Source organism: Temnothorax nylanderi, unplaced genomic scaffold (assembly GCF_030848795.1).
Source record: "Temnothorax nylanderi isolate EJ_2023f unplaced genomic scaffold, tnyl_v1.0 TNYL_tig0416_pilon, whole genome shotgun sequence".
Taxonomy (NCBI): Eukaryota; Metazoa; Arthropoda; class Insecta; order Hymenoptera; family Formicidae; genus Temnothorax; species Temnothorax nylanderi.
Window position 1 is genome coordinate 1 of NW_027249478.1, and position 55,685 is coordinate 55,685.

Here is a 55,685-nt window from a genome sequence, read left to right on the forward strand (position 1 = left end):
ACGTCAATTAGTTTAAGTAACTTTTAGTGTTCATTAATTGTTCTTGCGTCTCCTGCGCGTGGAACCTGTGACTGTTTCCGTTGCTCTGTGTTTCCATTCCTCTGCCTACGTCGCAGTTCCACTGCTGGTTGCTGCTCGATGCACATCTGTCGCTATTATATTGTATTATTTTGTACTGTTCCTCTTACTTTATTCATTGCTTCCGTTCTTACTTACAACTTTTTTGTTTTTTTCGATTGTTCTACCTTTGTAATTCATTACTTGCCTAAAGTCATGACTATGGCATAAAATAAACCAATCAATCAATCAATCAATCTTAGTACACCTGGGGTGCGTTCGGGGAGACGCTATTAGCGCTACCTAGCGCTACTGGCTGTTCGCGGAGCTCTATGATAGCGCTACCAAACGCTGTCGTGACGTCATTACTGGTAGTGTTATACGTCATAACTGCTCGCTACCAACGCTCTTCCTTCCGAGGTAGTGCATTAATAGCGTTAGCGTTTACAGGCTCTATGAACAGCGCAATAGTGAATGGTAATGAATTGTTGTGATTGTTTATTTGAAGAAAAAGCTTTGCGTGTGCACACGTATTGTAAATATCGTATTAATTACGAAGTTACAAATATAGATTATATAGAAACAGATATATAGTATATGATATCCTTGCATGAAAACAAAGGATGAAGCGATATCTCAACACTTGAATAACTTGCAAGAAAACGATAGTGTTCCATTGGAATTAGATACAAGTCCTATTAATTTTAATTCCGATACCGACAAAAATAAACAGCCAAATAAAAGTCCATCAATGCTCTTTACACCAATTACGCCATATCTAAAGAAGAGACTGATGATGAAACAATCTCGACTTACATTTTATTCAGTCAAGAATAATGAAAAGATGTCCTCAAGTATAGACAAACATAAGGCAGCTAATATATTGCATAGTGTAAAACAAGATTTTATTCAACATGTTTCTATAGCAAATGCTATTGCAAATGTTACTGAAAATAGTGCTACAACACTAGTGAACAAGACTAGTGAAATTTCCGATGAAGATGAAGACGTTAAGCCGTTGGTCCAAAAAAAAGTTAATGGAGTAGGATGGACCTTAGTTGGTGGAGCGATTTGTCTGGTTAATTCCGATAACGAACGAGACTCTAGCCTGCTAAATAGGCGTACCTTATGGTATCTCGAAGGCCCCCGGCTTCGGCCGGCGGGTTTTTACTATCAACGTACAAACAAATCTTCTTAGAGGGACAGGCGGCTTCTAGCCGCACGAGATTGAGCAATAACAGGTCTGTGATGCCCTTAGATGTTCTGGGCCGCACGCGCGCTACACTGAAGGAATCAGCGTGTGTTCCCTGGCCGAAAGGCCCGGGTAACCCGCTGAACCTCCTTCGTGCTAGGGATTGGGGCTTGCAATTGTTCCCCATGAACGAGGAATTCCCAGTAAGCGCGAGTCATAAGCTCGCGTTGATTACGTCCCTGCCCTTTGTACACACGCCCTTTGTACACACGGAGGAACCAACCTACTCAGGCAGATATTTGAATTTTAATTCCAACCATCCTCTTTGTCACAAAAGAGGCGTAATATACGGGCTCATTGATAAGATCATCTCTCTTTCCCACCCGCAGTTTCACAAGAAAAATTTAAAAAACACAATTAACACATTACTTAAGAATGGATATCCGCTTGGTTTCATTTTTTCGACGATCAGAAGAAGAATTAAATTCCTAGCTCATAACACACAACCTAGCAGCCAATCTGCTAAGATTTCTAATTTTACTATTCCGTATATTAAAACTATTTCAGATGGCTTTACGACGTTAGCCAAAAATATTAATTTTCGCCCCGCCTTTACGATTCCGTTTAAGTTGAACAGGTTCATCACAACGGGCAAGGACAAATTAGACATATCAGCACACTGCGGAATAGTTTACAAGATAAGTTGTGTGGATTGTGATGCCACTTATGTGGGGCAATCTAAAAGACAGCTCAAAACCAGAATTAAAGAGCATAAATCCGATATCTTGAAGAGAAGCGGATCTCCATCAGTTATTACCGAACATCGTTTAAAAACGGATCATAGATTAGATTGGGAAGGAGTGAGGATCTTAGACAGTGAGCCGGTGTATAATAAACGTCTCATTTCTGAAATGTTACATATAAAAAGACAGAGCGACGGTCTCAATAAACATAGTGACACGGAGTTATTGCCAGAAGCCTATCTCCCGATCCTTAACACTCTCCCACCTTCCTGATTCCCACGTGGGTCTCTTCTCCTTCCTCTCCCGTACTCTATCCCCTCCATAATTTCCCTCTGGATAGATCGCTGACTCTCGCATTTGACACCTGACCGACCACTGACGAACATGTGTCGTTCGAGAAGCGTTTCCGCGAGCGAAGGTAGCTAGTGCAGGTTGAGTTGTATGAGTTTACTGTTTCTTTTTAATTTAACACTAAATAAATTTCTGCATAAGGGCATCCATTCTTATCGTATTGTGAAGACGGGGTAGGGACGGATTCCTTCTCATCATGATTCTGCGAAGGCTCGAAGGATTACCAGACGCGATATATCTGCGAGCGGCAAACTGACTTTACGAAGGCTCGAAGTATTACCAGACGCGATATGTCTACGAGCTGCGATCTGACCGAGGCGATGTGCGTAGGGTGTGAGCGTATGTAAGCGAGTGCGTTTTAATCGATGTAATGTAGCAGGCCATCTAATTTGTAAGCGAATGATTCTTTATTGTATAAGGGGGTATATTGTTTTAATTTAACGACTACACTGAAGAAGGCCACAGTTATGGCCGAAACGTTTGTTATTGTCAAGTCATTGTTATGATTTTAAATACATGTCAGCATTAACAACCTGCTAGTTCGCAAGCCCTTTTGTCATGTTATTATTAATAGTATTGTTATATGGGATATAAATAAATAAATATAAATAAATAAATATAAATAAATAAATATAAATAAATAAATATAAATATAAATAAGAAATAAATATAAATAAATAAATATAAACATTTTTCTCAAAAAAGTAATTCATGATATTTGATTTTTAGTATTATAAGAATTTGACATTGTCAAAAGAAGAACTACAAAAACGGAAGAATCAATGCTCGCGACATCGATACAAATATGAGTGACCAAATACACCAGAAGGTATAATATTTTATTTTATTATTATTTTTTTATGTAATATAATATATATAGTAAATATAATTTTTTTAAAGGTTTTTGGGATCCGGAATTTCCTGAGACATTATCAAGTACTTATAGGACAGAATAAAATGGAAAGGTAAAATGTTTCGTCATTCGAATTTGATTAAGAGGCTTCACTGACTGGCTATCCTTTATTCGACAACATCTCTTTCATGAAGTATTACGGAAAAAAATGATTCAGGGCCTTTTGCTTCGATTTTTGACAAGGAATAATGTTATCTTTATAGTAGACGAATTATGTTACACTTTATTATATTACACTACATTTATTTTATCATTTTCCTCATACACTATACATGCAAACACTCTTATTATATACATTTCATATTTTATGCAAGCAAAATCTAGAGAGTTAGTGATCTAATGTATTATAGAAATCTGGAAAGCACTTATAAAGAATTGAATTGCGTGTAAACAATAACTTCTACTTTTATTTCATCCTATTTACATTTATGATGCAACCTCTTGCATTTCTTTCGATACTGGTATAATTAATTATTTACCTGGTTTTATTGCTTATTTCTTATCTTCTTTGCAAGACTTGATTTTGACAAATACTTTCTTCTTTGCTTGTATTGAGGAATATTTGTCTATTTTTTTCTTTTTAATTTATTTTCAAGATCAGGTATTTAAAGAGAAGCTTTGAGAGAAAGGTCAACAGAGCAGAGCATAAAAGAGCAAGACTTGAAAAGATTTCTTCAATTCTTCGTGAATCTTTCGTCGATTTAGAAGACTGTTCCAGTTCAAATGATGAGAGTCAAAGTGGAAATAGCACTACTCAAGAAACTGGAATGCAGGAGGATTGCACTGCAGCAACTTCTAGCAATTTAGATGTTTTAGGCAAGATAAAAAGGAATACAAAGATGCAGACAGAAGCGAAAATATAAATGATGATGGTTATGATGATAACTTTAATGAAAGTAATTATTCGAGTGATGATGTGGATCTCAATAATAGTAATGGCAATTATTCTAGTAATAATAGTAATGATGGACATGATAGTGATGATTCAAGATCTACTACATCTACAAATTCTAATTAAGATCCTAACTATTACCAAATTGAACTTTACTTTGAGACTGAAGAGGAAAAAGAAACTTATCTTATTGAAGTGTTGCGTATTTGGGCCTTGGAAAGTGGTTTGCTTTCAATGCGAAAACTTGAGTCGCTGTTAATTAAACTGAAACCTTTGTTTCCTAACATTCCTTTGTCATATAAGACATTACTTGACACTCCTTCAAGCATCCGAATAATACAAATTAATGGAGGCCAACTTTGGTACAAAAGTATTACTACAAATTTAAATTCCATAAATCTTGAGAATTATCTGGAAATTCATGGAAGAATTGTCATTGACGTCAATACAGATAAGCTTCCCCTTTTTAAAAGTTCCCGAGAACACTTCTGGCCTCTTCTTGGTAGACTTGTTGATGCTAATAATCAGCCTTTTGTCATTTCATTGACTTTGTTTCAAAGTGCAGTTGTGCCAGAGCTTCATCAATTTTTGTACTACTTTGTTGAGGAAGTTCATTACTTGCAAGAAAATGGATATACGTACAATGGTCAGAGGTTTGAATTTGGCATAAACAACTTCATCTGTGATGCTCCTGCTCGCTCATTATTGAAGGGGATTGTAGAACATGGTGCGTACTTTGCCTGTGAAAAGTGTAAAGTAAAAGGTGAATGGATAGATAACAGAATGACGTATCCCAAGCTTAATGAGTCTCTCAGAACGGATGAATCATTTATCAATTGGTTCAGCCAAATCACCATCAACATAATGATCGGTCTCCGCTTGAAGAACTTGGAATCGGCATGGTATCGCAATTCCGACTCGGAATGCATTTGGTCTATCAAGGTGTGTTTAGAAGATTACTATTGACCTGGCAAAAGTAGAACGGGCCATGGAAGTTACATATAAGTACTGTGGCAAAAATATCTGACGAGCTGCTAGTAGGAAAGGCCACTTGTCCACAGGACTTTAATCGAAAGCCTAGAAATTTCAATGAGCTGAAGTATTATAAGGCCACAGAGTTTAGGAGATTACTACTTTATGATGGAATAGTAGTGCTGAAAGACCATTTAAATGAGAACATTTACAAGCATTTCTTGCTGCTTCATTGTGCTATTTTTATTCTTTTAAGTCCATCTCTTGTTAAGACCTTTTGTCATTATGCTGAAAAATTTCTAAATACATTTATATCTCACTCTGTTGAAATTTATGGCCAGAAATTTATTGCTTACAATGTTCACAGTCTATCTCATTTAGCTCAAGAATGCTACCTTCATGGAGATCTTGAAAGTTTTAGTGCTTTTGTATTTGAAAACAAGTTAAAGTCTCTCAAAGCATCTCTTAAATCTGGCTACAAACCACTACAACAAGCCACATTTCGTGATATAGAGAACAGTAAGAATATTGATATTATTATGGATAGGAGGGATAACCAAGTTGCACTTTCAATGAGACATTTTTATGCCAATGAAGTCCTGAATGGCCAACAGTATAAACGAACCCAGTATATAAGCAAGGAACATTAAATTAATGTTTAGAAATATTGACTTTATGTGTATTTTTTAAATGTTTTTTAATAATATTATACACATATTTAAAAAATATTATTTCGTAATATGATTTTTTTTAATGTTGTTAAAATATTTTAAAAACGTTACAGAAAATATTTTTCAAATGTTACTCTGACATTTATTTGAGATCAATGCAACAGTTCAAAATTCCTTGTAATTTGGACTTAGAAATAACGTTGGTAGTATATTAATTTTCTGTTGTTATAATGTTATTGTTTTATATTGTGCGCAACGCTCATCGCGACAGCCATGATGTACATGATTATCCTACATACAATGTGTGAGTGCGCAGCGTATACACGTGTGTGGATCGAGCAGTGCAGAGTGCTCTTTGTTTACAGCATATTTATATATATAAGTAAGTAACTATTATATTCCAAAAGTTGTATATTAATGATAAGAATTCAATTAACCATACGTGCTATGAATAGTAGCTGGTGATGCAGGATTCATTTTCCGATTTACAAGAGAGATTTACAAAAGAGAGGAAATATCAATTAATTTATCTACGTTCTATAATAGACTTATCCTTGGACATCAAAAATATCATCAAGGTTCGTCAATCCTATTATTTCGATGGTACCGCAAGCAGTGTAACTTTCTATAAAATAACCTCAAAATTTGGCGAAATATGTAAATGATAACGTATAAAGCTGGTACAATATGCATGAAGACAATTTGTTGAAGAATTATTATAAGGCTTTAATACATCATCGTTTGCATGTATCACTGAAAGAGTAATTTAGTATAAAATTAGTATAAAGTTGATAGATGTAACAAACGATCAGTACAAACAAGATCAAAACTGACTTTTTATTTATTTCTATATTTTTTTCCCATATATGTGCTATCACACTCTAAAGTATATAAATATATTATTGTAAGCATATTTTATATGTACAGGGCAATGAATATGTCTTAACATATGGGATCAATTGTTGTATTAAATTCAAGAAACCACCATTTGAAAAATTTGACCCTGACTAAGATAAACATCAGTGAACAATATATCATAAGGAAAACTCTGTACAGTCTGTACAAGATACTAAGATTGGAGAATATCTTCCCTTAACTCTTATTAACAGTTTTCTTACTTTTTAAGAAATGCTAAAAGATGACCAAGAAGCTTTTACGCAAGTCGTAACCCAGTAAGCAAGAAACATCAAGAAACATTTTAACTACATTACAGCAACGTTTTAACATTAATGCAATGTAGTTGAAATGTTTCTTGACGTTTCTTGCTTACTGGGAAGTAAAGCTGCTTATTATAATTAAATTATGTATATATTAAATTACAACTTTCTCTTATCTATATATATAAAGGAAGATGTCCTGACTGACTCACTCACTCACTCACTCACTCACTCACTCATCAACGCCCAGCCCAAACCCCTGAATCGAATTTTCACCGAAAGTATATGAAATAGGGGTAGAATTTTCCGGGGAGTGCCACTATGTGTATAGTTTTTCGTTACCAATTTCCTGGAAACCGGTTTTTTTAATTTTTCTAATTTTTCGAGAAATAATTGACCGAATCTCAAACCTCTGAACCGAATTTTTACCAAAAGTATATGAAATAGGGGTAGAATTTTCCGGGAAGTGCCACTACGTGTATAGTTTTTTGTTATCGATTTTCTGGAAACCGGTTTTTTTAATTTTTCGGGAAATAATTGATCGAATTTTAAAGAATTGCATATAAAACAGGGGTAGAATTTCCCGGGGAGTGCTATAAACTGTACAGTTTTTCGTTACTGATCTTTTTGGGAACCGGTATCTTTTTGGAAATCGGTTACGAAATTTTTCCAATTTTTTAAGGAAATAATTGAGTGAATCTCAAAGAATTGTATACGACGGAATTGAATTTCAGTTGATAAAAAAGTAATATTTTTTAATTTATAGCATTTTAGAGAGAGAGAGAGAGAGAGAGAGAGAGAGAGAGAGATTGATTGATTGATTGATTGGTTTATTTTATGCCATAGTCAATGACTTTAGGCAAGTAATGAATTACAGAGGTAGAACAACCGAAAAAAACAAAAAAAAGTAGTAAATAAGAACAGAAGCAATGAATCAAAATAAGAGGTACAGTATAAAATAATATAATATGATAGCGACAGATGTGCATTGAGCAGCGACCAGCAGTGGAACTGCAACCCAGGCGGAGGAATCGATAGAGTGAAGAAAAGGGTTGAAGCACACCGCTAATAGCACGCAAAAGTTGCACAGAGCGATGGAAAAAGTTTCAGGTTCCACTCGCAAGAAACGCAAGAACAACTAATGAACACTAAAAGTTGCTTAAACTAATTGACGTGTAAGCGATAGGTTAACACTCTCAATAAGATCATGCATAAGGCAGGGACTAATAAAACTCTAGATAGAGCTCCGCTCAAGCGAGAAAAGATGGTCAAAAAGCTTACTCTTAAAGACGGCGACAGACGTTGCTGAAACAACATCATTAGGAAGCGAGTTCCAAAAGTAGATGCCCGCGAGATGGAAGGACCTGCGATAGGTTTCAGTTCGGTGGATGGGAACATGAAAAGAGTGCGGTAGCGCCAGTCGTGACGATCGCCTGACAGAGGGGTCATGATCAACGAATATTTCAGAGAGGTAACTAGGAGATAGGTCATGGGACACCTTAAACATTTCGATACCAAGAAAGTAAAGACGGTGGTATTTGACCGACAACCAACCCAGTCGATGCCGGTAAGGCGTGATGTGTTCGTCACGCCTTACATTAAAAATAAAACGAATAGCACAATTTAGGAGTCTCTGAAGCCTAGTATTAAGCTCCTCGGTCACGTCGTTGTATACAAGAGAGCAGTAATCCAACAAAGGCAAAATCAAGGTGGTCACAAGCTTGACACGTAGATAAACTGATAATAAATTTTTGTGAAATTTCAGTTTGTGCAGTGTGAAGTGCACCCTTCTTGAAATGTGTGAAACGTGACCCTCCCAAGATAGGTCGGAGCGCATCATGACCCCGAGGTTTCGAGTTTCCGTAACGAATGGGATGGAGGTACCGCTAACTGAAATGAGAGGTAGGTCATTTAAATTTAAGTGACTAACATGACTCCTACTTCCAAAAATCAAGACTTTTGATTTCTTAAGATTGAGGGTCAATCCGTTGGTTGCAGCAAATTCTGAGATGACACCCACGTCATGTGAGACAAGCTGTAAAGCAACGTTCAGTTGACTAAGGTGACTTCTGCGATAGATCTGTGTATCATCAGCAAATATAATGCGCTCGGTATACTCAAGGAAGGCACCAATGTCGTTGATAAATAGGGAGAAAAGGAGAGGACCTAAGACAGAACCTTGTGGAACACCAGAGGTAACAGACAGCCAGTCAGAGAACACGCCCTCCAAGTCAACGACAGCCTGACATCGGCCTGTTAGATAGGAAAAAATTAACTTGAGGGCCGAATCAGAAAACCCTAGTTGTCTGAATTTGGTCAACAGTAGAAAATGACAGACCGTGTCGAAGGCTTTGCTGAAGTCAAAGAGGACGAGAATCAACACCTCACCCACGTCGACGCCATATTTAATGTCGTGGAGCAACCGCAGCAGAGCGGACTGGGTGGAATAGCCTTTCCGGTAACCGGATTGCCGATCATCGAGAATGTGATGAGTAGCTATGAAGTCCGAGATCTGGCGGTGCAGAATTTTTTCGAACAGCTTAGAGAGTTCGCACAGATTAGCAATAGGCCTCGTGTCTGAAGGAGAAGCAGGAGATTTAACTTTGGAGAGCGGCCGAAGTATAGCTCGTTTCCACAAAGACGGGAAGTAACTGAATTTGAGACAACAATTAAAAAGTGTGGTAAGGAGATTACCAATCCGAGGATTAAAAAGTGTGGTAAGGAGATTACCAATCCGAGAGAGAGAGAGAGGGGGGAGGGAGAGAGAGGGAGAGAGAGGGAGAGATAGATAGATAGATAGATAGATTTATTATGCCCAAGCAAGGCTAAAGGGCAAAAAAGTAATATAGCAGTTACAATAATATGGTAATTACATACTATAGCAGTTATAACAATATAGCAGTTACAAGATCCCAGATAGCCAAATCTGTTCGAACAAATAATGCCAAATACTTGCTACAAATTTTGGTTTCAGAAATGGTACAAATTTGCATCAAAATTTGTTTTATCAAATGTTGTCGGCAAACTGCTAGCAAATACGTATCAAAACATGCATACACAATTGACGCCAAATTGATACCAAATATCGAGCAAAGCTTAGTAGTACCTGATAACAAATTGGCATCAAATTGCCGCTAAAATTAGTTGACAAAACCTAACACCAAATTAATGACAAATATTGAGCAAATTTTGGTGACAAAGCTTGAGAACAAATTGACGCCAAATACCGAGCAAAGCTTAGCAACTACCTGATAACAAATTGGCACCAAATTGCTGTTAAAGTTTGTTGACTAAACCTAACGCCAAATTGATGCCAAATATTGAGCAAATTTTGGTAACAAAACTTAAGAACAAATTGACGCCAAATACCAAGCGATGTTTAGGGCGTTTCATTCAGATGGCGCGACACGTGAGTCGCCACTTTCAACGCGCCCCCACCTCCTTCCTCGCTCTTGTTCAGTGTCATGGCCGCTCTTGCTGCGTTTCTTCGGACGAGACGAGTACGTTTTCCTTCTTTTGTAACTGATTGAGCTAAGCGGCACGTATTCTGGAGACCAACCGAGCGAGATTCGACTTCCCAAGGAGAGCTCACCGCCAGGAAAAGGAGAGCTTGAGGGAGGATTGAGGCGAGGAGTCCGGTCCAGCGAGCAGGGCCCTTCCGATATTCTCATTTGGGACGCCATATTGGAAGATCGACATTGATCGTGGTAGTACAAGGGGCTCTGCAAGGTTAATTCTCGTCTTAAGATCTGGAATTGCTCTCATTCTTGTGGCTCTGGTTTATATTCTAGCCCTAGAATTGATCTCGTAGACAAAAGCAGAGGCCCCCCTCTCTTTTCTTTTCTTTTTTTTCTTTTCTTTTCTTACTTTGATTTCAATCAGTAATCCAGACTCCTTAATTCCGCCCTGTAAGATCTGGTTAATTCTCGTCTTGAGATCTTGGAATTGCTCTCATTCTTGTGGGTCTGGTTTATATTCTAGCCCTAATGTAATTTTAATATATGCATTACAATTTTACACTGTCAAATAATAAATAATATCGTTTGAGATAATAATAACAACAGTATAGATAATAGTAACAATTTTATTACTTGACTTATTTCATTCTATTTTTGACAACTCGTATATACATTAATTGTGGCTAAGGTCTATACTATGTCATAGTGTAGATCTTAGCTACATTTCTGGCAAGTCAGTCCAAAGTATGCGGCTTTGTTCTCTATCCTTTTTATTTGTAGCAATTTTATTTCTTTTTATTTTTTAATTATTTTTTATGTATTATCTCTTATGTATCAGGTTTCTGAAGAAGACTAAGTATATAAAGTCGAAACGTAAAACGTTAATTGTATTTAAAATTTGTTTAATTAAACGAGATTTTGTTTTTAAATTTAAATTGATGACCTTTTTATAACTCGAGAAAATCAGCCAGCCTTCCATCCTATAAGTTTATTTTGTACTGTTAGTTTAATTAATTTAGTTATATTTTTTTTCATTAACATTCCATTTGTTATAGTGATTGTGCAGTAGAAAATCTGAAAAAATAAATGTTTTTAAAAAGTAAAGATAGTATATATTTTGAAATCTATGTATTTTATGTAAACATAACATTTAAATTTATTTGCAGTTTATTTTAGAACATGCCAAAAAACACCGTTTCATAAGCTTTCTAAGAAAGTTAAAAGGCAGAAAGTGAATGTTGAAGTTGTAGAAGAACTCAATTCAACAGATTCTTTAATTGAATTCGATCAGTCGCATATTCAGCAAGCACATGCTTCCGTTAAAAGCCAAAGTTCCGTAATACCAGATTTTCTTCATAATCAAAAAGAATCTGAACTTTCTCATTATTCTTAACTTTTTCATCATTCTGAACTTTCTCACCATTCTGAATTTTCTAATAATTCTGATCATTTTGAGTACTCTGAACACTTTGATTTCGAAAATAACGATAATTATAGAGATATATTTAACATTAACAGACACACCGGCAACAATAACGAGGCTCATTCAGATGACAACGATGATAATTCTGAAAACTGCGAGAATAGTGATGAGAATAAAAAATATTCGAAATGTTTCGTGAAAACAAGAGTTATAAAGAAGAGTTATAAGAGTATAAAGAGTTATACTCTTATAGTCTTAAAGAAGAGTTATAAGAGTATAAAGAATATGTAATATTATGTAATAAAATGTTTCATTCTACTTGCCGTTTGAATCTGATTAAGGCAAAATTGTAATATTAGTTTGAAATAGAAACAATTTAAAACAATTTAAAATACAAGGGAAATGCTTTAGTTTTATAACTATCATATTCTTGCAATATTAAAAATGTTACATATTCTTTCTTTGATTAAAATATTTCTCAAAATAATCTTGGAACTGTTGATGAAATATCGTGTATTTTTTTATCTGTAAAAGTTTAAAGTTTTGTTTGAATAGTTTAAAAGTTTTGTTTGAACGGTTTAAAAGTTTTGTTTGAACAGTTTTTTTCTGCTGTATATTAATTTCTATTACATCAAACACTACAAAATTCACTTCGGTTGCTTGCACCTAAATGATGTATATTATTCTTTTGTTATTTCTTTCTGACAACAGTACTACATTATTCCATCGTAATCGACGAACTATGCACATTGTGAACATTTGTTTATTTCAATTTTGCATTCTTGCAAATAATAAATCGTGTTTCAAGTTTGAACTAGTTGTTTAAATATGCACGGTAGTTATTATTGTATGATTAAAGAAAGGAAAGTTAGTAGTATTAGGCTTATAAGAATATTGTTTTAGATGCATTTTCATAGAAATTATACTCGTGTTTTCAGTAAGATTCTATAAATCCTTCTTATACCGGCCAATGCATTATCTGCGCACGGAGTATGTGTTCCAGGCATTCTATAAGATTCTCGAGTGTTTACAAATATTGTATGTGCTGTTGACAAAGTTAAATGTTTGCATATGTCAGTAAATTCACATTGTATAACATTTACTGTAATTAATATATAATTAATTATTTTATTGCCACCGTTAAATTTTATAAATGTCTTATAATGTTTTATAAATATAAAGATTTCTTTTAACATATGTATAAAATAATTTATTGTAAATCAATAAAAAATTATATGCTTTTTATAATTTAATGCTTTTAATTTTCCCTAAAAAAATATATTTTAGTATTTATTAATGGCTACGTAACAAGGCTTGCTGCAATTTGGCGTCAAGCTGTGTCATCAAGATTTGCTCTGTATTTGGTGCCAATTTGCTGTTAAGTATTGTTCTCAAATCTTGTTTGATATTTGATATCAATTTGGCGTCGGGTTTTGTCAACAAACTTTGATAGCAATTTGTCAACAATTTGCTGTTAGATTGCTGGCAAGCTTTGCTCGGTATTTGGTGTCAATTTGGCGTCAAGTTCTTTTGTCAAGGTTTGCTCGCAATTTGGCACAAATTTGCTGTCGAGCTTTTGTTGGCAAGCCTTGTTCACAATATGGCGCAAATTTGCCGTTGAACTTTTGCTGTCCTGTTTTGCTCGATATTTGGCGTCAATTTGGTGTCAAGTCATGTACACAAGCTTTGCTAGCAAAACACAAGCGTATTGCAGACACAGATCGCACCGAATTTGTCGACAAGTTTTGCGCGTATTTGGTGTTAAATTGGTTACAATTTGCTGACAAATTGTTTACTGGGATGTTAAAGACAGAAGTCGATGTGAGTTTGATAGAAGTACAGTACTGTAATTACAAAGCATAATACAAAGATTACAACATCTTTAGTAATTTTTAATTATCTACTGGCGACTCAAACTTCTTGTTCCATAATACAAAGATACACATGATGTAAACAAGAGCGAAATATTAAAGACAGAAGTTGATGTGAGTTTGATAGAAATACAGTACTGTAATTACAAAGCATGTGCATGCTCTCTCTCATAAGGCAAGCAACCAATGATCCAGCATACAAACAATTGATAGGATGTTGAGTATGACGCAATAAAATATAACCAATTTCAATAATATATACACTATAAAATTAAGAACTAACGCAACTTCATAAGTATAATGAAAATAGAATATGATAAGAAGCAAGTAATACTAAGCAAACTAAACAGTGTATATAAAACTAAGAACTAGAGCGCGTCGCAATCTTCAAACTATAAAAACGAAGAAAGCACTAGAAGCCCTATACCAAAAACTGATGTTATCCAATTCCACGCGCAAGCAAGTCGATATGTCCACAAAGAAAATTAGCGTTATTGAGCAATACGGATAAGAAAATTTACATGTTGCATTATGCCGAACGATAGACAAGCTTGGCAAGATCAGTATCGGAATCGATATGGATAACAGGTTCACCATCGGAATATTTAACACATATCTGGCCATTCCTTACCCAGACATACTTATACGACCTCTCCTTAGCAATACTCTTAGCCCGTTGTAATATGTCATAAGTGCTCTTGGATAACAACTCATTGACGTAAATGTTACGATCCGAGTTGCCACCGCATACGTCTTTCCTTTTGAGTACACCTTTTTCCCGCTTTTTAGAAATAACAATATCGCGAACGGCACTCGAGGCCAAGGTGACAATAATCGAGCTAGAAGATGTAGCAACTGTGGAAGTCGCTGACAGCGCTTTCTTAACAGCTCTAACGCCAAGAATATGGCATGACAAGTTCGGAACGTCCAATGCCTCTAGCACATTTTTGGCAAGCTCGGATGGAGCAACAGACAACGTCGATGGTAAACCTGAAATGATTAACTCATTTCCACTATGAGATCCCTGAAATGACTGAGCAGATTTCAAGTCTTGGATTTCACGAATAAGTATCGCATTATCTTGCTCCAATTTAGCTATGCGCTGACTATTTTGAACGGCAGTGTCAGCAAGACGATTCAAGTGATTAAGTTTATCACTTAGTTCTTTGTTAGTGCTGACCGTCCATAAAAGCGGAAAACTTCGCAATCAATCCACGCAAAAGATCATTGGTAGAGTCATGTATAGTGTCATGTATAGTGTCATGCGTAGTGGAATGCGTACGTGCACCGCCGAGTGAGGCATCAACGTTAGATACTATATCACAATGATCTGAGGAAAGTACACGGCGATCCTCTCTCGGAGTACCCGGCATATTTAGTAATTTACAACAAGCACTAGCAGACTTAGTTCCAACGTAAGCTTTGACACAACCCGGATGAAATGCTCTATGACACTCAGCACATGAAACAGATTCACCAGCAATCCGTTTAGTACACTTAACACACGTACGCTGCATGTGTTATCTACAATCGCTTAATCACTTAAAAGTAGAGTTCCGTATAGATCACAAGAAATATCGCAGAGTCAGCAGTCACTTAGATAGCACGTGTTCAGAAAATAGCATGTAGATAGGGAAGATGGGCAACGATAGGCGCATGCGCAGAGAGAGGGAGAGAGAGGGAGAGAGAGAGGGAGAGAGAGACGGAGAGAGAGGGAGAGAGAGAGAGAGAGAGAGAGAGAGAGAGAGAGAGAGAGAGAGAGAGAGAGAGAGAGAGAGAGAGAGAGAGAGAGAGAGACTATTTGCGTGTCTTATTACATATGTCCTCCGGGGCAAAGCCCGGGTAACCAGCTAGTCTAAACTATATTGAATTCTTCTTGTTTTAGAGGCTATTAGACAACAATCCCTTGAAATACAGAGAAAGACTTGGAACACTCTATAATGGAATGGCTTAGATTTGCAAACACCCGTAAACAAAGAAAAAAATCTTAAAAGGTAAAAAAGTAACATAATGTATTTATGTCTGTTAGGTTAGCATCTCCTCCCCCACAAAAAACCGGAATAACACATATGCAGAAATTAAGTGCTCTTTATGCGCTAATTATGTGCTCTATTCATGATTTTTGTGCTCGAGCGGTTTCGTGGGAAATTGCAATTGAAACTGGGAATACTGGCTTAACGTAAGCTAGCACCCCCACTCATTAAAATTACATATAAAATAAAAAACTCAATATGCTAGAATTATTTGCTTTTTATATGCTTTCAAATGCCTCAAACAAAATTAGTCTATCTGTAATAGTTTAAAAGATATACGCAAAAAAGATCTATATACTACTGATATAAGAGTAAAGTATCAGTTAAAATACAGAAAGCAAAATAATTCTTGTCTTAAAATGTTTCTCGATTAATGTGTTTTTAAAATATGCACAATGAGATTTCCGTGCTCTTCCTCTTCGGCCGACCCAAACGTCCCCCATACGTACAAGAGTAAAGTACCAGTTAAAATATAGATAGCAAATTGGTTTTAGTCTTAAAATGTTCCTCAATTTATGTGCTCCCGAAATATGCACAATGATTTTAAAAGCACTAGCACCACAGACGCGCGCTTCGCGCGCGCTATTTAGCTTTAACATTATGCTATTACTATTACACTATTAATTTCTTGATACACACAACTGTCAAAATATACGATGACAGCTGCAAATGACAGCTGCAAATGAAGTAAGCGCAGCGAGAAAACCAATCAGCATCGCGGAAAAGCGGCAACAATAAATTCGACTATCGACTTAACATGCCTTTTTTTAGACAGGATAAAAATCACATTAATTTTTTTCGTCAATGTAATTTTTTGATACAAATTTTTTTAATAAACATAATTATATGTGTAATATCTAAATATTATATTACCATATTCTTTTATATACATCATAAAACAAATATATCCTTCAAGTATTAGTCGCGCAATTATAGAGTGAACTGCACTATCATTCATATAATATTGTCATGAAAAATAATACACAAGAGATTCTATATAAATACAAATTAAAGTTTACTAAAGAGTAACTAATTTTGAAAATTACATTTTGTTTCTATTATTAGAAAGAGAATGTTAAAAATTTGTTAAACATATGTTTACTTATATATATTTATATATTGTTCAGAATCTCAGTGAAAAATTCTCCATAATATTTAGCAACTTTGCAATACTTACTCATAACTCATATTAAATAACTTTAAAAATATATACAAACACATATATTTAATTTTATAAATATTAATATCATTATATTACTTATATACAAAATTATATTTTAGGTACTTGTATACCTCAATTCTTCCTATCTATTCCTGCATGTACTTCTTCCATCTATTCTCTATCAAATATTTGATACTGATAACTATCCCATGTTTTGTTAACAATTTTACATATAACAATATTTATGTAAAAAATACTAATTTTAAAAAATTTTCTGAAGTCTTATTAAACAATTTAATCAATACATTAACCAAAACAATTTCAACTAATTTAATTTTGTAAACTATTGTTTCTATCTTTATAGTAAAATTAACATCAAATTAGGATTAATCTTACATATATTGTATGTATAGGAATAACCAGATTAAAAAAATTATAAAATAAAAATTATAAAATAAAAATTACAAAATAAAATTATAAAATAATAATGTTTTAACATTTTCGTAAAAAATTAATGTTATTTAGGTTTTTTCATAATTTTTTTCATAAAAAAAGAGTCAGCAGTAAAATTTTATTGTACATATTCCACAAGCTCATAAAACATTTTCAGCTTATAATCAATAGGCTGGAAACGAATTGTTATATTAGTAAGAACTTTACTCTTGTAAGTATACTGGTGCTCACTTTCAGGAAGGTTTGTCAGCTGAAGGGGATGAGCACAAAAACCTTATTCTGTATATTTTGAAAGCACATAAATTGAGGAACATTTTAAGACTAAAATCAGTTTGCTATCAGTATTTTAACTGGTACTTTACTCTTGTACATATGGGGTGGTCACGTTCGGGTCGGCTGAAGGGGATGAACATGGAAATCTCATTGTGCATATTTTGAAAGCACATAAATTGAGGAACATTTTAAGACTAAAACCAATTCGCTATCTGTATTTTAACTGGTACTTTACTCTTGTATTTATGGGGTGCTCAGGTTTGGGTCGGCCGAAGGGGATGAGCACGGAAATCTCATTGTGCATATTTCGAAAGCACATAAATTGAGGAACATTTTAAGACTAAAACCAATTCGCTATCTATATTTTAACTGGTACTTTACTCTTGTACGTATGGGGTGCTCACGTTTGGGTCGGTCGAAGGGGATGAACACGGAAATCTCATTGTGCATATTTCGAGAACACATTAATCGAGAAACATTTTAAGACAAGAATTATTTCGCTTTCTGTATTTTAACTGATACTTTACTCTTATATCAGTAGTATATAGATCTTTTTTGCGTATATCTTTTAAACTATTACAGATAGACTAATTTTGTTTGAGGCATTTGAAAGCACATAAAAAGCACATAATTCTACCAAAGTTTTTTATTCTATATGTAATTTTAATGAGTGGAGGTGCTAGCTTACGTTAAGCCAGCATCCCCACTTTCAATTGCAATTTCCCGCGAAACCTCTCGATCACAAAAATCGTGAATAGAGCACATAATTAGCACATAAAGAGCACTATTTCTACATATGTGTTATTCCGGTTTTTTGTGGCGGGGGGGAGTGCTAACTTAACAGACATAATGTATTTTGATACACAGAATGAATCACTGAAGATGTTACTAATATTTCTGAAATTGAACGAGAAATTCTTATTTTCCAGCAACTGTTTGGTAAAGATCCGGAAAGATTAATAACACAGGCACACAAAAAAAAAGTGTCTTGGCCGAGACACTACACTAGTGTATTCCCATGTACTTTTTCCCGCTGAATCCGAATCCGAAGTCAGATTGGCTAAAATTTATGAGATAACCACAAAAAAATGCTCAAAAACACGAATTAAAGGCAAAAAAAATTTATTTTTTTGTGGTTATCTCATAAATTTTAGCCAATCTGACAATTCTGACTTCGGATTCGGATTCAGCGGGAAAAAGTACATGGGAATACACTAGTGTAGTGTCTCGGCCAAGACACTTTTTTTTGTGTGCCTGTGTAATCTGTTTAAAAGGAAAGAATAAGAGTTTGGAAAAAAATTGTAAAAGAGTTATATTGAACTAGAGCACCCGTATCGCATTGCCTAAAGAAGAGTTAGAAGGCACCTTAATTTCCCTTATCCGAAGGCTGACTTCAAAAATCCCTTCCTAGGATCCCTTCCTAGGATCAATACTTTCTGAGATAATTGGCAGAGATAATTTGCAGATATAATTGGCACACGAAATAAATCTCATAATAAAACCTATATATATATGTATATGTATATATATTTGTTCATATAAATAAAACTACTTTTTTATGGTAATTAGTGTAGTACATATTATTGAAAATAAATACATATTGCCCGAAATGAAAACAAAATATTAATAACAACTTTAAATAAATGTTAGAATTAATATTACGGTAATCTTAATATAATATTGTAATAAAGTTGATAGTACGTTAAAACAACCTTCGTTCGAAACGCGGATCTAGCTCGCGGCTGGGCTGGGTTCGAAGGAGGTGCGGAGGAAAGGACGCGCGGTGCGGTTCGGCAAAATGAAGTGTATATAACGTGACAGAGTTTATTATATAATGAACGGTTGCGATATTTACAACGGATTGAGAACACAGTGTAACAGTCGCGGTATGTACAATGGTGCGGTGAGCGCAGGACGCAGAGTCGGGAACTGTCGGAACGGTCGGAAAATACGGCGTCCCGACGCCGCGATCGCGTTCGGCGGTCTTCGGTCGCGGTCGGCACCGCTCGGCGCGTCGAGGCGGTTGCCGCGGCAAGTCCGTTCGCGGGCTTCCTACCGCTACGATTAATGCTTTAAAATACGGTGGGCACACCGTGCCCGTTCCTCGCCCGGCGGATGGTCGGCCGGGCGGTCTCGGCGGGATGTTATGCCGGAACGATGCATATTTGGGGGTGCATCGTTACAACGTTTAAATTTTTATCTCAAAAACATTACAGGAATGATAGAAAAACTTTAGCGCAATGTTATTTGCAACGTTATGGCACTCTCATTTCAACATTACTGAAATTTCGGAATCGTGGTCAAAGTATGTTTATAATGATGTTCTATACAACATTAAGGTGATGCTGGAGCCGTCTGTTTTACCGGCATTTTTTGTCGGCACGTAGCGTCGTATTAATTTGACAGAATTAAAAATCCTTCTCCAGAATTGCAGTACATACATTAATGATTCAGGGGAACTCCGATTTTATATAGAAAACGAGAAAAAATTACGAAAGTACAGATTTCCTTATCCTACTTTTATCTCAATATGGCGTCTCGAGTTGCGGCGAGCTGTCAGCTCGTCACAAGATGTATTTCATATAAGAGATATACTATTGGTACGAACGCGAAAACAAGTTCCCCTGAATTGCACAACAATAAAAACATCGATAAACCCCCCAAATCAAGATTTGGAAGCGTAATATAAAAGTATGATGTCGATGTGTATCGTGCGTACGTATGCGTGCAATGTAGCGTGCTATCCTTGTCTATATCTTTGTCTATACAAGGAGATATAGTCGATAACATAGAAAATGATAATTTTGTCGGTTATACAGACGGCTCCAGCATCACCTTAAGAACTACATATTTAACAACATTACAAGTTCTAGAATATCATTGCAATAACATTGTAATAATGATTTTTTTGCTTACTGGGATGTATCCTTAAGCAAAGTACAGCTGCTTTATAGATAATTAATATTTACATAGATGTCCTACTATATCACCATCTGTACTTCAATCTAAAGCCTGTATTGTTAATAAATAATCCTTTTATGCTAGAACAGATTTTATTCATCTTAAAAAGTATATTTGATAGATATTTATTTGATCAAAATTTTCGGGTATTGTTGTGGTGTAAACTTCTTGCTATCAAGTTTCCTTAGTGTGACCTTCTGTATACTTGTATTTATACTCTATACATTATCAACGAAATATTGTTCAATGTTGTACTATTTAATTCGGACAATTTTTTTGAGAAGCCTTAAATTCTTGGGGAATTTTTATCATAAAGAAAAATTGCTACAATATTTTTGAAGTGGTATGTGATACACTACTTTCAGTTTTTTATATTTTTGTAAACCTATTTTTTTAAATATAATTTCAGTGTTTCTATCTTAGCAAGAATGTAGATAAAAAAAGTGTGGAAAATTCAGTCAGAAGAATATTGGCGAAACTTGTGACTAATACTCTGGCATCAAAGTTCAGTCTGCAAGGTTACGAAAATAAGAGACACTTTGGTACTCTGAAACTGTAGGATGTTGTTCAGGGTAAAATCATTATCAAATTATAATTTCCGAGGAAAGTTAAGCAGGAGGGGGAATAAAAATATATTTCTTTGTAATATCTGAGAATAAGTGGAAGGAGCTCTTCTAACCTTTGACATCTGTGATATTTCTGTGGCAGAGAAAAGTGCTGCAAAGTGGCTAATCAACAGCTCATGGAGAAAGCAGGAGGATGGTTCTTTTGGGAAAAGAACTGAACGTGTCTCTGAGTCTTTAAGGGAGAAAAAGAAGTCAACATAATAAGGCTATTTTTCAAAGATTTTAGCTGGTCATATGAGATTATATGTGTTATACACAAAAAAGTTGTAAAGATTCTACAATATTTTTTAGCTTTCCTGTAAATTGTCCTTTTTTTATGTTAGACAAAGCAAATCATGTTTTGTTTTCGAAGTTTATTTTATTTAAGGAAAGCAGCAGATGTTTGAACAATTTTACTGGTTTTTTTTTGTTAAATTTTATTTGTATTTCAGCTATTCATGTGAAATAATGTCTCAATACACCAAGCATTAGTTACATGACATTTTTGTTATAATTTTCCATCTACTCAGTAGCAAATAATATATAGAAATAGTTATTTTGTTTTTGTCTATCTTATAACAAGAATAAAAAAATTAATGGATTTTTGGAAATGCTTCAAATCCTTCCAAGTTTCACAGTCCCCATATTAGCAATTGAGAGGCCCATCTACAGCACCTGTGGTTGCACTGTAGTATATTGAATTTGCACTACTTTTGATATCAAAAATTATTCGAAATTTAGCTGTTTTTGTTGTCGAAAATTACTTGAAATAGAGCTGATTTCGATGTCGAAAATTACTTGAAATCGAGCTGATTTCGATGTCAAAAATTTCTCGAAACCAGGCCCGTTTAAATCTCGAAACAATGTTGGATTTCGATGTCTATATTTCGATATAATTTCGATATCATTTCGACTTTTTATTTCTCACTGGGATATCACGCTTGGCTATCTGGGAAGACGTCAGAAAATGACGTCATGTGGATGTGACATATCGACGTCATTTTCGGGTCTCACGAGACCTATTTAGGACGTCTGATTGGTCATTTTGTGACCAAAATTTACCGTCATTATGACGTCATTTTGCTACTTGGGTTTCGACGTTTAAGCTAATTTCGACGTCGTTTCGACATCGTTTCGATATTAGCTTTCTCACTGGGACAAGGACTACAAGAATATACAATAAAAAATAGAGGGTTTAATTTAAAAAATTCAAAGTGACACTGACTTGACGACTCCACCTATAAGGTCAAATACAGTCAGTAAATAGATCTTTTTAAACCCTACAACTTTTGTCTAAAACATTTCTTTGCAAAACTGATATTTTTCGAGATATTTCGGAACCCCAATATTTTTTCTTCACTCTGTATATACATATACAGGGTATCCGAAAAATCGCCTACTCCACTTCGGGAGGTGATTCGGGACCCAAAAACAAGCAAAAAAGTTCATACAAACATAGGTTCGGAAATGAGCCGTTTCCGAGTTATAGCCACTTTTATGTTCAAAAATCGTAAATTTTTATTTTTAATTTTTTTTAATTACAATTTTTTTAGTCTTTTCCAATTTTTTAATATTACAATTACAATTACATTATTTTTAAAGTAAACATAAACAGATATTTAAATCGAATTAAATAAGGTGTTCAAAATGACCACCTTCAGCACGAATGCAGGCCCTTATTCTTCTATCAAAGGAATTCCGAACTCTTTGAAAAACATTTGGATCCCTCCTTACTTCGTCAAATTCATGAATTATTCTCTGTCTTAATTCAGCAATATTGTTTGGTGCATTTCTGTAAACAATTGATTTTACATGACCCCATAGATAAAAATCAAGTGGATTCATGTCTGGTGATCTTGGGGGCCAGGGAACCGAACCCCCACGCCCTATCCATCTCTGACCATAATTTTGATTCAAATGATCTCTGGCAACACGGCTAAAATGCAGGTTCGTGAACCTGGAACCCCACTTTAAAAAAATGATTTTTCAATACAGAAACTAATAGTATTTTGTTTGTAGTTGATTGTAGTGAATTTACTTTTGTTTGTAGTTGTACCGTTTAAAAGTTACGCTTGTTTAAACAATTCGCTAAGAGTTCACTTGGTTAATTATCAAGATTTCCTAAATCTGTTTTTTTCTATGTGCTTCAGAATCGTTTGTAGTTATTTGTAGTGATTTTACTTTCGTTTGTAGTTGTATCGTTTAAAAGTTACGCTTGTTTAAACAATTCGCTAAGAGTTCACTTGGTTAATTATCAAGATTTCCTAAATCTGTTTTTTTCTATGTGCTTCAGAATCGTTTGTAGTTGTTTGTAGTAATTTTACTTTTGTTTAGAATTGTACCGTTTGAGCTATAGTTGTGTTTAAACAATTCGCCAAGAGTAAACTTGATTAATTATCAATATTTCTTAATTTCGTTTTTTTCCATATGATTCAGAATCGTTTGTAGTTGTTTGTAGTGATTTTACTTTTGTTTAAAATTGTACCGTTTGAGTAATAGTTGTGTTTAAACAATTCGCCTAGAGTAAACTTTGTTAATTATCAAGATTTCTCAAATCTGTTTTTTTCTATGTACTTCAGAATCGTTTGTAGTTGTTTGTAGTAATTTTACTTTTGTTTAGAATTGTACCGTTTGAGTAATAATTGTGTTGAAACAATTCGCCAAGAGTAAACTTTGTTAATTATCAAAAAGGACTGATAAACAAGGTCAAATTTTGCAAATTTTGCATCGCAATGGAACCTAAATCTATAAAATCTATAAAATCTAATCTATAAAAATTCTTCTTTAAATCCTAAAGCCTTGTGTATACGATACTAGAAATCGGTCCGAGTTTCGGTTTAAGCCAATCAACTAGCAGCTCTTACAAAAAAGCAGCAGTTTTATTGGCTTAAACCGAAACTCGGACCGATTTCTAGTATCGTGTACACAATGCTTAAGAAATACGAACATAATTATCATTTATCCGAAATGGTGGAAAAGTTGCGAAATGGCGCATTAAGATATTAGACTTTAATATTGGTTTACATAGAAACCAACTGTCCGCTTTAAAAGTATTTCTAATTTTTTTTATATTTTAAAAAATATTTTTTTAGTTTCTAATTTCTTTATTAATTTAAGATTTAATATTTATTTAATTCTTTTAAAACAATCAATAAATTAATAATCACAATAAAAAAATCGATAACAGTTAATTATTAGAAGCAAGTAACCAGTGTTCACACATGTTACCATGGAAGTAATACGTCACATATCGTGAGTTTCTTTTATGCGTGGCTAGACTAAGTGGCCATGCGTGGCCATTCCAGAATACGTTAGCTACTCATAAATGTCATAAATAAAACAGTAGTGGCTCATATTCAACTTTAAAAAAAAATTAAATTTCTTGTAATTCGTATAGAGCAGATTGTTGGTTTCTATGTATAAAGCAATAAAGGTGCCTACTGATGGACGCGGCAAATGCCGCGCGCGGCAGCGCGGCAGTTTAGAAGGAACTAGATTCTAGGGGCTTCTGTACTACTCCTGCGTTGCCGCATTGAAGTTAGATCAATCCAACTTCATTTGCGGCATCGCATAAGTGATTATTTGAGCGAAATTTGAAAAGTAACGATAGCCCAGCATCAGAAGCCTCTAGAATCTAGTTCCTTCTGAACTGCCGCGCTGCCGCGCGCGGCATTTGCCGCGTCCATCAGTAGGCACCTTAATAAATTCTAATACCTTAATACGCTATTTTTACAACTTTCCCACCATTTCTCGGATAAATGACTGTTATTTTCCTATTTCTTAGGATCTAGAAAAAGATTTTTAAAGATTAGTTTAGGTTCCATCAGGATGTGCAAAGTTTGACCTTATTTACCGGTCCTTCTTTCTCAAATCTGTTTTATTTTTCATATGATTTACAATGATTTGTAGTTATTTGTAGTAATTTTTCTTTCGTTTATAATTGTATCATTTAAAAATTATGATTGTTTAAACAATTCATTAATAATAAACTTTATTAATTATCAAGTTTTTTTTCAAATCCACTTTTTCTATGTGACTTAAAATTGTTTGTAGTTGTTTGTAGTGATTTTGTTATCGTTTGTAATTCTGCCGTTTGAGTAATAGTTGAGTTTGAACTATTCGCCAAGAGTGAACTTCGTTAATTATCACAATATTTCTTAATTTTGTTTTTTTCCATATGATTCAGAATCGTTTGTAGTTGTTTGTAGTAATTTTGCTTTCGTTTGTAGTTGTATCGTTTAAAAGTTACGATTGTTTAAACAATTCGCTAAGAGTATGCTTTGTTAATTATCAAGATTTCCCAAATCTGTTTTTTTCTATGTGCTTCAGAATTGTTTGTAGTTATTTGTAGTAATTTTACTTTTGTTTATAATTGTACCGTTTGAGTAATAGTTGTGTTTAAACAATTCGCCTAGAGTAAACTTTGTTAATCATCAATATTTCCCAAATCTGTTTTTTTTCTATGTGCTTTACAATCGTTTGTAGTTGTTTGTAGTAATTTTACTTTTGTTTAAAATTGTACCGTTTGAGCTATAGTTGTGTTTAAACAATTTGCCAAGAGTAAACTTTGTTAATTTACCAATAGTTCTTAATTTCGTTTTTTTTTATATGATTCAGAATCGTTTGTAGTTGTTTGTAGTGATTTTGCTTTCGTCTGTAGTTGTATCATTTAAAAGTTACGATTGTTTAAACAATTTGCCAAGAGTGAACTTTGTTAATAATCGGGATTTTTTGATTTCGTTTTTTTCCATATAATTCAGAATCATTTGTACTTATTTGTAGTGATTTTATTTTCGTTTTTGTTGTATCATTTAAAAGTTACGATTGTTTAAACAATTCGCTAAGAGTATACTTTGTTAATTATCAAGATTTTATACAACAAAAAACGATAACAAAGTCACTACAAAAACCTGCAAACGATTCTGAATCATATGGAAAAAAACGAAATTAAAAAATCTTGATTATTAACAAAGTTTACTCTTGATGAATTGTGCAAACGCAGCTATTACTCAAACGGTACAACTACAAACAAAAGCAAAATCACTACAAACAACTACAAACGATTTTGAATCACATAGAAGAAAACGAATTTAGGAAATCTTAATAATTAACAAAATAAACTTTTGTCGAATTGTTTAAACAATCACAATTTCTAAACGATACAACTACAAACGAAAGCAAAATCACTACAAAGAACTACAAACGATTTTGAATCATATGGAAAAAATAAAACAAATTTAAGAAATATTGCGATAATTAACAAAGTTCACTCTTGGCGAATAGTTCAAACACAACTATTACTCAAACGGTACAACTACAAACGATTTTTTTCTATATTATTCAGAAACTATGTGTGTGTGTGTATACATATACATACATGCATAATATATCTAACAATAAGTGTACCAATATATCTTAATCTTTAATATGTATATATATATTATTTATTTTTATAATCTATATCAAAATACATTATGTTTATATAACATCACAATACATATCTATATATATTATTATAATATATTATCACAATATATTATTATCAAAATTGCATCAGAAAATCATTATCACATCTTTAAATAAACATATTTAAATTTAAAAAATTAAAATATCTAAATAAGAAAATCTGAAGTGGTTAAACTTCAACATAAAATAGTATATGGAAATCTTTCTATCATTATTTTTCAAAAATTAAAACAAAATTTCTAAATAGAAAATTCTGAAGTGGTTAAACTTCAACATAAAATAAAATATAAGAAAAACTTTGTTTTCCGCCATTATTTTTCAATAATTAAATAAAAATATCTTTAAATAAAAAATCCTGAAGTGGTTAAACTTTAACATAAAATAGTAGATGAAAAACTTTTTTTTCCTTCATCATTTTTTGTGGAACATTTTGTGCTCTTGCTTTGCCGGTTATTCCGTCATGCATTTCTCATTTTCCTGTAGATCTTCTAACATAACATCGGTAATGACCGATTGCGTCAAACGATGCGTCAAACGATTTAATATATTCTATTACGGCTACAAAACGGTATGCAGAATTCGCTAAATTTAAGTTTACTGGTATGTCGGCCAGACAAAATTCTTGCGTATATTCCTTAGTAAAACCTTCACTCTTATCTCTTGATAATTAAAAACTCAACTTGAAAACCTCAAACCTTATCTCTTGATAATTAACAAAGCATACTCTTAGCGAATTGTTTAAACAATCGTAACTTTTAAACGATACAACTACAAACGGAAGCAAAATTACTACAAACAACTACAAACGATTCTGAATCATATGGAAAAAAACAAAATTAAGAAATATTGTTAAATTAACAAAGTTTACTCTTGGCGAATTGTTTAAACACAACTATTACTCAAACGGTACAATTATAAACAAAAGTAAAATCACTACAAACAACTACAAACGATTCTGAAGCACATAGAAAAAAACAGATTTGGGAAATCTTGATAATTAAGAAAGTGAATTCTTGGCGAATCGTTTAAACAATCGTAACTTTTAAACGATACAACTACAAACGAAAGTAAAATCACTACAAATAACTACAAACAATTCAGAATCATATGGAAAAAATAAAATCAAGAAATATTGCGATAATTAACGAAGTTCAGTCTCGGCGAATAGTTCAAACGCAACTATTACTCAAACGGCAGAATTACAAACAAAAACAAAATCACTACAAACAATTACAAACGATTTTAACTCACATAGAAAAAGTGGATTTGAAAAAAAACTTAATAATTAATAAAGTTTATTATTAATGAATTGTTTAAACAATCATAATTTTTAAATGATACAATTATAAACGAAAGCAAAATTACTACAAATAACTACATTTGATGATTTCATTGTAAATCATATGGGAAAAAAAAATTTGAGAAAGAAGGACCGGTAAATAAGGCCAAACTTTGCACACACATCCTGATGGACTAAACTAATCTTTAAAAATCCTTTTTTAAATCCTAAGAAATAGGAAAATAACAATCATTTATCCGGGAAAGTTGTGAAAATAGCGTATTAAGGTATTAGAATTTATTATTGGTTTATACATAGAAACCAACAATCTGCTCTATACGAATTATAACAAATTTAATTTTTTTTAAAGTTGAATATGAACCAATACTGTTTTATTTGTGACATTTATGAGTAGCTAACGTATTCTGGAATGGCCCTTAGTCTAGCCACGCATAAAAGAAACTCACGATATGTGACGTATTACTTCCATGGTAACATGTGTGAACACTGGTTACTTGCTTCTAATAATTAACTGTTATCGATTTTTTTATTATTATTATTATTAATTTATTGATTGTTTTAAAAGAATTAAATAAATATTAAATCTTAAATCAATAAAGAAATTAGAAACTAAAAAAATATTTTTTGTAATATAAAAAAAATAAAAAATACTTTTAAAGCGGACAATTGGTTTCTATGTAAACCAATATTAAAGTCTAATATCTTAATGCGCCATTTTCGCAACTTTTCCACCATTTCGGATAAATGATAATTATGTTCGTATTTCTTAAGCATTGTGTACACGATACTAGAAATCGGTCCGAGTTTCGGTTTAAGCCAATAAAACTGCTGCTTTTCTGTAAGAGCTGCTAGTTGATTGGCTTAAACCGAAACTCGGACCGATTTCTAGTATCGTATACACAAGGCTTTAGGATTTAAAGAAAAATTTTTATAGATTAGATTTTATAGATTTTATAGATTTAGGTGCCATTGCGATGCAAAATTTGCAAAATTTGACCTTGTTTATCAGTCCTTTTTGATAATTAACAAAGTTTACTCTTGGCGAATTGTTTCAACACAATTATTACTCAAACGGTACAATTCTAAACAAAAGTAAAATTACTACAAACAACTACAAACGATTCTGAAGCACATAGAAAAAAACAGATTTGGGAAATCTTGATAATTAACAAAGTTTACTCTAAGCGAATTGTTTAAACACAACTATTACTCAAACGGTACAATTTTAAACAAAAGTAAAATCACTACAAACAACTACAAACGATTCTGAATCATATGGAAAAAAACGAAATTAAGAAATATTGATAATTAACAAAGTTTACTCTTGGCGAATTGTTTAAACACAACTATAGCTCAAACGGTACAATTCTAAACAAAAGTAAAATTACTACAAACAACTACAAACGATTCTGAAGCACATAGAAAAAAACAGATTTAGGAAATCTTGATAATTAACCAAGTAAACTCTTAGCGAATTGTTTAAACAAGCGTAACTTTTAAACGATACAACTACAAACAAAAGTAAAATCACTACAAATAACTACAAACGATTCTGAAGCACATAGAAAAAAACAGATTTAGGAAATCTTGATAATTAACCAAGTGAACTCTTAGCGAATTGTTTAAACAAGCGTAACTTTTAAACGGTACAACTACAAACAAAAGTAAATTCACTACAATCAACTACAAACAAAATACTATTAGTTTCTGTATTGAAAAATCATTTTTTTTTAAGTGGGGTTCCAGGTTCACGAACCTCTAAAATGCGCAGGTGCACCATCATGCATGAACCACATGTTTTGTCGTATTATTAAAGGGACGTTTTCAAGAAGGTGGCCTAACTCTTCTCTAAGAAATCGTACATAATTCTGACCACGTGGTCAAAACATGTGGTTCATGCACGATGGTGCACCTGCGCATTTTAGCCGTGTTGCCAGAGATCATTTGAATCAAAATTATGGTCAGAGATGGATAGGGCGTGGAGGTCCGGTTCCCTGGCCCCCAAGATCACCAGACATGAATCCACTTGATTTTTATCTATGGGGTCATGTAAAATCAATTGTTTACAGAAATGCACCAAACAATATTGCTGAATTAAGACAGAGAATAATTCATGAATTTGACGAAGTAAGGAGGGATCCAAATGTTTTTGAAAGAGTTCGGAATTCCTTTGATAGAAGAATAAGGGCCTGCATTCGTGCTGAAGGTGGTCATTTTGAACACCTTATTTAATTCGATTTAAATATCTGTTTATGTTTACTTTAAAAATAATGTAATTGTAATTGTAATATTGAAAAATTGGAAAAGACTAAAAAAATTGTAATTAAAAAAAATTAAAAATAAAAATTTACGATTTTTGAACATAAAAGTGGCTATAACTCGGAAACGGCTCATTTCCGAACCTATGTTTGTATGAACTTTTTTGCTTGTTTTTGGGTCCCGAATCACCTCCCGAAGTGGAGTAGGCGATTTTTCGGATACCCTGTATATAAAACATTATGTATATAAAACATATATGAACCAACACGTGTTATCTGGGTATAATATTATCCAATGTATTTTTAATATTTCCAAAAATAATACTACAATATTTGTCATAAAGATATATCTATAATATTGATCGAAATGTTTATAATAAATATTTATATTATATTGCTAAAAGATATCAAAAAACATTTCAGTTTAAATAGAAGAAATATTTTTCAATATATTTCTAAAATATATTTTATATATTGTTAGTAATAATTTTTGTATTATTCCAAAATCTTTATGAAAAATCTTTATAAAATATTTATATATTTTTGGAAAATAAATTTTCAAACTATTTATAAATATTTATCATAAATATTCATAAATATTTTGTGTTGTCTGGGATTAATTATCTAACACATTATATTTGATATGAAATAAAATACAATGAAAATGCAATATAATTACATATTTAATATATATTTGCAATGAAAGGTGCTGTGCAAGGTACTAAGGTAACGTTTTAAGGTCAATAGCGCCGAAACTGTCCATTTTCGAAGGTTGTGCCCATTGAAACTTTTAATCAGAATTCCCTAAATTACAACATATTAAAATTTCAGCCAATTTGACCGAGAGCCATCTTCCACTGATTTAGTGCGGGGTTCTTTGTGTACAGGGGGATTTCGCCCGGGGTGAGTTTGTCCAGGGAGAATATGTCCGAGGGAGATTTGTGTACAAAGGAATTTTGTCCGGAGTGAGTTTGTCCAGGGAGGATATGTCCGGGGAGATTTTGTCGGAGAAAAGGGAAAAAAGATATCTGTGTGTTCTCATAAATGTTTTACACTTATACATAAAAGTATTTATATACATGGATCGAACCAATAATTATTTTTTATTCTTTGTATTCATAAACCTATTCGAACATATAATTAGATAAATAAAAAGGTATATTTTAAATATTATAGACATTTGATTCTGAAGTGCACCATTCTTGCACTTGATCATATGTTCATATAGAGTACATTTAATTACTCAATGCAAAATTTAAAAAATCAAAAAATAAGATTTATTAGAATAGCTAGTTTATAAAATATACATATTTATATCTTATCATTTTATTTAAAAAATATATATACATATATATATATATTTATTTATTTAGAAAATATCTTATAAAATATCTGTATATTAATATACATATACTCAATATAGATGGAAATATGAGTTTTGGACTCTGTTATGTTATGATCATTATGAATTATGCACTATTGGCATTATATTAAGTAACACATTCTGCTAATCTATTCTACGTTCTCTTGACATACAAACTTCATTTTATTACAATATAATGTTAATGACATTTAATCATACGTTTCTAAAAAAGGATTAATAATCTCTGCTGTATTTTTCGCATGTGTTAGGTGAAGATGATGCGTTGCTGATAGAGTCTCAAAATGTACTTTGTCATTAGCAATTTTCAATATTTCCAATGCTCTATAAAAATTTTCTTTTCCCTCACCATAGAAATTATTGTCTCCTTTTATTATTAAATATGGACACGTTATGAGATTTGCATATTCTTCTAGTTGATCTCGTGAAAACATACTATGGACGGGTATAACTCGCAATCTAGGATCCCTGTTGATAACGTACGTTCCATCTTCTTTTTGCGTGGTACCTCTAGTCATAAGAATTTTATATGACGATTCATCCAAATTTAGGAATCCTGCAGACGATTTCTTCATAATTTCGCTTTGCGAGTAACTAGGTTGAACATTACTTTCCTCCATCTTAAAAAATGCATCAACCGCATTTCCAAATCCGGTAGCATGCATGCTTGTATTAACAGATGGAAACTTGAAAAAGTCCAAAGCTACAACATACTGCAGCTCTTTTGGAAAACTTGCGGCATACCAATATATCGTCATAGCACTTAAGGAATGTGCCATTACTTTTATTCTTTCCCATCCAAAGTATCTTTTAATTCTTTTGATTAATAAAAAGTATATCAATTCAGTATACATAAATCCTGGTGGTAACCATGAAGACAGTCCATGTCCAGGTAAATCGATGGCCAGAACTGGTGTATTTTTTATAATAAGAGGTGCTATGTTATCAAATGATGCGGCATTATCTTGCCAGCCATGCATAGCCAGAATAGGTTGTTTATCTTGTGATCCCCATAACTTGCCTAAAATAAAACTTATGTTTGTAGTTGCAAAAGTCACATTTGTATTTGCAGAAAAGCTGTATGTACGAACCGGCCACCTTGCCCCAAGGTACTGGAATTTCTATTTCCTTAACTTCATGTTGTACGGATTGCGATTTACTGCACAACGCTTTCATCAACTTTGTACACAAGCTTGGTCTCAAACCATGATTTACAAATCGTGTAAACATGCTAAAATACATATATCTTTGGCACACAACTATAAACTCCGTCCAACGAGAGATGATGGTTGGATTGGACGAAAACTCGTCCGTTTCGCGCAGGTCTCCACCAGAGAGAAGGATGAGAGGCGCAATGACGGCGATTTTCTTGGGACGCTTTTGCTAGGCCGTACAATAGCGCCACACATCCACTTTCAGGAATTGGAACTACTGAGTCACATCCACTTTTCAATACTGTCGATCAATTTGGTTCATGTCCGTGCTATATACATCCACTTTTCGATATTGTCGGTGTTGTCGGTCTTTGGTGGTTCGTGTCCGTGCTAATGGTTCATGTCCGAACCACAGTATAAGGGCCTGAGCAGAATAGCTGACTTATAATTTCAAGACAGTGTTTTATGCTTTAAATCTTTGTTTTTAGCAACGCACAATACTGTCTTATGTCTCAAGTCTTACAATGTTGACACTTTGTACACTCGTTTAAGACTTGAGACACAAGACAGTATTGTGCGTTGCTAAAAACAAAGATTTAAAGCATAAAACACTGTCTTAAAATTATAAGTCAGCTATTCTGCTCAGGCCCTAAGAAAGAACAGTAAGCTCACTCTGCCAAATAGCGCGCTAATAATTGTCTCTCGCGCATGACCGAACTGCACAACTATCAACATGGCGGCTGTAAACATATGTAGTAGCTGTAACATGCATCCATAACCTTTATCTGTCACTCTTAAATCCGGAAAAAATCACTTATGCTATTATTTGTTCTGTAAAAGCCTAGTTAGTGCATAGTGAAATCAGTATGAGTGAAAGAGGTGGATATCGTTGTTGCTTCAAAGCCTGCCAAAGTGCAAGTAGTGAGAGACGAGGGATAAAAGAAACTTTGTTTCGATTCCCAAAAGATATAGAAAGGTCAATTTATTATGTGACTTATGTTACAATTATCTTTGCATTTAAAGTTGAGCTTAATTTTATTTTTAAATCATATTCTATAATCAGTTGTTAAACAATTAATGAAAGTAATATTTGCCTACGTTTCTATTTAATACAATCTTAAGTATGATGAATTTAATTGTTATTGGCACATAAAAAAAATTTGGAAAACATAAAAACTTAAGAAAGGCTATTGCTTGAAGGTCAAAATTGTGGGTATCAGCTTGTGGTCGAGAGGAATTGATTTCAAAGACAGCCATACAACTTTATAATAGTTATAGAGTATGCAAACTCCATTTTGCAAATAATATGTTCTTAAATTATGAGAAAACGAGATTGCAGCCACATGCCATTTCAAGTTGTATTGTGAGAAATAATGGTAAGTTATTTTCAAATACTACAATAACATTAGAATAACATTATACATGATATAATATCATTTCACAGATGAAGAAGCAAGTTCAAGTAGCTCAAATATAGAAACACACTGCATAAACACCTTAAATATTGAAAATACACAAGAAGAAAATACTGTATTGGATAGGAATATATTGAATGAAAAGGACCAGGATGTAATGCGTATAGACAGAACAATAGCAAAAGTATCAGATGTATCAGAATCAGAAACACAAACGCCTTTGTCACTATCTTCTACAACTCCACGAAAAGTACATCTTTATCAACAGATAAGAGGATATAAAAGGAAGATAACCAATTTGGAATTAGAATTACAGCAAACGAAAAAAGCAAAAAAAGAAGATATTAATACATTAAATATGTTACTAGACAAATATTTTCCAAAACAAACATCCGAATTTTTAAAAATGCAAGCACGTCTCTTTCAAAAGAAGGCAAAAGGTAGAAGATACGATAGTACTTCATTCAAACAACATTGTTTATCCATATATTTTTCAAGTCCTAAAGTATATAGAGATTTAGCAAATAAATTATTTTGTTTACCTAGCTGTGCAACTCTAAAAAGATTTACACAAAACTGTTATATATGTCCAGGATTACAAGAGAACGTATTTCAAACACTAAAAATGAAGACTGACGTTTTGTCAGAAATTAATAAATACTGCATACTTTGTATAGACGAAATGTCTTTAAAAGCACACTTATTTTACAATATAACAACAGACAAAGTTATAGGATTTGAAGACATAGGATGTTCATAGAATTGTTCACAGTTGCCTGCATGTAATGTAGCAGTAATTATGGTTAAGGGCATCTGTCAATCATGGAAACAACCATTAAGTTATTTCTTTTTGAACTCCACAATGAAAGCTTCTGATTTACTGAAAATTATACCAAAAGCAGTAAGAAAGCTAAGAAGCATTGGTTTGAAAGTTGTTGGTCTTACTTCAGATATGGGCTCCAATTTTTATCAATTAACCCGATTACTAGATATTACTGATAAAAAACCATATTTTACAGTAGACGATCAGAAAATATTTTACTTTTTTGATGTGTCTCACTTGTTAAAAGCAACTAGGAATAACTTATATCAATACAATTACGTATATGATGGGGATAAAATTGCTACATGGAAACATATAGACGACTTTTATATAATAGATAAAAAGGCACAATTTAGAGCGGTTCCTAGATTGACAAATAGCCATATTAACCCAAATAATTTCGACAAAATGAAAGTTAAATATGCAGCACAGATATTTAGCCACTCTCTTTTGGCTGGTATAAACACATGTGTAAATTTAGGTTCCTTAAATGCGGCGGCTATTTTCACAGTAGATTTTATATGAATATTTGACAAATTATTCGATATTTTAAATTCTTCGAACATTTATAGCAGCAATTCTAACAAACAAGCATACACAAATACAAACGAGCAAGTCACTTTTCTCAATGAAACAATACAGTTTTTGCAAGGCGTAAAAGTAATTAGAAAAGATGGAAAAGATATAACAAATTCCATTAAATCAATAAGATGTTGGATGGTTACATTTATTCCGTACTACAGTTATGGAATTACTTGCAACAATCATCAGCTCCTATTCAGTATTTATTAACTAGACGACTAAATCAAGACAGTTTGGAAAACTTTTTTGGAGCCGTACGTAAACAAAATGGAAATGCATTTAATGCTACACCAATACAATTTTATCATGGCTTTAAAAAACTATTTTCTATTGATTACATTAAAGCAGATAGCGGAAATTGCGCAGCTGATAAAGAATCAATATTAATTCAATGTCAGGATGTTAGAGAAACCCTTATGAAAAAGTAGTACTGGTTTTAATACTGGAAAAAGTATTGGTGAAAGTACTGGAGACATAAGTACTCAAAGTACTACTAAATTCGACCATACTGACTTCGTCAGTACTCCTTCCCAGTACTCATCCAATACTCATTCAGTACTCCCTTCAGTACTTCCTCTAGTACTCCCTCCAGTACTCCCTCCAGTACTTTCTCCAGTACTCCTTCCAGTACTTTCTCCAGTACTCCCCCCAGTACTCCCCCCAGTACTCCCTCCAGTACTCCCCCCAGTACTCCCTCCAGTACTCCCACCAGTACTCCCTCCAGTACTCCCACCAGTACTCCCTCCAGTACTCCCTCCAGTACTCTTTTAGTACTTATCGAATACGTGGGATACTAACGTGTGGTACAGGCGCAGTACTTGCGCAGTACTATCCAAGTAGAACAAAAAGTTAAGATGATATCAAAATAACGTCATATTGATAGTTTAGTGTGTTAATTTAGTATTTTATTAATTTAGTATTTCCAAGATACGTTACGAAAAAGTAGTACTAGCAATCAGTACTCAGTACTGAGTGATCAGTACTCGTAGTATTGACAGTACCCAATCAGCAAAGAAATGTTTTTAAAAATATTTTTAAAAACATTTGGAAAACATTTTTGAAAACATTTTTAAAAATGTTAAAAATAATGAGTTAGACCTTTTTTTAATTGAAAAAACATTTATTTTAACATTTAAAAAAACATTTTTTTAATGTTTGAAAACGTTTATTTTAACATTTAAGAAAAATGTTTTTTTAATGTTTAAAAAATGTTTATTTTAACGTTTAAAAAGACATTTTTTTTAGTGTTTAAAAACGTTTATTTTAACGTTTAAGAAAGTGTTTTTTAATGTTAAAAAAACGTTTATTTTAACGTTTAAAAAGACATTTTTTTATTTGAAAATGTTTATTTTAACGTTTGAGAAAATGTTTTTTTATGTTACAAAAACATCTATTTTAACATGTTCTAAAATGTTTTTTTAACGTTTGAAAAACGTTAATTTAAGATTTGAATAAATATTTCTTTCGCATTTAAAAAGTTTTTTTTAAATATTTGAAAAACAACATCTTAAAAATTGTTTTTTTATATATTTATATTATTAGTTGTATAAAAATCTTAGTATTCGTATTAAAAGAACATTTTTCAAACGTAAGATGTTTTTCAAACATTTAAACAACCTTTCAAATGTGAAACAATTATTTTTAAAATCTAAAATAAACGTTTTATAAACGTTAAGAAACATTTTTTATTTATAAACTTAAGGATGTATGTGTGCCATCTCAAAAGCATTACCAAAAATCTAAAAATTTCATAGATTGTTCTATTATTACGTCTAAGTATCTGTGTAAAATTTCAGCACAATTCTCTGATTTAAAAGTTATTGTAATTATGGATGTATTGGAGGTATTTCAAATATATTCAGAAAGTGCTGTAAATTGTTTCTAAATTAAATTAAAAATACTCTGTAAAATTTTGAAGTTATTTAAGAGTTATTTAAGTTTAAAGTTGATAAAATTAACATTATCCCTTATAGAGAATCGACACTTTGCTGTAAATATAAATAAAATATAAATAAACCATTAAAATATTTCTTAAACTTTTTTTATATGTAAAACATACATCATTGATATTGTATTTTAAGTTTCAAAATTTTTTGCCACAAAAAAATTTTTTTAATTGTTTAAACAATACTAATTATTTAAATAACAAAAAATCATATTCAAACTGTTAACAGTAATCCCTTCTAACATATAAAAAATTTTAAGTTGTTTGACATACATGCAAAGTCTTCAATCAAGAAAACAAAATTATACTACATATAGCTATAGGTAAAACATCCTTAATTGTGTGCTCATTGATAAACTTTAAAACAACAAAATACTTTATTAAAATTGAAAAAATAAATGTTAAAATTTTATTTTTCTTATTATTTTATTTGAATATATTTCTATACAAATATCTATATATTATTTATATATAGATATTTACATATAGAGGAAAGTCCCCTATTATGAGATAGGGATCCTAATATGAGATAGTGGGGTTTTTTCATGGTGGGATCAACAGATGAGGGCTATATAGGGCCTTTTAGCTTAACATATCTCATATTAGGATCCTGTCCCATAATAGGGGACTTTCCTCTATATATATTTTTCTTTTATATGTAATATATTTATCTTTATATATTTGTCACGCGTCACCTTTTACTCTCCGAAATCTCATGTAGATAAACCCGAAAATGTTAACCTTACGTAAATGAACAAGAGCTGGACAGTATATCCCATGTAAAATATCTTTATGGGAGATTTTTTTCCTCATCGTTCTTTTGGTTCTCATTGTTCTCATCACTATTCTCGCAGTTTTCAGAGTTATCATCGTTGTCATCTGAATGAGCCTCGTTATTGTTGCCGGTGTGTCTGTTAATGTTAAATATATCTCTATAATTATCGTTATTCTCGAAATCAAAGTGTTCAGAGTACTCAAAATGATCAGAATTATTAGAAAATTCAGAATGGTGAGGAAGTTCAGAATGATGAAAAAGTTAAGAATAATGAGAAAGTTCAGATTCTTTTTGATTATGAAGAAAATCTGGTATTACAGAACTTTGGCTTTTAACGGAAGCATGTGCTTGCTGAATATGCGATTGATCGAATTCAATTAAAAAATCTGTTGAATTGAGTTCTTCTACAACTTCAACATTCACTTTCTGCCTTTTAACTTTCTTGGAAAGCTTATGAAACGGTGTTTTTTGGCATGTTCTAAAATAAACTGCAAATAAATTTAAATGTTATGTTTACATAAAATACATAGATTTCAAAATATATACTATCTTTACTCTTTAAAAACATTTATTTTTTCAGATTTACTACTGCACAATCACTATAACAAATGTGTTAATGGAAAAAAAATCTAACTAAATTAAAAAAAACTAACAGCACAAAATAAACTATAGGAAGGAAGGCTGGCTGATTTTCGAGTTATAAAAAGGTCATTAACTTAAATTTAAAAACAAAATCTCGTTTAATTAAACAAATTTTAAATACAATTAACGTTTTACGTTTCGACTTTATATACTTACAAGGGAACGGTCGGGGGTGTCCGAGACCGATTTGGATGAGCTTTGGATATGTTGTTGAGCATCAAAAAATATTAGACTCGTATTTTTTTTTTTGCGGCTTATCTCGACGTTTAGGGGTTGAAACAACCCCTCAAAAATAACGGATTTTATAGTTTTTAGCGAATATCTTCGAAAATATAAGGCGTATGAAAAAAAGTTTGGTACAAAAGGTTTATGGCTTTTTGTGCTCTTTACAATGGCGTAATCAGATTTTTCAAATTTGTCACATTTTTTAATTTAACCCCACCCCCACCTATTATTTTTGCCAAATATAACAATTTTTCCAACGCAAATTTAAGAGCGTCAAATGCCAAATACATCCATGTGTATTTTTATTATGATACCATTATTAGATTTTTGGCAAGACGAGATGATATGTGGTATAGGCGTCGCGCTGTAGGTAGGTGTTGCGTTATTTCTGTTCAAGTTGCGCCGTACGCTTAAAAATTTCCATTTCAACTCCGGGATGACCGAAAGCGCTGATGCGAAGGCCAGCGCAAGGCTATTTCGAGAGTCCTGGACTAGCAACGGAATGTAGACTCCGATATTATAAATACCACCGCCGAATTGTAAGATCGAGCGGGCAGTCGCAAATTTGAACGTGCGTCACATTAACCACTACAATAATACACTATCCCAATTATAACTCCGGGACAACCGAAAGCGCTGATGCGAAGGTCAGCACTAGGCGCTGACAGCGAGGAGTTTACGCTATTTCGATAGCGTTAGCACGAAAATAAATAAGCAGGAAGTCCGGAAGGTTATATGGAGTAGGGGAAAGCCTTCGCGCGTTCTGAAGGAAGGCACGGACGGACGGCAGATAGATTTGAGTCGCTGAGCGAGAAGTACATAACATAATTTGGAGAGAGAGAGAGAATCATAGGTGCGTGCGAGATATATAGATATAGAGAGATAGATCGGTCGAAAAGCCTTGCGGTAAAGTAACGAGGGAATGTTTTCGAACTATATGTATATTTATTAAAATAAAGGACTGTCGTTATATTGAATCACAAGATCGTACACATCTATATATCGAGTGCCATTTCTTATGGAATATCAAGGTGTCATGGAGTTCCTCGATGATCGATTGCAACTGTGAATATCGGAGTGCCGCGTCCGCGTTGCTTTTCTTTACCTGAAACACACAAATGCAATAAGATGATTAATATAAAGATTCAATATTTTTTTATTGGAAAAACGAATAACTTACCAATATTCTTCTTCTTCTTCTTCAAAATCGTCCTCCATTTCAAATAGTCGACGTAAGCCGAAGATATCTACGTCGCCGGAAGTTTCCCAAATTTCGTCATTATTCTCTTGGTCCATAGTCCGGAACCAGCGGACCCAACGCTGCTGTGCCAAATTTATAAACCCACGGATTTCTATTTCGTGCATATATATATATAGCGCTGAAAACAGATTAGACAAAAATTAAAAAAATGTTAAATCTATGAAAATATTCATACATACCTTATTGTGAGGGATCCGAACCCTCACCATATTTCTGATTCGTATCTCGTGCACGGGCACATTGTCCACCCATATCCACTGTTACAATAAAAGAATGGTTAATTTAAAAATATTTTTAATATACAATTATGTGTATTATACGTACTTGTATATTACACCTACCTACAGCGCGATGCCTATACCACATATCATCTCGTCTTGCCAAAAATCTAATAATGGTATCATAATCAAGAGACACGGTAGTGTCTCGTGCCAAGTATACGCGGAGCGAGACCGACCGTGACTCTTTTACGCGACGCGACGGGTTGCGGGTATACGAGATGTTGAGATAAAAATATACATGGATGTATTTGGCATTTGACGCTATTAAATTTGCGTTGGAAAAATTGTTATATTTGGCAAAAATAATAGGTGGGGGTGGAGTTAAATTAAAAAATGTGACAAATTTGAAAAATCTGATTACGCCATTGTAAAGAGCACAAAAAGCCATAAACCTTTTGTACCAAACTTTTTTTCATACGCCTTATATTTTCGAAGATATTCGCTAAAAACTATAAAATCCGTTATTTTCGAGGGGTTGTTTCAACCCCTAAACGTCGAGATACGCCGCAAAAAAAAAACACGTGTCTAATGTTTTTTGATGCTCAACAACATATTCAAAGCGCATCCAAATCGGGTAGGTTCTAAATCGGGTTTTTTCGACCAATAAACGTCGAGATAAGCCGCAAAAAAAAAATACGAGTCTAATATTTTTTCTCCCGACTGCTGCCAACCTTCGGTTGGCGAAGACGAGGGAGTATGCGTTTCACTGGGGCCGAACCTTTGTTACCTTAGTTCTCGATAACTACAACATACTATGATATGTGCTTCCGTATATAAGTTTCTTATTGATCAAGCAAGGTTTATAGCTTATAATTATCATTAATCGTTGTGTTAAATAAAAAGCGAAAAAACGATATATTACATTTATACGTTCTCTTATTGGCTATCGAATGAGTTACAGAGGAAATTGATTAACCAATGACATGCATCCGCATGGGGAATTTTAGTGATTTCCAGTTACCTCTATTGAGCTCCGGCAGAACGTACAGCTGTTCTGTTCATTGCTGCACGCTCATTGGATATCGCTCGTTGTGCACGATGTTATCGCGCGCGCTGGTCTGCTCTATTGCTCACATGTCATATTTGGCCGGTAGTTAGAGGTTAAGTTTGTTTATACAGGTTTAATCTTTACAAAATTAAATAAAAATATAATAAATAGTGTGATAAACAGTAATACACTGCCTAATACAAGTTTGTTTATCGAATCATTTCCTTGGAAATACCATGTGGTATCAAGTATCTTATATGTGTGTATACATACAAGGTGTCAAGTAATAAGCGGATCACTGCTCGTGATGCCCGTGATGGGCAGTTAAAGCGGGTAAAACTGAATCGAAAAGTCTTTTACTGTTTTGTAAGTATTTCAATAATTAATAAGAAAATAATTAATAAAGATACGCGAATCAAGATGCGTTCGTGCGATTCGACGAGAAGGAGCAGCCCAATGTTTACGTTGCTAGGCCGCGGCGAGATATTGGGAGGAACGCTATGTTTATAACAAAAATTATTAACTATACATGAGTGACACTCATTGTCGTTATTGTTTATAAAGCACTCCTCTCATAATATTTCGCTATGCACATAGTAACGTAAACGTTGGGCTGCTCCTTCTCGTCAAATCGTGTGGATGCACACTGATTGATTCTCTAATCTTTATTAATTAATTTCTCATTAATTATTGAGAAACTTACAGTACGATAAAGGACGTTTAATTTGATTCAGTTTAATTCGCTCTTTCTGTCCATGAGAAGTGGCCCGCTTATTACCTAACATTCTGTATATACATGTTTATATAATTGTAAATTTAAATTTATTATATATAAATAAAAATCATTAAAAATGCCAAAAAGATAGAGAAAATTACTTGTCATAATTAATCTCATATACTATTGTGTATAAGATTTAGATTATGCCTATAGTGCCTACATTTTCAACTATTTATATATTATAAAATATACTTCTGCATAGCATAGAAATATATATATTGCTTTTAAAAGTATGAAATAAATAAATAATTAAAATCTTGCAACTGCAGCAAAAAGATTGTAAACAAAAATTATAATAAAATTAAAAAAATGAAAACTTAAAAATTAATCATTAAAAAAACAGATTTAAAAAACTAAAAATTAAAGAATTAAAAAATTTAATAAAAACAAAAATTATAATAATAGAAAACAAAATACAAAAAACAAGAACTTAGAAATTAATTGGTAGTTAGTTTAAAAAAAAATAGACTCCCGACTGCTGCCTAAAGTAAGTTAAATAATAATAAAAAACCAAAAATTTTAAAAAGTTAAAAACAAAAACTTGTATGAAAAAATTAAATTAAAAAATTGTTTTTTAAAAAAAAAGACCCGACTCCTGCCTAAACTAGGTTAAATTAAATGCAGAAAATAAAAATTAATAAATAAAAACAAACTTATAAAAAAATAAATTTAATAACTAAAATTTAAAATAAAATGTAAAAACAAAAACATACAAAAAAAATTTAAAAACAAAAATTTATACAAAAATAAATTTAACTAAAAACAAGTTTAAAAAGTTTAAAATAATAATTTAAAAAAATTTAAAAACAAACTTTACCAACAAAAACAGGTTTAAAAAGTTTAAAATAATAAAAAAAAATTTTTAAACAAAAACTTATACAAAAATAAATTTAACTAAAAACAGGTTTAAAAAGTTTAAATAATAAAAACAAGTTTTAAAAATTAATTGGTATATAAGACAGGTTTATTTGGTAATAAAAATGTAATACACATATAATAATAAGTATAAAGTACAAAATTAAAAACTTCTAAAAATTTAAAATATTAATAATAAAATATTAAGACAATTGACACACTATTAGGAAATATTATCTAATAACAAATATGATTGAAAATATATACAAATACTTGATTACTTACTACAATTTATTCTTCTTATTATTATATTAGGCATTACAGATATAATTATTAATTGTTTAAAAAAGCAGTCGGGAGACGCCATGCCAAGTGTTTCTCAATCACGTTTTAGATGTCAAAGAAAATTCTGTATTTAAGTTGTTTAACTGCGTACAGAAAAAGAGAAGCAAAAATATATGTTGAAATATTAAGTATAAAATTTGGCGTGGCGTCTCCCGACTGCTTTTTTAAACAATTAATAATTATATCTGTAATGCCTAATATAATAATAAGAAGAATAAATTGTAGTAAGTAATCAAGTATTTGTATATATTTTCAATCATATTTGTTATTAGATAATATTTCCTAATAGTGTGTCAATTGTCTTAATATTTTATTATTAATATTATTTTAAATTTTTAGAAGTTTTTAATTTTGTACTTTATACTTATTATTATATGTGTATTACATTTTTATTACCAAATAAACCTGTCTTATATACCAATTAATTTTTAAAACTTGTTGTTTTTATTATTTAAACTTTTTAAACCTGTTTTTAGTTAAATTTATTTTTGTATAAGTTTTTGTTTAAAAATTTTTTTTTATTATTTTAAACTTTTTAAACCTGTTTTTGTTGGTAAAGTTTTTGTTTTTAAATTTTTTTAAATTATTATTTTAAACTTTTTAAACTTGTTTTTAGTTAAATTTATTTTTGTATAAATTTTTGTTTTTAAATTTTTTTTGTATGTTTTTGTTTTTACATTTTATTTTAAATTTTAGTTATTAAATTTATTTTTTTATAAGTTTGTTTTTATTTATTAATTTTTATTTTCTGCATTTAATTTAACCTAGTTTAGGCAGGAGTCGGGAGTCTTTTTTTTTTTAAAACAATTTTTTTGATGCTCAACAACATATCCAAAGCGCATCCAAATCGGTCTCGGACACCCCCGACCGTTCCCTTGTTAGTCTTCTTCAGAAACCTGATACATAAGAAATAATACATAAAAAATAATTAAAAAATAAAAAGAAATAAAATTGCTACAGATAAAAAGGATAGAGAACAAAGCCGCATACTTTGGACTGACTTGCCAGAAATGTAGCTAAGATCTACACTATGACATAGTATAGACCTTAGCCACAATTAATGTATATACGAGTTGTCAAAAATAGAATGAAATAAGTCAAATAATAAAATTGTTACTATTATCTATACTGTTATTATTATCAAACGATATTATTTATTATTTGACAGTGTAAAATTGTAATGCATATATTAAAATTACATTAGGGCTAGAATATAAACCAGAGCCACAAGAATGAGAGCAATTCCAAGATCTCAAGACGAGAATTAACCAGATCTTACAGGACGGAATTAAGGAGTCTGGATTACTGATTGAAATCAAAGTAAGAAAAGAAAAGAAAAGAAAAGAGAGGGGGGCCTCTGCATTTGTCTACGAGATCAATTCTAGGGCTAGAATATAAACCAGAGCCACAAGAATGAGAGCAATTCCAAGATCTCAAGGTCACAATCTATAATAACTTTCGAATGTTTATCAAACATAACTGACATGGCTTAAAGCCTTTCCGTACGCATCTTCGAGAGAAGGACTCAAACATAGGGATCCTAGGTGGAGGGACATTGATTATTAAAGCCTATCTTAAAAATATCGGGCCTGAATTTTTGTCTGGGTGGCCGACACCCACTCGAAGAATTAAAATAATGTTGAATAAATATTAAATAAATGTTTTTTCAAATTATTATTGCAAATGAATGAGTAATGTAAAATAAATATTAAATTAATGTCGAATAAATATTATACAAATGTTTTTTTAAATTATTATTGCAAATAAATAAGTAATGTAAAATAAATATTAAATTAATATCGAATAAATGTTAAATAAACGTTTTTTAAAATCATTATTGCAAATAAATAATTAATGTAACATAAATATTAAATTAATGTCGAATAAATATCAAATAAATGTTTTTTAAAATCATTATTGCAAATGAATAATTAATATAAAATAAATATTAAATTAATGTCGAATAAATGTTAAATAAATGTTTTTTAACTTATTATTGCAAATAACTTACTAATGTAAAACAAATATTAAATAAACGTTAAATAAACGTTTAATAAATATTTTTTCTAAATTATTACTTTAAATAAATAATTAATGTGAAATAAATATTTAATAAACATTAAATAAATATTATTTTTACAATAAATTGTACAAATGTATAATTAATAAAAAATAAATTTTAAAAACACATTTAAAAAACATTGTCTGCTGATTGGGTATTAGTATGTTAAGGGGGTAGTCCTCTAAATATGGCTGAAAAATTGGTGTTTTTCGGAATTTTTTTTTAATACTAAAATAAAAGGGAATGACAAATTTGAGTGTATCCATTTATTAATCATATAAATAGCTTTCGGGCATAATTTTTTTTTACTCCATCGGCCGCTTCCCGTGACCGCTGCACGAGGTGAAAGCACCCCTTGTCCTGGAAACGCCCATTTTCGGTGGCCGGCCTGGGGGTCTTCCGATTGGTCCTGCAACAAAATAAATGTTTTTAAGTTATTGTCAAATGCTAAATCCAGTCCCCTACGTAGGAGAATTGAAAAAAAAAAACAAAATAAAAAATAATGACGTGTTAAAAAAACGTTTAAAAAAAAACGTTATTTTTCAGCCTAAAATCGGCACAGAAACGTGCACCGAGCACAGATTTTTCAAGGGATCCAAAAACGGCTACGTAGGGGACTAGATAATTCAATTGAGAATGCGAAACGCAAAGTCCGATCAAAATCGTACGTGTCGATAAAACGTTATGCCGGCCACTGATTTCAAAAACACCGTTTCGAGAAAAACGCGTTTGAAGTTTCGGATTACATTTTTTGCAGTTTAGTTCAACATACCTCTAGTCCATACATGCCTGGCCCATACAGCATCCCTTCGAGGTTGACGTGGAGGGCTTCGTCCATCTTTTTCTTTTTAAAAAATTATTTAGAGGACTACCCCCTTAATACTCAAGAATATTGCAGAATGGTCAGTACTGTGCCTATTAGTTCTTACAGTACTGGCAGTACTATCATGATAGTACTCCGAATATTAATCTGATAAAGTACTGACCACTTCAATACTTTGAAGTACTAATGAGTATTATTGCTTGTAGTACTGCCAGTACTGTAAGCACTGACAGACACAGTACTGACCATTCTGCAGTATTCATGAGTATTAACATACTAATACTCTCAATACTACAAGTACTGATCACTCAGTACTGAGTACTGATTGCTAGTACTACTTTTTCGTAAGGGAACACAAAATGTGATATTCCAAACACCTTCAGAAGCTACAGCATTTATTAATTCAGATATAGATAATTATGATTATCGTAATTTGCCAGTAACTGAAGAAAATGTTTTTATTTACATTTGTGGATATTTATTGCGTCGCCTTTTTGCTAAACATTTTTGTGATACATGTGCATTACTAGCTGAAAGAGATTGTAATTTAGATAAAGCTCGTTTTTACACTTATTTTAAAACGTATAATAATACAGACGATGATAAGTTTGGCAGTTTATATGTACCAAGTGCAGTATTTGTTAATTATATCACAGAATTGCATATGACATTTTTCGAAAATATTAATATTATTACTCAAACAAATGTTATGCAAAAGTTTATGCAAATTTTATCTACTATTCAGTTCTCCCATCCTTGTCCTAATTTTCCAAATATTTATTTGCTAAAACTATTTATTAGAATGAGAGTATATTACATATTAAAATTTACTAATAGAGACTTGAAAACAAATAAAAAGAGTAAAAGAAAAGCTATTATTTTATGTCATAAGTAATAATTTAAACTTTTATTTGTGTTATGCAATATTTTACTATTTGTTCAGAGATACACGAAGAAAAACATTTTTATTTTTTAATTTTATTTTATAAGTTGTGTGACACTTTATATATTTTTTATGTATTGTTTATGTTCTTCATATATTCTTTATATATGCTCTCGTCGGGTGATGTATTTTATGTCATAAGTAATAATTTAAACTTTTATTTGTGCTATGCAATATTTTGCTATTTGTTCAGAGATACACACACAAACAAAAACATTTTTATTTTTTAATTTTATTTTATAAGTTATGTGATACTTTATATATTCTTTGTACATTGTTTATATGTTCTTTATATATTTTCTATATAAAGAAATATATATCCGAATTTCTTGTCGGATATATATTTTATATATATTGTTTATATGTTCTATAATAAATACTTATATATCTTCAAATAAACTTATTAATAACAAAACTTACTAACAGTAAAAACTTATACAAGAAAGTAATCCCTAGTGTAACCTCTGGTGAAAGTAACCTCTGCTGACACTCCTGGTGAACATTTCCTCACAATTTATAAAAACAATTCGGAGAATTTCTAAATTCTTTATGAACTTTTTAAAATATAATTATTTGTTATTAGACTTTTTTCATCCAACACATGTATATGGTTTGTTAAAAATATCCGTTTGTTTCGCATTTAATCTTGTATAATTTATTATTTATTTGTTATGCTAATTAATCAATATTCCTAAATATTTTTTCAGGTTTGCACAACGTGCAACAATAAACTCAGATTAAAGAAGAAAGAAGAATTGGACATGGTATTTAATTTATAACTGATTGAGGATGGATACACATTACGATTTATTAGAACATTAATAATTAGATAATTATTGTATATAATAATTGTATACTTGTACAGTGATTTCAATAAAATTGTATTTTAATTAAAAGTAAATATTTAATACAACCTTTCCCTTAGGAAAATTTACTTAAAGTTTTTTAAAGTTACTTAAAGTATTTTAAAGTATTATAAAGTATACTAGCCGTAATAATAGTATACTAATAGTATAATAGTAGACTAATAGTATACTGACAGCCGAGCGTAAAGTTTTCTTTCAGTTATTAACCTCAATAAAAACTTTATAAGCAAGTCGCAAATATACTTTAAATTTACTTTTAACAAACGTAATACTTATAAATATACTTTAACTTTACTTTTTATAAAGGTGATACTTAAAGCTGATTTTAACTTATGCGTGTTGTTTCAACAGTATACTTAAAAAGACAAGTTCCCTTTTTCACCACACTTGCACCACACGAGACATTAAGAAATATTATATCATATATCCAATTCAAAATTTTATTACTCTTTTTAAACTGAATTTGTTTCTTAAGATAATTTTTGGAAAATTATATATTTGCGCTGGTTATGACATATGTAGACTATATATAACACTTACATCAAATTAAGAAGTAGTCTACCACGTAAGGCAGTTGGCTCACAGTCACGATCCAGAGGTCCCGAGTTCGAATCCCACCAAGGTAAGTGTGTTATTTCAAATACGAGAAAATATTTATAATCATAGACTGCATCTTAAGAAACAAATTTAGTTATAAAATAGTAATAAAATTTCGAAATAAATAATTTTTTTGTATTCCGGGTGAATATCGGAAATCAGTGTCCTCTAGTATTAAGAAGACTGCAATCTTAAGTCTAGTGTCTCATGGTTAGAGGATATTCCTCTAGATTTTAAAATATCTTCTTGAGACCGTATTTCAGAGGAAAATCCTCTAAAATCAAGCGGGAGCCACTAAATGACAGAATATTTTTTTTGGGGTGATTAATAGTAATTGCATGAGTTAACTTAAAGTAACCTTTAAAGTATATTATAGAAATACTTAAAATTTGGTTCAAAATCACTTCTAGTTTATCAATAGTTTATCAATAGTTTATCAATAGTTTATCAATAGCTTATCAATAGTAATTTCTTTGGTAAACTTTCTAGTTTATTTTAAGTTTTTTAAAGTAAATTTTCCTAAGGGCGTTTCGTTGTTAACTGACGACTGCCCGCCGATCGTCGGATTCGGCGGTATTTGTCCGCGTCTGTTGCTAACTCGGGGGCTCTCGCGTTAGCGCTAACCCTACGCGGTCAGCGTTTCTGATCGTGTCGAGTTGCATCGGATGATCGGTCGCCCGATGCAATCGTCAGTCTTTTCGGCGGATGTGGATTTTATGTCCGTCGCTAGGGTCGGATTTCGTATCGGAGGCGCTTGGTGTTGCCAAGTGCATTAATTAGTCTTAACTACGTTGTGCGCTCACAACATCCCTTCCCCCGCGGAAAAAGAAAAACTGAGGTATTTGAAGTTTTTCGTTATTTATTTATCTGTGTTTTTCTTGAGGGGTTACAATCTAATTTTCTTAGTTCTATTAGGTATGCTGTGGTTTCTTCCTTTAAATTCTTAATGGTTTCCCTTTTTCTTTATTACATAAATGATTACAAGTATAATGCTTACTACGGCTATATTTATGGTCGTGGAACCTATAGGATATACAATATTCTTATGTGTAAAACGCTTGGTGCTTCCGCAGTGATAAACTACACAGGGAAATTCGTATATTATTTTTGTAGTTTCTCGCGTACATTTGCTTAAGGGGGCTTTATACGTCTATTGCACATATTTTCAAGAATTTTTTTTTCATAGTGAAATGTATTGAAATATCTCGAAACTTTTATATATTTTCTCACATATATTGAAGTACATAAAAAAAATTTTTTTTTTGTTTTTCTTATTTATGGCGACAAAATGGCAACTGTAAGGGTACCCCATATAAATCTGGTTGACATGATATCTCGAGTTAGAAACGTCTGAAACAAAAAATTCAAACGGGATATTAAAATATAAGTAAGTGGCTATAGCCGGTACTAGAATTAAACATTTTGGGTAAAAAGAAACAAAATGGCGGACTTTTGAATATCTCGACCCTTTTTTTGCAATTAAAATTGTTAAAAAAAGGGTTAAAAATAATTAAAAATTTATGATTCTAGTACGGGCTGAAACTACATATGTGCTGAACAATCCCTGTAAATTTCAGCCCAATCGGTTAAATAGTTTCTCCAAAATCGTGTCAACCAGATCGAAAAACGAAAAGTGTTTGTACACTAATTCTACATATATATAGTTCACGAAAATGGTGTTTTTAGAAAATCGAATTTTTCACCAAAATAGACGTATAAAGCCCCCTTAAATCGCTTTCTTTTAATATTAGATAATTATGATTTTCTCGGTTTATTCCTGATAACGTGTGTGAGGTTTCTAGTAATGTGAATACATCATGGTCGTTGTGTATCGTTTGATGGCTGGTCGGGGGCATGGTGTTCCCCGTCGTGATTAATCGTAGGTTTTTGTTTGTTTCTATTACTATGTTATTACTATTCTTTGTCTTGCTTATTCTTTCTCTATCTGCTCTTCTAGTTTTCAATAAAAGCCTTCAACCGGTTGGCGTGGACGCGTAACATCTTTCGTCCTTTTTTAATTATATAATTTATGTCATTAATTTTTTCTATTACTGTGTACGGTCCTATCCATTGCGCTTCTAGTTTCTTTGATCTTCCTCGTCGAACCGTTTCGTCGTATAACAGTACTGGATCTCCTGCTTTAAATGTTCCGGTATTCGTCTTTTTATCGTACTGTTGCTTTGCTTTGATTTTTTCATGTTTGATGTGTTCTCTAGCTAATTCGTTTGTTGCGCGTATTCTTTCTCGAAGTTCTTGTGCGTAATTGTCGTAGGTATATGTCAGTTTTGGCGGTTTCGTTAGAGCTGTCGGTAATATAGCTTGATGACCGTAAACTAATTCGAACGGTGTAAATCCTGTCGTGGTGTGGGGCGTTGTGTTATATGTAAACATCGCGTAGGGCAGCCATTCATCCAAGTTCGTCTGATCTTCATTTATATAGTGTCTTAAATATTCTGCTAATGTGCGGTGCGACCGCTCCAATGCTCCGTTACTTTTGGGTGATAAGCTGTCGTTTGTATTTTTTCAATCTTTAATAATTTACACACGTTTTTGAACATTTCGCTAGTAAAATTTGTACCTTGATCCGTGAGTACTTTTTCCGGTATTCCGTGTTCTAACACGATTTTAATAACAAAAGCTTTCGCGATTGTAGCGGCTTCTTGATTTTCTACGGGAATTGCTTTACTAAATTTTGTCAGGCTATCTTGGAAAGTCAAAATATATTTATTTTTGTTATCCGTACTAGTTAACGGTCCTACAATGTCAAGGGCGCATTTTTTGAATGGTCTCTGTGGAGTATCCGTAATTGATAAAGGCATTTTCGTTTTTCTGCTCAATTTATTCTTTTGGCAGTATTCACATTTATTTATATAATCTTCGACATCTTTCGTAAGTCCATTCCAATTGTGGGTCAATCGGATTCGATTTATAGTTCTTGTGACTCCTTGGTGTCCTCCCATAGGTAGGTCGTGATATTCGCGTAATACTTGTAGTTTATCTTCTTCCGAGTATTTTCCCGGCATTTCCTCTTGATGCACGTTATTTACTTGTAAGTCCTTCACTATCGGGTTTCGACTCAATGCGTCAGCGTTCGCATTCATTTTGCCTGCTTTGTGGACGATCTCGTAATCGTACTCCTCTAGTTTAAGTCTCCATCTAATTAATCTGGAGCCGGGATCTTTTACATTAAATAGCCATATTAGTGGTCTATGATCAGTAATTATTTTAAATTTCGTTCCGTACACGTAAGGTCTGAAATGTTTTACGGCCCATACGATTGCCAACAATTTTTTTTCTGTCGTATTATAATTTTGCTCAGCTTTATTTAATACTCTACTGGCATATGCTATCGGTCTGTCTTGTCCTACTGTTCCTTGTGATAGCACGGCTCCGATTGCATAGTCGGACGCGTCTGTAGTTACTAAGAACTCTTGCGTAAAATCGGGGTAATTTAATATGGGTGCCGTAGTTAATTTTTCCTTTAATGTTTCGAAAGTTAGCTGTTGTTCGGCTGTCGAAATAAATTTTTCCCCCTTTCTCAGTAATTTTGTTAAAGGTTTTGCAATTTTGGAAAAATTGTTGATGAATTTTCGATAGTAGCCGGCAAGTCCGAGGAAAGTTTGGACATCTTTTGCTCGTTTAGGTGTTTTACACTTTATTACCGCTTGAATGTTATCAGGGTCGGGTAGTATTCCGTCTTCTGAAATAATGTGCCCTAAATATAACACTTTCTTTCGCAGGAATTTGCACTTATCTGGTTGAAGTTTGAAACGATATTTTCGTAATCGTTGTAGTACTTCAATTAGACGCCTGTTGTGTTCGGCCAAGGTTGCTCCAAATATCACGATATCGTCGAGGTAGACAAGACATTTGATACCTTCTAATCCCATTAGTGCTGCTATTATAGCTCGCTGAAAAGTCCTTGGCGCGTTTTTTAATCCGAAAGGCATTCGGTTAAATTCGTAGTGTCCATTGGGAGTGGAGAAGGCTGTCTTCTTTTTATCTTTCTCATGCATCGGTATCTGATGGTAACCGGATGCGAGGTCTAAGGTAATAAAATATTTTGCCTTCCCTAATTTATCATGTATTTCTGCAATATTCGGCAATGGGAATGAGTCTCCGATTGTAAGAAAATTTATCTTGCGGAAATCTATAACGATTCAAAATTTTATTTTACCTGAGGCGTCCGGTTTTTTTAGTACTACTAGTATTGGGGAATTCCACGGACTCGTGCTAGGGCGGATAATTCCGTCCTCGAGCATCTTGTTAATTTGTCGGTTTATTTCCTCCTTGTGTTTCTCCGGCAGGCGATAAGGCCGGACGTTCACCGGCGCGCTATCAGTACGCGTCGGGATCTCATGTTTCACCGCTGGGGTACCCGTTAGTTTGTCGTTCTCTAAATGGAATACGTCACAAAAATCCTCGCATATTTGCTCTAACGCTTTTCTTTCTTCGTCATTTAAATGCTCCATTCTTAATTTACGACGTACCTTTTCGCGTCTTTCTGTGATGGATTCGCGCTCTTCGGTCGGTTGTAACGTGAGTATGTCGACCGTGTCATTCACCGGTGCCTCTTCTAGAGTTACATGCGGCGTGATAATTTCTACGGTCTTTTCCGTAACGTTTACGGTGCTCACCGGACAGATAAAGTCTACCGGTTTTACCATGCAGTTGCCGATAAATACTCCCGGAATTACCTCCTCGCTCTTTACGATACCTACTTTATTCGTGTTGGTTATTGCGGATATTATGGTTTCGCTACGCGGGGGTAAGGTAAACTTTCGGTACGGCTGTAATTTAAATGTCGCGGTACCGATTTTTAATCGATTTTCAGCGTGATTGGGCACGGCTTGATGTTTTTTCAGGAAATCGATTCCTAGAATGCCTTCGTAGTCCATCGGGAAATCGTCTCGTACTACGTACATTGTATGTCGTATTATTTCCTTGCCTATTAGTATAGATGCTCGTATTTTCCCTAGGGTGTAGATCTGATGTCCAGTTACGCCGGTCAGCGCTATTTTCTTCTCTCGTATTTTAGTCGTGTCCTTTAGTTTTCCTAATTTTATGAAGGTGACGGCGGCTCCGGAGTCCAGCAAAAAATTTAATTTTCCCTTAGTTGCTTCTAGCATCGGGAGAGTGACGAGGTCTAGCTTAGAATTCTTATCTGTTTTACCTGTCACTTGAGCTACTCGATACTCGAGCGCGCGTCGCGCCTTATGCTTTCTCTGTCTCTCTTGTTTATCACTACCGCTGCTGTGGCTGCTGCTGCTGTCGCTATTTGACGTTTCCTCTTCTGACTCTGGGGTCCTGTTTCCTTGACTCTTTTCGGTCGCATTTATTTGTTTCCCTTCCCGCGGATTATTTTTAGATGGGCGAGTCCGTTCTTTCTCGGGTCGTCCGTTAAGCGTCCAACAGTCTTCCCGTTTGTGCCCCTCTTTCTTGCAGTGGAAACAATATTTTTCAACGGTATTTATTCCGCTGGGTTTTTCTGCTCTCGGGAGAGAATATCTATTGGCGTATCGGCTAATACGGCATTCTTGTGCGCTATGGCCTAGCTTTCCGCATTTGTGGCACTTAACTCCGACGCTCTGAGCTTGTCGGGTTTGCTTTTGACCGTTTCTGCTTCGGTCGGTATTATATGTCGAGCGCTGAGGAGGTCCTTTCAATTTCTCCTCGGACGTGGCGCCTAAAATGGCTGCTGTGAGATTAGCGTAATTTCGTGATCGCACGATAGTTTGAATGTCATCTCGGAGTATTAGCTGGAAATTTTCTAGTGCTAGTTCTTGTATCGTATCTAATATCGCTTTTCTTTGTTCTGAAGACTGTTCGCGGCCTTCGATCATTGATTGATATAGCTCCATTGATAATTTATCTACACGGAGTCCGTATTCTCTCGCGCTTTCGCCTGGCTTTTGCCGGAGCATATTAAATTCTTTCTGAATGTGCGTGGTGCTTCGCTTTGCCAAATAGCACATTTCTATCTCCTGCTTTAATTGAGCGAAAGAGTGTATGTCTCGCGTTTGGAAATCGTACATTGCCTTTCCTGTTAATTTCGTGCAAAGTATTGCTTTTAATAATGATTTTTCCTCTGTGGGATTAATTTCGTTCATCGCATAGGTGCTTGCGTTTAAGAATTTCTGTACTTGACTGCGCGAAGTTCCGTCGATTTCCGGAATCATATCACGAGCTTCCTTTAATTTAAGGTACGTATTTACGGGATCGTGTTGGTTTCTGACGTCTTCCACCGTTCGTCCGTAAGTTATGTCGAGAGGACCTTGGCTGCGTACGCGGCGACCTATTTCGTCGGGGCGATTGTAATTTGCGGCTTCTAGCCTGCTTACGCGGTCCTGCATATCGCGCATTGCGCGAAGGAGTTCTACAGAACGATCGAATTCCGCGGCCTCTGCACGGTTCATGCGATCCTGCATGTCGCGCATCATGTTCAGGATGTCGTCTAGCACGGAGTCCTGTGCTCCTGGACCTGCTCGCGCCGGCTCAGGGGCTCGGCGTTGGTAAATTTCGGACGGTCGCCCGTTTTCCGAGAGTCGCGTTATTTCCGCGTCGATCTGCTCGGGTATCACCGGCATGTCTCGAGTTTCGTCGCGGAGCGTATTAACCGGAACCGCTCTTCCTTGCTGGCTCATAGTGTTGGCCCGGGGGGTATAATCCTCTTCCGTCGGATCGAATATTTCGCTGTCGTACGAGGTCAGGGAGAATTCTCCTCGTTGAGAGA

The 55,685-nt window shown here is 33.0% G+C and overlaps 3 protein-coding genes and 2 long non-coding RNA genes across 13 annotated transcripts; 2 read left to right on the forward strand and 3 right to left on the reverse strand.

Annotated features, from left to right (window-relative positions):
• The first annotated feature begins 32 nt into the window (after positions 1-32).
• LOC139782470 (uncharacterized) lies at positions 33-21,790 on the forward strand. Of its 8 annotated transcripts, none has more exons than XM_071721500.1 (7): positions 33-2,410; positions 2,485-2,686; positions 3,073-3,172; positions 3,244-6,173; positions 6,247-6,369; positions 15,586-15,694; positions 21,291-21,790. In XM_071721500.1, exon 1 carries the CDS (start codon positions 1,186-1,188, stop codon positions 2,263-2,265), a length of 1,080 nt encoding a protein of 359 aa, XP_071577601.1. In that variant the 5' UTR covers positions 33-1,185; the 3' UTR covers positions 2,266-2,410; positions 2,485-2,686; positions 3,073-3,172; positions 3,244-6,173; positions 6,247-6,369; positions 15,586-15,694; positions 21,291-21,790. The 8 variants fall into 8 exon arrangements, with proteins under 8 accessions (XP_071577601.1, XP_071577602.1, XP_071577599.1 ...); XM_071721501.1 differs by lacking the exon at positions 21,291-21,790 and adding an exon at positions 18,551-19,186 and having other exon boundaries at positions 2,485-2,694; XM_071721498.1 differs by lacking the exon at positions 21,291-21,790 and adding an exon at positions 18,551-19,186.
• Positions 21,791-30,876: 9,086 nt separating this feature from the next.
• LOC139782482 (probable serine hydrolase) lies at positions 30,877-32,954 on the reverse strand. The gene is made up of 2 exons (XM_071721516.1): positions 32,684-32,954; positions 30,877-32,613 (listed from the first exon to the last, which is right to left on the reverse strand). Exons 1-2 carry the CDS (start codon positions 32,832-32,834, stop codon positions 31,784-31,786), a joined length of 981 nt encoding a protein of 326 aa, XP_071577617.1. The 5' UTR covers positions 32,835-32,954; the 3' UTR covers positions 30,877-31,783.
• Positions 32,955-33,291: 337 nt separating this feature from the next.
• On the forward strand, positions 33,292-48,390 carry LOC139782474 (uncharacterized). Of its 2 annotated transcripts, XM_071721508.1 has the most exons (4): positions 33,303-33,722; positions 33,947-34,122; positions 34,191-34,601; positions 48,197-48,390. In XM_071721508.1, exons 1-4 carry the CDS (start codon positions 33,613-33,615, stop codon positions 48,217-48,219), a joined length of 720 nt encoding a protein of 239 aa, XP_071577609.1. In that variant the 5' UTR covers positions 33,303-33,612; the 3' UTR covers positions 48,220-48,390. The 2 variants fall into 2 exon arrangements, with proteins under 2 accessions (XP_071577608.1, XP_071577609.1); XM_071721507.1 differs by lacking the exon at positions 48,197-48,390 and having other exon boundaries at positions 33,292-33,722; positions 34,191-38,831.
• On the reverse strand, positions 40,079-40,882 carry LOC139782475 (uncharacterized). Its single transcript, XR_011720888.1, has 4 exons — positions 40,756-40,882; positions 40,594-40,671; positions 40,334-40,532; positions 40,079-40,258 (listed from the first exon to the last, which is right to left on the reverse strand). It is a non-coding gene; the product is annotated as an uncharacterized lncRNA (long non-coding RNA).
• LOC139782476 (uncharacterized) lies at positions 45,975-46,932 on the reverse strand. The gene is made up of 2 exons (XR_011720889.1): positions 46,496-46,932; positions 45,975-46,132 (listed from the first exon to the last, which is right to left on the reverse strand). It is a non-coding gene; the product is annotated as an uncharacterized lncRNA (long non-coding RNA).
• Positions 48,391-55,685: the final 7,295 nt, after the last annotated feature.

Excerpts from the sequence above, each read along its gene's own strand:
- LOC139782470 (XM_071721500.1), top strand. The coding sequence starts at position 1,186 with ATGGTATCTCGAAGGCCCCCGGCTTCGGCCGGCGGGTTTTTACTATCA.
- LOC139782482 (XM_071721516.1), bottom strand. The coding sequence starts at position 32,834 with ATGTATTTTAGCATGTTTACACGATTTGTAAATCATGGTTTGAGACCA. Across the intron at positions 32,614-32,683 it reads ACCTTGGGGCAAGGTGGCCG|GCAAGTTATGGGGATCACAA; the intron begins GTTCGTACATAC and ends GTTTTATTTTAG.
- LOC139782474 (XM_071721507.1), top strand. The coding sequence starts at position 33,613 with ATGAGTGAAAGAGGTGGATATCGTTGTTGCTTCAAAGCCTGCCAAAGT. Across the intron at positions 33,723-33,946 it reads TTCCCAAAAGATATAGAAAG|GTCAAAATTGTGGGTATCAG; the intron begins GTCAATTTATTA and ends TATTGCTTGAAG. Across the intron at positions 34,123-34,190 it reads TTGTATTGTGAGAAATAATG|ATGAAGAAGCAAGTTCAAGT; the intron begins GTAAGTTATTTT and ends ATCATTTCACAG.